The sequence below is a fragment of the Lissotriton vulgaris genome, chromosome 7 (genome assembly GCF_964263255.1).
Source record: "Lissotriton vulgaris chromosome 7, aLisVul1.2, whole genome shotgun sequence".
Lineage (NCBI taxonomy): Eukaryota > Metazoa > Chordata > Amphibia > Caudata > Salamandridae > Lissotriton > Lissotriton vulgaris.
In genome coordinates, this window is record NC_141695.1 from 1,493,896,034 (window position 1) to 1,493,968,122 (window position 72,089).

The following is a 72,089-nucleotide window of genomic DNA, read 5'->3' on the forward strand; positions in this document are numbered from 1 at the left end:
CCACTTCTCAAGTTTGCAATCCATCTACCTTTAGCACTAAATCCCTTTCCGACTGAATCCCAAACATCTGCAATTGCCATCACACTCAACTCTCTCTGCATTTCAGTAATGTTCTGATATACTTCTGTAAATCCTTAATTTAATCTGGAATATAGGTACAAAAGCGTTGGAACTTCAATATCAGACAGACTCTGCCTTCTTTTGTAAGCAAAATGTCTAAAACAAGCCGATTCTGCAAAACCGTAGCCTTCATAGCAACCATTTCAGTATTTACAGGCAATAAAGCTCCAGCAGTACTAGTAGATAACCTATCAACTATAATGAATAAGGCCCAAAAAGCCCCACTTATCCCAAGAGGATATTGAAAACTAGGAGGGATTCTTGGAATGATAACATTTTGGTACCCCAACCGTCTATTAATCTTCCCCCCGAAGCTACCCCTTTTGTTGCTATACTAGTCAATGTCACCCCATTGAAATCTGGAGAGGTAGAGTCATCGTATACACTGTTAACAAACCTAAAGAACTGGTGTAATGAAAATTGTACCGGGGAAAAAAACATCTCTTCTAGTATAATCATGGGTAGAGGTGTAGGGTGGTTGGGTTATACACAAAAACATCTGAAGGGAGATTGCCTCATTGTAAATTTTAACAAACTGAATGAGGCGACACGTCTTCTTTGGGATGCCTCAAAATTAGACCCTGAGGTTGAAGGTATTAGAGCTATGCCACTGGGTTTTTTCTATCCACGGGCTAAACTGAGTAACTCGGGAGAGAAGAGATACCCGGCTTGGAACTCATGTGACCTAAGTAGGCCTACTGAAATAAGCCCTGCCTATCAACCTAGCTGGGTAACACAAAAATCGGGGTTGCTACCTAAGCCTTACAATTCTTTCAGTAAGGAGCCCAGGGAGGGTCTGGTTCTATCAAATCATTTTTCCCCTTTGTCCAAGGTGGGGGAGATTGATTAACTGGCTGGCTCAGCTAGTTTGTCCCAAATTACACAACATAATATTGCAAGCTACACAGAAGGGACGGTGAAAATGTTAAATTGGAATGTAGCCGGACTACGAACAAAAAGAGAGGATAATGTCTGATTAAATTTTGTGAAACAGTATGATGTATTTGCGCTACAGGAGACCTGGGACAGAGAGTGCAATTTCTGGGTAAATGGGATTACATCATACTTTACAGCTGCCCATAGCTCGACGTCTGGGAGAGACAGAGGGGGACTTATGCTCTTGATTTCAGTTAATATAGCAGGCATAGCTAAAGTGCTCGACTCTATCTCCCCTAATTACCTAATAGTGGAAGTAAGTCTGATAAATAACACTAAATTATTACTTATTCATTTTTATAACTCAATGCAAGGAGAGTCCCCAAATGAGCATCTTCATTCACTGACCAACTTTTTAATAGTATATAAGGAAAATCAAACCACTTTTGTCCATTATATTTTGATGGGTGATTTTAACGTTCATTTATGCAATCTAAACTGCCAGTATAGAGATAACGATGATCCCGATTACTCAACCCCCTAACATTTTGAACATAACACCAAGGGGGAAGTTCTGGAGGATCTCCTTTCAAATACTGATTTGTTCGAGGCTGGGTTTTTTGATAGGAGTGACCGTGTTGTAACGTACACATCTAGGGATAGCAAATCAATTATAGATTATATATTTATATCTCCTGGACTCTTAAATTCTGTAATTTTTTATAATGCCATACATTCAACTTTCAGTGACCATAACCCGGTAGTGTTAGAGCTGGATAATAATATATCTTTTCTTAATAAAAAGGCCACTTCAGAAATCTCAATTGAGGTTAAAGTTAAAGATCAAGGTAGGAGGCTATAATGGAATAAAGTCATTCCCAAATACTTTTTTAACACGATAAGTATGAAGGTAGGGGCAGAACTAAATACATGTGCTGATCCTCTTAAGTATGGAGGGGATGTAATTGTCTCTTATGAAGCGACTTGTTGTCAGGTGGCTAATGAACTCACAGTAAAGACCCAACATAAGGGCCATCCAGTAAAGGGCTGGTTTGATCACAATTGCTCCAGAGCCCGCAACCTGCTCATGAAGGCCCTTAAACAGAAACCCAGGGATAAACATCAAGTATCGCTGCTTAGGAAAGAGTATAAATCCATTGTGCAGGCACGCAAAAATGAAATGAAAAAAGAGGCTTGGGCAGAATTAATGGATAAAGCTACAATGAGGGATAGCTCCAAGTTTTGGGCAATTGTTAACAATCCACTGTTCACTGGCGCTGAGAACGCATTGCTAGAAGGTAACATTGCAGAGAAGGACTCGTTAAGTCACTTCGAAAACCTCTATGGTAGCAGCTTGGAGCTAGAAATATTTGAGCCCCCTATAACTGAGTCCCCACCTTTGCCTTTGAGATTCACTGTAGAGGAAGTTGGGAAAGCAATTGAGGGTACGGCTGGACATAAAGCCCCCGGCCCGGATGGTGTGCCCTCTGACATGTATAAGGTCAATCCCAAATACTAGGCCATAATACTAGCTAATGTTTTTAATTCATCTGCTTCATCGGCTGTAAATGGGTTTCCGGCTTCATGGTCATGTTCCATTATTATCACCGTGTTTAAAAAGGGCCAAAGGGGGGATCCAAGGTGCTACAGGCCAATATCTCTATTAGATTCTTCGATTAAAACTCTAGGGAAAGTAATCTTAGCCAAAATAACAGCCTGGGCCCCTGAGAAAGACATCCTTTCAAACGCGCAATACGGCTTTAGAGCTGGCAGAAGCACGGAGGACCAATGTCTTAATTTACATTTAATAGTAAATAAATACATGGTCGCTGCAAAGGGCTCAATTTCTTTGGCCTTTATGGATCTGTCCACGGCCTTTGACCTAGTTAATAGGTCGAGGCTGTAACCATGCTTTTAGATCTAGGCCTTGATCAGGCATTGGTGTATTTTTTGGCCGAGTTACACAGGGACCTGAATGCAACCATAAGGATGACACAGGAGGGGAAATGTACAGCAGGGCTTAAATCAGGAAGGGGGTGCGCCAAGGGTGCATATTGGCCCCTATGCTATTTACTTTATACATTAACTCCTTGGAAGATAGTTTGGTAATGGCGACAGCAGATATTCCGCGTGTGGGAGGAACGCCCATCCCAGTACTCCTATATGCGGATGGTGTCGTTTTATTAGCACGGACCCCTTTAGGGTTACAAAGACTACTAAACTCCTTTGGGGAATTTATGAAATCATTGGACTTAGTGATTAACAACGGAAAATCGCACGTTATGTCACTGGGCTCAATAAAGAACAGTATCAAAACATTTTACTGCAATGATTCTGCAATCTCTAGAGTGAAAGTCTTTACGTACCTGGGGGTTGTGTTTGACGACAATGGGTATTGGGTCCCCCAACTTTCCACTAAAGCAACAGCTGTGAGAAGATCGTCCGCTGCAATATTAGGCTTTGCTAATCGGCTGGGGGGCAAACCGTGTGAAGCAATTTTATCCATATATAAAGCAAAAACCATTGCAATTGCAAGGTATGGGGCTGCAATATGGGGCTATAAACAACCTGATTCCATCCAGAGAGAGGAAAGTAAATTCCTTCGTGCCCTTTTAGCCCTTCCCCAATCATCGGCTACCTTTGCGGTCCACCTTGAATTGGGTATGGGATATATCTCAGACATAATTAACATGGCTCCTATCTTATTATGGATTAGAACTTGGTTGAACGCAAATCTTACCCTAAACCATAAGATCTTTAGGGACTGTATGAATTTGGAGAAAGTTAAGGAAATCCAGTGGTTGTCCTTTATTAAAACAACATCTAGGATTCTGGGGCGTCCAAAGATTTATACAAACCCAGAGGGTCTGATAAAAGCTGACCTAAACTGGGTTAAAACTAACTTCATAAAGATTAGAGAGCTGGAGAGGGAAGCGATAGAACTAAGGAAACCGATGGTAAGGGTCCATTATCTGCTTATTTCGTCCCTATCCATTCAACCATATCTTATTATTGTAATGATTCCCTTTCACCAATGGCTGCTAACGAAATTTCGATTTAATCAGATATATTTGTTATTAAGTGATCTGAAGGGGTGGAGTAGGCCGGAGGATGCTGCACCTTGTGAGTGTGATGACCACTCTCTCCAAGACACAATGCATTTCATGTTCTTTTGTCCCTTTTATATTGCGGTCGGTCAAAGTTTATTTTTCCACTGTTAAAAAATAAGGGTTTTACGCAGTCTAAACTAGCACTACTCTATTTACAATTAATGGAATTTCCGGTAGTCATGTTTGGTGTTGGAAGTTTCCTTGTTGCATCTATTCGAAGTAGGAAGACTAGATTGGCAGTCCAAACGGCGCCGGATCACCTAACACACTGAGTTACATTGAAAGGGATAAATTGATATAATTGTGAAATTGTTTTTTAATGGCAGCAAATCTATGAAATTCTGGTATCATCTCTGTATGCATGGTATACAGACAAACTGATTTTTATGTGATATTGTTTTTAAAATGTTTTTAATGAGAACTTTTCAAATTCTGACACTTTTTCGTGTTATGTATAGTTTACTTTTATGATTTTTATTAATCGAATAAAGTGGATTTTGATTTGATTTGATTGATTTGATATAATGAATAATTTTCTAATCTTGATATCATTCAATATCACAACTACATTAAGTTTTATAGCACCAACTATTTCTCCGACAATCTCTCCAGCAGTAGCATCTCGTTTAGACCTAGATTTCTCCTACCAAACAGGATGATAAAAATGTTCTACATGATAAATCTTTGGAAACACAATTCCAAATAGCATGTGCCATACCATTCATTTGGGAGCTTGAAATAGGTTTACTTCCCACAAATAAAATAAACTCCAGGATCACTGCCATTTAAAAACAATTGTCATGTTCCTCGAACTTCAAAGGTCTGGTCACATTCACTTTTCCCTACAAAAGTAATATCATATTTATTCTTGTCATTTTGTATGCACAGCTTCCCTTGGTGTTGCCTATCTAACGTCAGTGCTCCAGTGCTCCCTGCTGTCTGATGATCCTTTTCTTCTTGTGACCAATTGGAAAAGTGCGTTTCTTTAGTTGCATTAGTCTTCACTTCTCTATATCCATCTTCGACTTGATTTAAACAAATAATTTTTCATGTCAGTGGGTCTACAGGTCAAATTATGTCTATGTGTATAAGCAATGCCCTTGGCACACCCCTTCCTAATAGTGAGTCGCAAACCATATTTTGTGAGTCGCTAATAGGTTAGCGACTAGCAAAATATGGTTTGTACATGGCACTGACCTTTTTTGCGGGTGCAAACGGGCCGAATTCCCCTTTGCGACCACAAAAAACTGTTGTACATCTGCCCCCTAGTTCTGAAAGTCTCAGCTGAATCTCCACTATTATTCCAGAATACCCAAAATGTGCCTGCGTGTCATTTGTAGCAAGATAAGTCCACTCCGAAGAAGAGTACCCCAACAAGGCACCCTTCGATCTCTTGGACCTTCTTAGATTTGGCCCTTAACTTTCCTCTCCACTCAGCTCAGAGTTGTCTGATGCTTCAGCTATGGCTACAATTGATCTTTCAGAGGACACATCCAGTCCTCCCCTTTCTTGATTTTGTGGCCAGCTTTCTTTCATTGTCTCTCGTGGTCCCACAGCACTAGTTCCTTCATTGGGGTCAGAATCTGACTGAATTTCCAACGAAAGTTCAGCATCCTCCGATACAGCTTTAATTTTTGATTTGTCTGGACCCCCCTCAGATTGTTCTAGTGGTGTCTCAGGCTTTGTCTGGTTCCCTACAGCTTGACTAATTTCTTCCTGTGGTCTTTCGACCACTGCTGGCTTCTCATCTGGGAGAGGAGCTGTTACTTCTTCAAGGGGACACAGGACCCTAAGAGTGTGAGATGCATGTTCCCAGTGAGGAAGGCCGCCGCACTTCACAGCAGTTGTAGTAACCAAGATCACCTGATACGGACCATGCTTCTAGGGCTCTAGACCATTCTTTCTCACATGCTGTTTCATGATGAACCTGTCTCCAGGACTAAGGCCATGACACTGCTCCTGATGTGGTGGGGTTGTTGCCGCTTCAACCTGGTGAAACATAGAACAAACCACATCAGCCAATCCTTTATAGTAATTGACCACAAAATCATCTTTGATGTTTACACGCATATTTGCAGGTACATCAGACAATCGCCTAGCCCTGCCCACAATGATCTCATGAGGTTTCAATCCTGTTCTTTGATCTGGGACACTGCAAAGACTCATCAGCACAAGAGGTAAAATGTCAGGCCATTTCAAAGACATTAAAGCACACACTTTAGCCAATCTGGATTTCACAGTACTGTTGACCTGTTCCACTATACCTGAAGCTTCAAGTTGATGACTACAATGCAATATCTGCTCCACTTGCAATGCTGTGCATAACATTCTCAGAACCTCATTATTGAAATGAGTTCCTCAGTATGATTTTAAAGAGGTTGGAAATCCAAATCTCGAAATGAGCTCCCTCAATAACAGCTTAGCTACCGTGAGACTGTCACATCTACAAGTCGGTAGGCTTCCATCCAATAAGAGAAAATGTACACCACTAATAAGATGTACCTCAATCAATTGCATACTGGCATCTCAACAAAGTCCAACTGCATACTATTAAAAGGATCTCCCTATGTGACTCAGTGTAACAGCAGTTCTTTTTCCCACATTCATTTGATTGAGTTGGCGCAGGAGGAGGACATTAATATAAGCAGCAATCCTACAACTCAGTTGAAACCTACTTCAAAGTTTACGCCTCTAACAGTCAGAGGCTCTGTAGATTTTTAGTGATCAATGATGTTAAAAGTTTGTGTGAAAAAATAAATGTAAAGAAAAAACCTATAAGCAGGAAAGCAAAAGAGTACTACGCTTTGGTGGATAAACTGGCCAATGATGAAGATGTGATTGTGCGTAATGGCGACAAAGGGAGGAATGTGGTGTTATGGGGTAAAGATCAATATCTTGCAAAAGTTCATAAACAACTTGGTAACAGGGATAATAATGTAAAAGTATCAAAATACGTAATAAATAACAGTTACCAGAAATACAATACATTGCTGCTTGAGTGGTCGAGAAAAGGTTTGATCAGCCAGGATGAATTCTCGGTTTTAAAAGTTGCCAACCCCACTATCCCAGTGTTTTATCTAATCCCAAAAATCCACAAAGATATGTTGGATCCCCTGTGACACCCAATCATTTCGGCCATTAACAGTGCATTTGAAGGTACCTCTAAATTTGTAGATTCATTCCTGTGTCTCTTGGTTAGGAAGCTCCCCTCATTCATTCAAGATAAAGGACATTTCCTACGCAAAGTATATGATGTACCCTGGGAAGCGGACTTTCTCCTAATGACTATTGATGTCACAACACTATAAACCAGCATACGTCATAAGGACGGAGTGAATGCGGTTCAACACTTTCTAGGTAGTCGCACAGCAGAACTTTGGCACCACACAAATGCTGCTTACAATAATAACCACATGACTCGAGAATAACTTTTTCCTCTTTAATGAGCAACTATACCATCAAGTGTGTGGGACAGCTAGGGGCACCTGCTTTGCCCCCAGCTATGCTAATCTGCATATGGGCTGGTGGGAGGAGCAGGTGGGCCAATCCCTATGGCAGAGAGAATGGCAAGATAATGTGGTTCATTGGAGCCGCTATGTAGATGACCTATTTATTATGTGGAAGGGGGATGAAATCAGTGCCAAAAGCTTTGTAAAAAAAGTTGCAAAGTAACAATCTCAATCTCAAATTCACAAGTGTTATCAGTGCGTCAGAAGTGAATTTCCTGGATGTGACAGTATATATACACAATGGGAGGCTTGTCACCAAGCTCTACCATAATCCATCGGATGGAAACATGCTGCTACATGCGACAAGTTTTCACTCAACTAATTTGGTCAGAAGCATCCCCTATGGGGAATGCCTGAGGGCATTGAGAAATTGCAGTACCAAAGAGGATTTTGAGACAGAAGTGCAGTGTCTTAGAATGCGATTTGCTAAAAGAGGGTACACCCAAGAGTGTATAGAGACAGCAGAATGAAAGGTTAAACAAAAATCTAGGGAGGAAATTTTGTTCAAAGACAGTGCAAGTAAAATGAAGGCGAGGACTAAGGTGGAGAGGACGCAATGTAGAATGATAACAACATACAACAACCAGCAGAAAGAAATAAGAAGCATTCTACTTAAGCACTGGCATATTATTTGTAGTGACCCCGTTTTTGGCAAAATTGTACAGCGAAAACATCAAATAACTTTCAGGCGAGTGCGTTCACTCAGACAAGCACTAGTCAGCAACAAGTTACCAGTGAAAGTGGGAACAAAACCAGGGGGTACATGGCTCACCAGAAAGAACGGGTTCATAAAGTGTGCTAAATGCAAGGCCTGTACCTTTGGCAAAAACACCACAAGCTTCACCTTAGGCTTTGGCAAAAAGGAACAAAAAATCAAAGGGCAATTCTCATGCAAGACAGAGTTTGTTGTCTACGTGCTTCAGTGCCCCTGTGGCCTGAGGTACGTGGGTAGCACAATTCTCCCAGTCCATAAACGTGTATTGCAGCACCTACGTGCGATCAAGAATAGTGATAAAACCTACCCTGTTGCCAGGCATTTTGACAAATGCCACAATAAAGATGTGCAAGGTCTAACGTATTGTGTGATTAACGCTGTACCTATGAGCATAAGGGGAGGTGATCGACAGCAAAATCTGAGAAGGCTTGAGTCGAGCTATATCATTAGGCTAAACACCAAGACTCCCGTAGGACTTAACATAGAGGAAGATCTCCATACACATTTGTAGCTGCCTCCCTGACTCTGTAATTTTTAGCTGTTCTTAAACATAGCACTTTCATGATATGCACTTAAATGGTGAGAACACCTAGGTTGGTAGATATATACATGTGATCTTGTAACTTTTTACTGCCATCAGTCATGCTAAGCCCACAGGGGCAGGACCTAAATGCAACAATTGCAATCAGTTACATATGGTACAATGCAAGTGTAACTTGGCAAATATGGGCGCAAACATAATATTTTTTAATATTTCTAATTATATGAACTGTTTGCCCTTCAAGTGTTGCTATCTAGCATACGTGTGTTCCAGCCCACTGGGGCAGTTAATGATGTGCAATGGTATGATCTGCCATGAACCAAATGTATAACTTACAATGAACCTCAATGGAAGGAATGTACTGGCATAAGCGCGAGTTTCAATGCAATGGTTGGGTGCTTATTTCTGACATTAAATAATTTGTTGTGTCTGAGATTCAACCTACTAGGGTAGTGAAGGAGTGTGCCATGAACAGGTGGAACTTTAATGAACTTTTTCTTTTGTCCTTAATATGACATAAGAGTTATTTGCTGTTTTAATGACCAGATAATTGTGAATAAGACCATAACTTTGGCCATGATGCATTGTTTTAATTGAATATAATTTACGCGCATTTGCAACAGATCTTGTTTCAGCGAGGTTCGGTGTATAACAAACTATGAGTCTGTTCTCACCTTCTATGTTTGTCTTGAGCACGTGACACGGAAACACTGGCAGTTAAATTTGATGAGAAAACTTTATGCAAATGTTAGTGAGCAAGCCTGCTGGGCAGGCGAAACGTGTCTGACATGCTAAACAGCTGACAATAAAGTAATTTGAGGCTGAATGACATGGCGTTGACATTTCCTTGGTTGGAAGATTGTATTGCATTTCTGACCGGGTTTCGGAGGTCTGCTTCGCCGACGCGCCCTTTGTTCTGGAGGTGGTGGGGCATCTGAGACAATTGTGGAGTATATATATATATATATATATATATATATATATTCACTGAAAAAACCATAGGTTTCACACCAGTTATAGTTAGCTGGAAATTTTACTGATATAAAACCATTGAAATTCCCACGTTATAGTTAGTCGGACTCACTATAACTTGCGCGTGCAATGCACTGCTGATGACATCACATATTACATCACTCATGACATGGTCAGTGACATCACTCATGACACCATCCTTGTGACATAGTGACAGACCTCCTTTCACTATAATGTAACCCTTGAGACACATATTCAAAAATAGAAACTGAAATTTTTTAAAAAATGGAGATACCTATATCAGTTACAACAAGCAATTCAGTAATTCCACTATCTATATACACATCCACTCATTCACCAACAGTTCTATATAGTCACTCATACATATACTCACTCATCATATGAAGTGATACACCTATACATCCTGTTACACACCGACATTCATCCAAAAGTTACTCACACACATATTCACACGTGCAAATAAACTATTGGACATCCATTTATTTGAATATAGAGTTATACACACACTTCCACCTTACTTCTATTGAAAATTACACATATTTATTCTCTTAAACAATCACTTATAGAAACACATACTTATTTAAAAAGGAAATCTTACAATCTCTTACTCTCACATATACTCACTTATATACATCAATATTCATATATACTAGATTAAAACATATGTAGTTACTGATAAAGACACTAGTGAGACAGTCATTCACTCACTAACTCGCTATAGTTAGGACCTAGTTTCCATATGAAATCTGCAACATTCTATTTGGAATAACTTTGGCGCCCGTCGACGAATCTTCGCGAAATTCTCCAAGAAAATGGTCTGCTCCGCTCCTTCCCTGAAAGTTTGGGGGTGATTCGTCTAACAGGGGCCGAGAAAAAAGGGAGGTCCCAAAACGTGTTTTCCCCATGCAATTTTCCGTAGGGACCTTTAGGACGGGCTACAGCCCGAACTGCTGAACGGAATGACAACAAATTTGGCAAAAAGGTAGAGTTTGGTATGCAGATTACTCTTTTTGTTAAATGGTGTAAATCCTTTCAGTAGTTTCTTAGCAAATCAAAAGTAAAATCATAGATATATCTATTGACGAAGTACCGTACGCGTACCATCCCGAGCACGAGCTTTATGCTAATTGGCTGTCAACACTCCAAACCAGGAAGTGTTGGCAGTCATCTTGTGCCTCGTGGAACCGAGGCACAAGAAAGCAGCAAAAGAAACGTGAAAAACCCGCAAAGGGGTAGGGTAGAAACACCCTGACCCCCTAGGCCTGCTCAGGGGGTCCCACAAGGACCCCCAAGGCCCCAAAAAAATTATTATTTTTTTTAAATCACGGGATACGCGTAGGTACGCGTACACCGTGGAAAAAATAACGGTCTGCTTTTTTTTTTAAATTAGCCCCCAGGGGGACCAAATCCCAGGGGCTTTATAAAAAAAAAGCACCGCCACCTCCCAGGGCACTAATATTTAAAATAGGGGGGTCCATGACGGACCCCCTAGCCCTGGGGACAACCAACTCCCGGGTCTTTTCAAATGATGGGGGGGGGCACGCGGCCCCCCTCATGGAGCCTGTGATTGCACTGGGGACCCCCAGGGCCAGCTCCTGCAGTGTCCCGGGATGCCTATCCCCAGGATACTGCTGTTTGCTAGGGTAGGGCGGGAGCCTCGCGACTCCCGCCCTACCATAGCAAACTGCTTTGGTTTTTGAAAGAGATAGCAGGAAACCTGCTCTCTCTTTCAAAAACAAAAGCCGATTGCTTTTCTGCATGGGGAGCAGCATGTTAGTTGTTCCCCATGCAGAAAAGCAATGCCGGCTCCTGCAGAATGCGGGTAGTGGGCAGGCCCTGGGGGATGGGGTCCCCAGGGCCAGAAGTGGCCCGGGAGGGGGGCCACGCTGCCCACCTCTGGAAATAATTAAAAAAAAAAAATAATAATTAAAAAGTAGGCAGGCCGGCCTCGGGGGATGGGGTCCCCGGGGCCTTAAGTGACCTGAGGAGGGGGGCTATGCAGCCCCCCTCATTAAAAATATGAAAGAAAATCTGGCTATGCCCCAAGGGATGGGGTCCCCGGGGCCTGGATTAGCCAAGGGAGTGGGCCACGCGGCCCCCTTCCCGTTAAAAACATTAAAAAATTGGGGGTCAGACCCTGTGGGATGAGGTCCCCAGGGTCCAAAAAAAGAAAAATAAGGGGGGCTACACAGCCCCCCTTCTTAAAAAAAAGTAAAAAAACAGGATTGGGGAGGAGGCCACGCCCCCTCCCTGCACCACCTTGCAAATATGCCCTCTGGCGCGTTTGCAGCGGGGGAAGTAATTCCCCTTCAATAGTGGGGTCCCCGGGGGCCAAGTAGCCCACTAGGAACCTCCAGTATGCGCCAGGGGGGTGCGTTGCAGAGAGGTGTAATGAGGCCACGCCCCTTTTTACACCTCTCTGCAACTGAGCCCCCTGGCGCATAGTAGAGGTGCCAGGTGTGCTAGTTGGCCCCCAGGGAACCCCAGTATTCAAGGGGAATTACTTCCTCCTCTGCAAACGCGCCCGGGGGGCGCGTGTGCAGAGGGGTGCAGGGAGGGAGTGGGGCTTGAGGTGACGGATTGTACCACTCTGCAAACGCGCCCCCTGGTGCATTTGCAGAGGGGAAACTGATTCCCCTTGAATACTGGGGGCCCCTGGGGCCCAACTAGCCCACTAGGAACCTCCAGTATGCGCCAGGGGGCTGTGTTGCAGAGACGTGTAAATAAGGCTACACCCCTTTTTACAACTCTCTGCAACGCAGCCCCCTGGCGCATACTGGAGGTTCCTAGTGGGCTAGTTGGTCTCCAGGGACCTCAAGTATTCAATTCATTTTGCAGAATGTTTGTTGCCGAGGTTGAAGAAAACTATATCCTCCTCTTCCACCTCATTACACCGAAGTCTCAAATAGGGCATTTACTAGTTGTCCGAAGCCATGCACATTCACAAATTTTTAACGGACAACGTTAAGGTAAATACTCACAATACGACTACTCGACGAAGTTAAAAAGTAATGGATATAAGTACTTGAGAATTTTCGGTGGCAAATAATGTCAAATCCACACTTCTACGAATGAGTCTGATACAGGGTGGATCTCTGTATAACTAATGGATGATTAGGTTTTAGGATGGCATACAGAGCTCCCAACCTTATTACTTTTATTCTTAAAGGGTTCCAAATTGGGGACGAATATTAGGCTGTGCAGTAGAGGTTGACGGTGTTGCTCCACTGGTACTTGGGCCTCCTCATGAAGCAGGAGGAGCCTTTATTAATCTCCTTAACTCTTCTCTTGCAAAGTTGACGTGATTCTTAGTCTGTTCCACATCAGTCCTCTTTATTGGGGCCTCCTCTTGAAAGCAGTCTTGCATATCTGACAAGTAACTTTTCTTGCATTCACCTTTTTTAAGACTTGTGAACATTAATTTCAAAACATTCAATAAATATGATGTCACTATGCATTGTGTCAAATGTTTTATTAGAAATATGCAGAAAATGTTCCCTTTAAATGTTGCTAACATCTTTACAAAACAATTTGAAAGGAGAAAGTAGGAGATGAATAACAGAGGTACGACGTTATATCTCAAACTACAAAAATTGATAAAAAGGGTGGACCAAAGTCTGCATGTACAATGCCTGTGGAAGCGTTTTAGGCACACTGGAAACATTTTAAAATATATATATATATCGTCAAGTGTTATTTTGACTTGTAATGTTTGACCTCATTTAGTCACATCAATCTAATTTTAAACACAAATTTTCTTTTTTGTTATGCAGAATAACTACAATACTTCCTTTGGACTCCATATTATATCTTGTTTATTATTATTGTTTTGTTAGTTATAGTTATAATTATTTATTGTATTGTTATTTTTTAGTTATAGTTCCAGGTATTGTTTTAATAAAAGTTAATTTAAAAAGTACATACGTCTGTTTTTTTTGTGGGGGTAGCAGTCATCAATAGAAATGATATTTATAATTTGAAGTATAATTGTGAGGCCAATTCATTAGCAATATAGTGTGGTGAACTTTTAACCTCTGTGCTCACGTAAGTGTTCCATGAACTGTTACTATGGTAACAGGCAGAAAGCCGTTTGGGGTAGGGTTAAAAGTTACTGGCTGTACAAAAAACATTATATTTACCCAGGATCTTCTACATCACAGAAAGGAAAGCAAAGTAAAACAAAACACTGTGTACCAGATTTACAACCCCCTTGCACCACTTTCACGTCCAACCCCCCCTACAACATTACAAGTATATGAGCTTCAACGACCCCCCTCAAGCCCCAGGAACCACCACCCCCTGAAATTTGTGTATTACGGGAGGCAAACTGCATGGCCTATGTTTATATTTATTCACATGCAAGCTTGCTTGATGCACCACTAGGATACAGGAGGCCTTCAGCCCAAGAGCCGCAGCGCCAACTTGACCGAGACCCGGGATAAAAGCTGAAATATCAGAATCAGAGCCTAAATATCCCGAACCCGCTGTTCGGAGTGAAAAACGCCAAACTGCGCCGAGTCCAGAACCGCTCCGATGAAGAGGAGCTTCTGAGGGGGGCAAAGGTGTGACTTTGGCACAATGATGGACAACCCCAGCAGGTGAGAAAGATCGACCGTAGTCTGGAGGTGGGAGACGACTGTCTGGGGCGAGCCAGCCTTCAACACAGAGTCATGGAGATAGGGGAAGACTGGAGCACCTGATCTGCGCAGATAAGTGAAAAAACATATGAATAAATATTTCTACTTTTCTATGAGACTATATAATATTGTCCAAATACCACAACAATCTGCGTTTCAATATGCATATCATCTATTAAAGAGATAGTGTGCATTTTACAGATGAAGGAAACCAAGTCTACCTCATGAACTTTAAACAGTGCATCTGTAATTACATGTAATTACTAAAATCTCTCAATAAACACAAGGGCTCTTTCAAGAACGACCCAACATCTATACACATAAGCTTGATATATATCTCAAAAATACATGCATAGTTTTTTTCAGCGACCAAATGCGTGGATCCTAGGCGCATATCGCAACTTTTTTTGTAAAAAAATGTTCTTACTTTTTTTGCCCTACGGGTCCCTATGTCACACCCTGAGCAGGCCTAGGGGGGAAGGGTGTGTCTAACCTGCCCCTGTTCACGTTTTGCCAACAAATTTCACAGACTTCTTCACCTTTTCTTCTAACGAGGCACAAAATGGCTTCCAACAGTTCCTGGTTTCAAATGTTTACAACCGCTTGACAGCCAATTACAATTCAGCGCGTAATCAGAACTGTGCACTTATCCTACAAGCCAATCCTCACACAATCCGCGGATCCTCTGCACCCATAGATATATAAATGACTTTAACCATCATTTTCAAAGAAACTACTGAACAGATTGACACCAGATATGCCAAAGGCACAAGTCGGAACTGAGGACTACCTCTCTGCCAAATTTGGTGTAATTCCGTTCAGCCGTTCGAGCTGTAGCCGTGGCTAAAGGTCCTATGAGAAATTGCATAGAGAAAACACATTGTTGGACCCCCCCTTTTTTCTCACGCCCTCTTCACCAATCACCCCCAAACTTTCAGAGAAGGAGCGGAAATGAGCTGGCCAAGAGTTTGGAAAATTTCAAGAAGATTCATCAATCAACGCCAAAGTTATTGGCAATAGAATGTTGCGTTTTTCCTATGGATAATAGGTCCTAACTATAACTACAATATGTGTATATATATATATATATACACGTGATCAAGGCTTAACCGCCGAAACACATTGTTTGTTTGCCGCAATAAATCGCTTTTTGCAGAAGGAAGGTGTCCGAGTATCTTTTTGATATAAGAAAAAGATCGCTTTCGAATTGTTTGGATTCTCGGTATCCAGACTCGGACCACCCATTGACAGCTTCATAACCGGACCGGGGATCGTGGAGAGAAAATATATATATATATATATATATATATATATATATATATATATATATATATATATATATATATATATATATATATACATATACATATTTTCACTGAAAAATGCATAGGTTTAAGGTGTGTTATAGTTAGTTGCACATTTCACTTGTACAAAACCAGAGACATTTGGTTGTTATAGTTAGTTCAGCTAATTATAACTCGCGCCCCTGCAATGCACTGTTTATGACGTCACATATTACATCATTCATGACATGGTCAGTGACATCACTGATGACATCTCAAATGACATCACCGATAACATCATCCACGTCAAAATCTGATGCACCTTCTCACACTCTAATATAACCTTTGATACACCCACTATAAAATACAGACCACCATTTTCGAAATCTTCCACACACCAATACCAGTTATTACATGTGCACTCACTGATTCCTAGGTCTACACAAAAATCCACTAATTTACCTATACAATCACTCATACATACAGTCACTCATCAATACAAGACTATCATATGTAGTCATACACCTATACAGGTACTCACCCACTGCCACTCATTCATGGAGTTACTCACACACCTAGTCAGTCATGCAAAGAATCAATCACACTCCCATTTCCTCACCTATACAGTTATACACACACCAGCTCACTTATTTAAACATATACTAACACATACTTACTATCTTATACAATCACTGATACCAGTACACACTCATCCATACAGCCACTCTCACAATCACTGACTCTCACATATAGTCATTTATGTACTCCAACTCTCACATACACTGCCTTTACATATGTAGTTACTTGGACATGTACCACTGAGAGAGCCAATCTCTCACCAACACACCCATACACACACGCGCCCGCCCATACAGCTGTTTCTACATGCACTCTTGAACCCATACACCCAGTTAATCAACCACTCTCCCATATAAATACTCAGGCAACCGATCAATAACCAATATAGACACTCATGTAGCTACTGACCAACACATGCAGCAGCTTAAGCAACAACAGACATACTGATACACACATTCAGACAGTTTAGTCACTAACCCATGCATTCACTAAGACACATTTAATAACTCACTTATACAGTAAGTAATGCACCTACTAAATCCTCCATCCAGACACTTATACACCCATTCATTCTTCAATACACCTTGGCATATATATAAAACATATTTAAACTTTAAACAAACACACAGTCACTAGATGATGTTATCAGTGATGTCACTGACCATGTCATGAATGATGTAATATGTGCCATCATCAGCAGTGCATTGCAGGGGCGCAACTTATAGTTAGCTGAACTAACTATAACAGCCAAATTTTTCTGGTTTTGTATGAGTGAAATGTCCAACTAACTATAACATGCCTGAAATCTGTGGTTTTTTCTTTGAATTTCAAAGGTTTTTTAAATGCTAATTTCTAACTATCATGTGCCTGAGACCTATGTTTTTTTCAGTGAATTTCAATGGTTTTTTAAATGCTATTTTCCAAATATAAGGTCCCTGAAACCTATGTTTTTTTTCAGTGAATTTTAATAGTTTTTTAAGTGCTAATTTCTAACTATGACTTAGATGTATCCTATTGTTTTTTCTGTGACATTCATAATTTTAAATAAAATGATAATATGTAACTGTAATTTGCAAGAAAAGTTTTTTAGAATTTTCTTTATAACATTTTTTTTATATAATTAAATTAACCAGTTTTATTAAATAAAGTAAAAAGATTTGCGCATCCATCGTGCAGCCGCTGCGTGAATTCAAGTAAATCTCCACCATATTGGTTGTCGTGCATGTTCCGCGGTACATTAGCGAGTGGTGCACGTTTTCATCCCCGCGCTACATCACATACGTCAGTAGCGATGTCGCGCTGGTTGCACGAATAAATCATAAATGTTTAACCTTTAAAAGTATGTTTATACAAGTTTATTGCATATATCACATCAAGAGATGATTTAAATAATTATATAAGTTATATATTTGTAACCGCTTTAAAGATATATTATTTTTAAATGTATTTTTGCGGAACCGCGTTGGCTGCGGGAACGTTCTGCGCCACAGCGCGTGCCCTTCGCAAAGCGCATGTGACTTGAAAAGAAAGTTTATGATTGGTTTAAAGGCTTTTTATTCTAGAAGTTGTAGGACCCGACCCATTTTTCATTCTTCCAGGACCATCTTTAGAGACAGACCTCTTCTTTAGTAGGTGTGTTTAAATCTTTTTGGTGTTTATTTTTCTTCATCTAAAAATGGCTGCTGCATCACCACCTGAGCAACTTCCACCAGAGGAAGAAGATGATTTGGAAGAAGATCAGAAAAAGAAAGTGTGGTATGGGCATTTTTTACTTTTCCTCCACGACAAAAGAAGGTTAATGCAACCAAAGTCACTTGCTCAATTTGTGAACGAGTGCTTTCACATGAATCACTAAAAAAATATTCATGCGGCACATCGTCGATGTTAAAACATCTTCAAACAATTCATCTAATACGACTTGCCCGAGAACAACTAAGACGGCAACAGGAGAAATAAAGACTTGATGGGCCCAGTACTTCTTCAAGTGGCGCAACACCTGCCACCATTCATCGAGATTTACCTTGTGTAGAGCAGGTTTGCATTAAATGCAGAAAGACACTTTACGTTGGAGAGCAGTCGATGGATGCAATCTTGGTGTGTTTAAATCTTTTTGGTGTTTATTTTTCTTCATCTAAAAATGGCTGCTGCATCACCACCTGAGCAACTTCCACCAGAGGAAGAAGATGATTTGGAAGAAGATCAGAAAAAGAAAGTGTGGTATGGGCATTTTTTACTTTTCCTCCACGACAAAAGAAGGTTAATGCAACCAAAGTCACTTGCTCAATTTGTGAACGAGTGCTTTCACATGAATCACTAAAAAAATATTCATGTGGCACATCGTCGATGTTAAAACATCTTCAAACAATTCATCTAAAACGACTTGCCCGAGAACAACTAAGACGGCAACAGGAGAAATAAAGACTTGATGGGCCCAGTACTTCTTCAAGTGGCGCAACACCTGCCACCATTCATCGAGATTTACCTTGTGTAGAGCAGGTTTGCATTAAATGCAGAAAGACACTTTACGTTGGAGAGCAGTCGATGGATGCAATCTTGATTGCAATCCAGAATTACCACTGTTAATTTTTTTTTTCCTTTAATGCAATGCTGTTAAATTTCATATTTTTTGCCATGTTTATGTTGTTGGCTCAGTTTTTTTCTTCAGTTTTTGAATAAAATAAACACCCAAAAATTTCAAAAATCGTAAAAAAAATACAAAAAATAAATAAAAAAAGAAGAAATAACATGGTTCTTTTTAGAACTGCCTATTTGGTTTAAAGAAGAAAAATATTCTGAGTGTTGTATGAATTGATGCGTGATTGATTGAAGGAGTAGATGGATAGAATCTGAGTGATTTTGTAAGTGCTTTATTAATGCCTGGGTGCTTGTATTAATGGAAGAATAATACCTGGGTGATCGAAGGACTGTATGGGTAGTGCCTACATGTTGTGAGGAATAAAAGCATAGTGTATACGTAGTGCCTGGATAATTCCAGAAGTGTGTCAGTAGTGCAAGGATGAATAGAGTAGTGTGTAAGTAGTGCCTGCGTGATTTCATATGTACATGGGTAGTACCAGGGGAGCAAATGAGAAGTGTGTAAGTGGTTAGAGTACTGCATGAGTAGGGCTTAGACAATTGCAGCAGTGCATGTGTTTCTGACTGGGTCTTTGCATGAGTACATGGGTACTGAGTAGAGGATTAGAGTACTGCAAGGAGACTGTGTGATGAATTTATAAGTGTTTGTTTATTGGCAGAGTGTTTAGATTTATATATGGAAGTGGCTGGGTGAGTGGAGGACTGCATGGGAAGTGAGAGGGTGATTTCTGGGCTGTGAGGGTAATACCAGGGGATTTGAAGGAGCAAATGAGAAGTGTGTAAGTGGTTAGAGGACTGTAGGAGTAGTGCATAGACGAGTGTAGCAGTGCATGTGTTTGTGACTGGGTCATTGCATGAGTACATGGGTTCTGAGTAGATGATTAGAGTACTGCAAGGAGAGTGCGTATTGTGAAAGTGATTATATAAGTACATACTGCTAGATGGGTGATTGGAGAAGTGCATAGGGACTAGAGGAGTGTAGCAACCGTATGTAGCTGGTTAGAGGTCTGCAGGATAGTGCACTGAATATTGTAGCTATACTTGTGTTAGTGGCTAGGCCATTCCATAAGTACATGACTAGTAACTGGAATGATTACAGTGCGGCAAACAGAGTGCTTGGTGAATTTATAAGTGTTTAAGTATTGGCGGAGTGATAGGATAAGTAGATAGTGCTGGATGGGTGATTGGGGAAGTGATTGGGACTGACAGGAGGATTCCTAGACTGCATGGGTACTAACTGGGTTTTAGAAGAGTCTATCAACAGTATGTAGCTGGTTAGAGGTCTGCATGGATAGTGCACAGAATATTGTAGCTATACTTGGGTTAGTGGCTAGGCCATTCCATAAGTACATGACTAGTAAGTTGAATGATTACAGTGCTGCAAACAGAGTGCATGGTGAATTTATAAGTGCTTAGGTATCGGCAGAGTAATAGGATAAGTAGATAGTGCTGGATGGGTGATTGGGGAAGTGCTTGGGACTGACAGGAGGATTCCTAGACTGCGTGGGTACTAACTGGGTATTTAGAAGAGTGTATGAACAGTATGTAGCTGGTTAGAGGTCTGCATGGATAGTGCACAGAATAGTGTACAGTACTGTGACGGTGGTTAGGAGACAGAAATGTTAAACCAAACTCCAAAAATTATGTGGCATATTTCAACTGTACATCTCTAAAGACTTATAAAAACTAGTCTCATCAGAAATAACTTAACTCAACATGTGCAAGTCCAGACATACTTCACACACACGTCCATGCACATTTAAAAACTTGACAGGCTGCACTTCTATTTTGAAATGTATGGTTACTGCCTGGGTCATATTATGAGTACACAAATACTGACTGGATGATTAGATTAGTGCTAGGAGACTACATGGTTTATTTATAAGTGCTTCTGTTTTGACAGACTAATTTGGTAAGTACATGGTCCTGGCTGGATGATTGGAGGAGTGCATGGTTACTGACTGGGTGATGGCTGCACTGCAATAGTGATCCTCAGGAAATTTTAACACTGCATGAGTACGTACTTGGGTCTTGCATGAGTATGTGGATACTGACTACATGAATAAAGAAATGCAAAGAGTGCATGGTAAATGTATAACTGCTTGTGTATTGGCACAGTGATTACATAAGTACATAGTGCTGGATGGCTCATTGTAAAAGTGCATGGGCAGTGATAGGGAGATTACTGGACTGCATAGGTACTACCTGGGTAGTTGCACAAGTCAATCTTTAGTATGTAGGTAGTTAGAGATCTGCATGGATACTGCACAGAGTATTTGTAGCCATACATATCTTAGTGCCTGTACCATTGCATGAGTACGAGTGCACTTACTTATTTTTTTACATTGCTGCAAAGAGACTGCATGGTGTCTTTATGTACTTGAGTATTAACACACTGATTGGATAAGTGTATGGTGCTGGATGGGTGATTGGAGGAGTGTATGAGTAGTGACACTGCAATGGCTGCTCTGCATGGACAGTGCTTAGAGGGTTGAAGTAGTGCATGAATCTCTGCTGTTACTTTACCATTTTACAACTACTTTTAATGTTACACCTAGCCAAACACAACACAGGAACCATTTCCATTTCTCTGCTATAAGTCTCACCATATTACTGAAAAACATAAATGGATGTCTCTCTCCCACAACAGTATATATACCTCATAAATTCACAGATCAAACTTCAATTTTAAACCAAACACCAAATATTTCAACTGTACCCCTCTAGAGACTTATAAAAACTAGTATCATCACTAATACCTTAACTCAACATATGCACTTCTAATTATGCAGTATACTAATAATGTACATATCCACACACTGAAACAAACTGCCATAATCAGTAATCCCTATTCCAAAACACACATTACACTATACAGAATTTATATTAAACAACATTTAAATACATAAAAAAAACTGCAATAAACATTTCTTCATTACAAAATATATCCCACAATTAAAAATTCATGATTAATATTTTATCTTTAAAAACAAAGGCACCACATAGTACACCTCACAAATTGATAACTCACCTTTCAAATTGATTTGTAGATTATGAAGTATCAGAATCTCACACAAGATTTTCTTATGCACACAATCAACATGATGCACTGCTCTTAGCAAAACCAGTAATGGCAAACTTTCAATCTCTTTCCCTACACATATAGATTTAAATAACAAATCACATTGCTTCCCAGATTATTTCAAATTCTAAAACACATTTCAATTTGTTGTTCAGAAATATATTACAAATCATTTTACCACTTTTTTAAATTATACACTACTTCTAAAAATAGCACGGACTTGATAAATCTCACTGTAATATCATATTACTTTAATATTTATAACAAATTTACATTTTAATGTCACAGTTAACTTTCTAACCTATCCCCATACTTCTTAATACCTGTTTCCATAACAACAGTTCATGGAACACTCAACTGAACTCACAGGTCACAAGCTCAGCACAGCAAGTGTGCTTGGCTTTCCAAAATAAGAGCTTATCCTATATAATGTACCTTTCAAACATTTTTTACTAACCAATAAGAAACATGCGTTTTAAACACTGAAACATGCACCCTATTCTTGACTATATATTGTTCTTAAACAGCTAATCATTTCTCATATTTTCTAAAAACTGCGTCTTGTGCACCATTTTAGATACCTCCTATTCTACCAACTGACTACTTCAGCTACATACATCTTTTCAGTGCATCCAGACTTCCGTTCAAGATGCTTAGAGTATGGATTGTGGGACACAGCTATGTTTCTGGTGCAAAAGGTATGCTGAACACAGAGGTATTGACAAAGATCTAGCTTTGCAAAATGTGGACATTAAATGGATTGGACAGAGAGGATTAATGGCACAAATTGATGCCTTTGGTTTAAGCCCTGACCTCCTAATTGTGCACTGTGGTGGCAATGACCTGGCACATTGAGTGGGTTATGTCTGGAAATGCTAATGAAGTACACCTTGCAGAATTGATGTTGTTTCCCCCCCCAAACTGCCTTTGTATAAGATTGAGAAAGCTAGAAAAAATGTCAATACTGCTGTTTCTGCTTATTTCAGAGACCATAGTATGGGCTCCATATACAACAACAATCTGCGTTTCAATATGGATGGCATCTACAGGAGTGATGGTGTACATTTCACAGATAAGGGAAACAGAATCCTTCTCAACAACCTAAGGCTCTGCATTGACACTTACATGTAGCTACAAAAATCTCCCAATAAACACTAGGACTCTTTTTAGAGCCACCTAATAACCCAACATATAATTTAGTTTTTGAAAAAAAATATTTTTTCTTGTTTGGAGTTGCGCACCCAGCACGACTTAAAGCCGCGTACCCATCATATTCACACGGGGGGTCGTGCTGGGAGCCGCGCACCCATCACGTTCACACAGAGGGCCACCCTGAAAGCCGCGCTAGAGTCCCGACTCTATTCTTATTTTTTTAAACATCCACTTTCACTAATTTACATTCATCTTGGGGACCCCATCCCCCAAGGCATGCCCACATATTCATTATTAATTTAAAAAAATTAGAGTAGGGCTGTGTGGCCCCCATCCCAGGCCACATCTGGCCCCGGGGACCCCATCCCCTGGGGCCTCACGTCTTCGTTGGGGATCATGGGGGGAGCCCCAATGCCCCCACTGTCCCTGCCGTCTCCCACTTCTCCTGCGGGAGTCGACATTGCTTTTCCACATGGGGAGCTGCTGACATGCAGCTCCCCGTTTGGAAAAGCAATAGGCTTTGGATTTTGGGAGCGAGAGCAGGCTTCCAAAATCCAAACCAGTGTTTGCTATGACAGGGCAGGACCTGCATGGCTCCAGCCCTGCCATAGCAAACAACAGTGTCCTGGGGTGGGCACCCCTGGAAACTACAGGAGCTGGCCCTGGGGGTGGTGGTCCCCATGGCAACCAAGGGCTCCAGGAGGGGGCAGCATGGCCCCACTCCCACCTAGTGCACAACCCCAGGGAGGTGGTGCTCCCCAGGGCTCAGGCGTCCGTAACGAACCCCCGCATTTGCATATTAGTGCCCCGGGGATGTGGCAGTCCCCAGGGTGTGTGGGGGAGCTTGAGCCCCCCACACAGGTTAATTAATTTTTTTAATAATTTCGGGGGGATTCGCGACCCCTGCGTGAATGTTGCTGATTCTTCTTTTTTTTAAATGCTTGTCTCTGGGACCGCCTGAGCAGGCCTAGGGTGTCAAGGTGTTTCTACCCTGCCCCCTTTTCTTTGTTTTTCACCTTTATTTCACTGTTTTCTTGTGACTCGGTTCTACCGAGTCACAAGATGGCTGCCAACACTTCCTGGTTTGGAGTGTTGACAGCCAATTAGAATAAAGCTCGTGGTCAAGAGGGGTCGTGACTCCAACGCGGCCATAGATATTGATATTTTTATTTTTGGATTTTCACAGGAACTACTGAACAGATTTGCATCATTTTACAAAAGGTCGCTTTCTGAACCTAGAACTACCTTTTTGCCAAATGTGGGGTAATTCCGTTCAGTAGTTCAACCTGTAGCCTTGCCCAAAGTGTCCTATGGGAATCTTTGACTCTTATTTTTTTAATTTCGCAACGACTACTGAACGAATTTACACCATTTAAAAAAAAGGTTGCTTTCTGAACCAAGCTCTACATTTTTTGCAAAATTTGGGGTAATTCCGTTCAATAGTTTGGATTGTAACCGGTCTCAAAATTTCCTATGGAAATTAACGTGGGGAAAACACATTTTGGGACCCCCCTTTTTTTTCAGCTCCCGCTTGACGAATCGCCCCCAAACTTTCAGGATAGGAGCTGATCTAGATACACTTTTTTGGGGAGATTTTCGCAAAGATTCGTCAAATAATGCCAAAGTTATTAGCAAATCAAAAATGATAATCCTATGGAAACTAGGTTCTAACTGTAACTACTTACTGGCAACAGCGGTAGGTAATATATATATATATTAACTGAAAAAAACATAGGTTTCAGGGGCGTTATAGTTAGTTGGACATTTCACTCGTACAAAACCATAGAAATTCCCCCGTTATAGTTAGTTCAGCTAACTATAACTCGCGTGCCCTCAATGCACTGCTGATGACGTCACATATTACATCACTCATGACATTGTCAGTGACATCACTCACAACATCACTGATGACATCTCAAATGACATTACTGATGACACCATCCAGTGAAAGTGTGTTTTTCTGAAAATTAAATATGTTTTATATATGTATATCTCAAGGTTGATGGAAGAATAAATGGGTATATAAGTGTCTAAATGGATGATTTTGTTTGTAAAATTGATTGTATATCTGAGCTAACTATAACGGGGGAATTTCTATGGATTTGTACAAGTGAATTTCTAAGGTTTTTTAAATGCTAATTTCTAACTATAACGTCCCTGAAACCTATGTTTTTTTCAGTGAATATATATATATTTATTATACTATGTATACATGTGAAAAGGTCCTGGTCTGCCTGTTTGCTATGGTGGCACAGAAAAAATGGGTGGAACTGACATCAGCATGCCGACGAGGTCCTCTTATGGCTCCAATGATGTCACATGGTGTCACGAGTGGAGCCGTGCTATTATGACGTCCTCGTTGACGTGGGAGAACTAGGAAATAATTTCTGTGGAATGCTGGTGCAGGGGATATTCACCTAAGTGTTCAGGCTAGTCCTTTGGGAGCAACTGTTTATTTTGCCACTCCAGAAATCGAAACCAGTGATCCGAAGGCAGAGGCCCTGCAGATGGCACATGAGGTGGGGTGCCCAGTCGTGTGCACCGGCGGCGCAGCGAAGTGACAAGCACCACAACCCACAAAAAAGGTAACAAGGGCACTGAATAACACAGGATCTTGTCTTTGTATCTGGCGGGTACAACAAAGTTATAATGTCCTAGTATCAAAATGTAGAATTAGTGCTACAACTATCTTCAAGAGGACCTGCAATGCCGCTTCTGCCTCCCGTACCCTGGAAGTGGCACATAGGCCACTCGGTACGATCATACTTCGGTGGGACGCACACTCGTTGACCTCTCATGGCACTGCTCCACACTTCAGGGAGGATGCTTTTCATTAGCTATGTTTTCTGATGACGTGTCGCGCCGGCCATCCAACAACAGAACTCCTGTAGATCCAAACAGACTCTTCCACTTTCTCACTGGAAGTGAAACCAGGCCACAGGGTCACTTTTACAATACAACAGCTGGGAATGCACTTTTCAGTAAAAAAAAAAACACATTCCTTCCTCTTAATTAATCAAATAAAAGTCTCACTGAAGAACAGGGGCCAGCTTCGATTGGTAAACAGCCGTTACAACAACTTTTTTACTATGTGATACCATTACAATGCATGCCTTGCCACGCATGCATTGTACATCACGTAGTCATTACTACACATTTTTTTAGAACGAATGGTTATTTCCCACGCATGCCTTTACAACAAATGTTGTTGTAAAGGTATGTATGGTAAATGACAGTGCCTTCTAAAAAAAATGTAGACGATCCACGTTGTTGTAAGGAAACAGAGGCTGTTCTGTTTCCTCACAACGACGTGCACAGCCCCTCAGAGATGACGTGAAGCAGGAACCATGAGGAGTGAGAGGTAAGGGGGATTGGGCATGGGGTGGTTTTTTTTCTAGAGTTTAGGGTAGTGCAGTGGTGTTTGGGTAGTGTGGGGGTGGTGCTAGGGGTTGGGCTTTAAGGTTTAGGGTAGTGCAGTGGTGTTTGGGTAGTGTAGGAGGTCATGCTGGGTTAGTGTTTTAGGGTTAAGGGTAGTGCAGTAGTGTAGGGGGTCGTGCTGAGGTAGTGTTATAAGGTTTAGGGTAATGCAGTGAAGTATGGATTGTGTAGGGGGTCGTGCTAGGATAGTAAATTTGGGTAGCGCAGTGGTGTTTGAGTAGTGTAGGGGGTCATGCTGGTGGTAGTGTTTTAGGGTTTAGGGTAGTGCAGTGGTGTTTGTGTAGTGTAGGGGGTCGTGCTGGGGGAGTGTTTTAGGGTTTATGGTAGTGCAGTGGTGTTTGGGTAGTTTGCGGGGTCGTGCTGGGGTAGATGTAGGGTTTAGCATAGTGCAGTGGTGTTTGGGTAGTGTAGGGAGTCATGATGGGGAAGTGTTTTAGGGTTTAGGGTAGTGCAGTGGTGTTTGTGTAGTGTTAGGGGGCTGTGCTGGGGTAGTGTTTTAGGGTTTATGGTAGTGCAGTGGTGTTTGGGTTGTATAGAGGGTTGTGCTTTAAGGTTTAGGGTTGTGCAGTGGTGTTTGTGTAGTAAAGGGGGTAGTGCTTTAGGGTTTAGGATAGTGGAGTGGTGTTTGTGTACTGTAGGGGGTCGTGCTGGGTTCTAGTGTTTTAGGGTTTAGGTAGTGGAGTGGTGTTTGTGTAGTGTAGGGGGTCGTGTTTTAGGGTTTAGGGACATGCAGCAGTGTTTGGGTAGTGAAGGGGGGCATGCTGGGGGTTGTGTTTTGCGGTTTAGGGTAGTGCAGTTGTGATAAGGTAGGGAAGGGGGTCGTGCTGGGGATAGTGTTATAGGGTTTAGGGTAGTTCAGTGGTGTTTGTGTAGTGTATGGGGTCATGCTGGGGGTAGATTTAGTGTTTAGGGTAGTGCAGTGGTGTTTGTGTAGTGTAGGGGTCATGCTGGGGTAGTGTTTTAGGGTTTAAGGCAGTGCAGTGGTGTTTGTGTAGTGAAGGGGTTCATGCCGGGGGTAATGTTTTAGGGACTAGGGTAGTGCAGTGGTGTTTGTGTTGTGTAGGGGGTTGTGCTGGGCAGATTTAGGGTTTAGGGTAGTGCAGTGTTGTTTGGGTAGTGTAGGGAGTCGTGCTGGTGGCAGTGTTTTAGGGTTTAGGGTAGTGCAGTTATATTTGGGTAGTGTTGGGTATTGTGCTGGGGGAGTGTTTTAGGGTAGTGCAGTGGTATTTGGGTAGTGGAGGGATAGTGTTTTAGGGTTTAGGGTAGTGCGCCCAACTTGACACAATATCCGTGGACAAAGGGGATCCTGACTTTTGAACGCTCCGCCCATTGAATAATTTTGGTCAAGGGCCCTACCACGTCCAAGACCTATCAATTCCTTTCTTGGGATCCCTCATATACTTAGAGAAAAAGGTAGATAGTTTCTCATCAATTACAGGTGTGTGTGCCACCTTCCCCTTCAGTGAGGGCCTGGGGCATTCTCCCCTCACCCCATTTCTGACCTCCCTTTCAAGGGGTTGATGGATTTTCCCCACCACATACTCTGCCACTTTGGTGTCAGGGGTCCACTCCGCCAAGTTAGGATGGTAAATTTGGGTAGGCTTGAACATGTCCGAGTGGACCCCATCCCCAACCCGGGACTAAGAGGAGTGGGACTCTGGATGCCAGGGATGCACCCGATTCCTTATCCTCATCGTAGGAGAAATCGCCCTCCAATACACCCTCTCCCTCTAAAGGGAAACCCGTCGTCGGGGTCTACAATAGTGGTGACAGCGTCGCAATTTTCCCTGTACTCCTCCTCCTCCCAGCAGGGTGTATGTTTTAGCGTTCACGCACATTTGAGGAAGGTCTCCGTAAATTTATCAAATCCTTCCAAGTGCCCCGCGTTATGCTTAACTGACCTTTCATTCGCCATCTGGGAGCTACTGGGACCCGCCACCACCAGATCTGGGTCACTGAACACCCCAGGGTTGTTTTTCGCCAGCTTATCACCCTGATCTCTAAGAGGAGCCAATGCCCTAGAAATAGCCTGAGAGAGGGCTTGGTCCACTGCTGGAGGGAGAATTTGTGGGGCCATTCCTTCTCCACTTCCTGATAGGAGGAGTAAAAATGGTTTTCTGGAGAAGACATGATAGCAGAGAGTGTGAGCACAGAACAAATTCTCTTAAAATACTTAAAGGAGCCCCCTTGCCAGTGATCAAACAGCTGGGCTTTCCCCAAAGCTGTTATAAGAATAGACTGAGGCACAATACCAATTACCACTACCAGGTGGCCTGGGTCACTAACGTGGCCGTGTGGGAAAATCACCACGTAGCGGTGTCAAAATTAGGTGAGGGTTGGTCGGGAATCAAGCAGACACTAAAGAAGTGATCGGATTCCCAAACGCAAGTAAAGACCAGTGGGAGCGCTCGACGGAGCTGCCTCGCTCAGACCAGACACGCCTGACAGGATCTTACTGCGCGCAGAGCGCACAGTGGGAGAAACTGCGAGGGGAAGAACGCTCTCAGGCAAGAGCCTGCTGCGCAGGGAATATGAAACAATACTAAGGCAATAATGCTAATAAAGTGCATAAGAAACTGCTATGCAAAGAGCAACAACGTCAGATTAAGCCAAGAATGTAAGGAATGCACCTAACTGACGAGCAGTGAAGAAAGAGGAAGCGGAAGGGACGTCATAATATTATATACGATGGACTGTGATATGATTGGACTATAGTTGCCTTGGAGACTATCCCCCTATTGGTTCATGGGTTGTGTAGTCTTTTGTTTGATGATTGTTATGTTACATTGTCTTTGAACTTCTATGCAAATAAAGTGAGGAAAGATGTGCATAATCCTCGCCTCTGTCCTGCCATAGAATTCATTAAACTTTATTCGATCTGATTTAGAAACATAGATCATAAAAGTGTACATAAAAACAGTAAATCTTTCCTAATACAATACAGTGAGAATTAATTAAAACCAGTAGGTAAAAACGGGTGTTACATAGCCCGGTTCAGAGCAACTTCAGGTTAACAGAATCGTAAAGTTCAATGTTTCGCAAGATCAATCTCATGTACTTCGTGCAAAATACGCAATAAGGGGTCCAAATAAGATGTAACGCTCCAATACCTAACCAGTCTGCACTATATAAAACTGCAGTAAAACTAAAAATAAAAAGTGTTTTGCACACTTCGGTCATTGGGCTAAATGTGGGCTACATCTGAGTTATATTAGGGCTACATTTGGGCTCTTTTTTCTCTGGTGGCCATCTTGGGAGACTTATTTGTTATGAAGTTTCCTAATTTCCTCATTTACTGCAGTCTCCTCAGTAGGAAATGCTTTCAGTTTTTTACTTTGATTCCATCAAGAAGGCATTCAGATGTGTCACACATTTTCCGTAAATTCAGAATGTTAGCACTCTAGTTGTTCATTAGATCACTGTAGTAAAGCTACTGCTCACCAGGAAGTTAACTGGAAGTCTACTGCTGGTATTGAAATTGATTGTTTCAGTCTGCATGTCAGAATTCTCTAATGAAATAGAAGATGATTTGAGATCTAACTTAAAACATGCCTAAATTTTCTTCCTGCAGCATTAACCATCATTTCTATGGCAAAATGAACCCCCTCATTTTTTTCTTTTTTAAATTAAATGTTTTAAGTGTTACCAGTCTATTCCAATCAAGATGGCTTCAGGTGTGCCATCATTATGTCATAAGTAAGACTGTTTGCTCTCTAGTTGTTCTTTAGAACACTCTGGGAAGCTGCAGTAGAACACAAAGGCATCAACTGACAGGCTGCTCCTATTGAAATATAACAGGAAGATATTTGAGATCTCACTTAAAACATGTTATAATTTTTCTTTCTACAGCACTAACCATAATTTCTATGACAAAATGAACCCCCTCATTGTGTTCCTTTTTAAATTAAATGTTTTAAGAATTACCAGTTTATTCCAATCAAGATGGCTTCAGGTGTGCCCTCATTTTGTCATAGGTAGGACTGTTAGCGCTCTAGTTGTTCTTTAGAACACCGTGGGAAGCTGCAGTAGAACACAAAGGCATCAACTGACAGGCTGCTCCTGTTGAAATATAACAGGAAGACATTTTAGATCACACTTGAAACATGTCCTAACTGTTCTTTCTACAGCACTAACCATAATTTATATGACAAAATGAACCCCATTATTTTGTTCCTTTTTAAATTAAATGTTTTAAGTGTTACTAGTTTATTCCAATCAAGATGGTTTCAGGTGTGCCATAATTTTGTCATAAGTAAGACTGTTAGTGCTCTAGTTGTTCTTTAGAACACTCTGGGAAGCTACAGTATAACACAAAGGCATCAACTGACAGGTTGCTCCTGTTGAAATATAACAGGGAGACATTTGAGTCCACACTTGATACATGTCCTCATTTTTCTTACTACAGCACTAAACGTAATTTCTATGACAAAATGAACCCCATCATTGTGTTCCTTTTTAAATTAAATGTTTTAAGTGTTACCAGTTTATTCCAATCAAGATGGCTTCAGGTGTGCCATAATTGTGTCATAAGTAAGACTGTTAGTGCTCTAGTGGTTCTTTAGAACACTCTGGGAAGCTGCAGTAGAACACAAAGGCATCAACTGACAGACTGCTCCTGTTGAAATATAACAGGAAGACATTTGAGATCACACTTGATACATGTCTTCATTTTCTTTCTACAGCACTAACCATAATTTCTTTGACAAAATGAACCCCATCATTTTGTCCCTTTTTAAATTAAATGTTTTAAGCATTACCAGTTTATTCCAATAAAGATTGCGTCAGATGTGCCATACTTTTGTCATACGTAAGGCTGTTGGCACTTTAGTTGTTCTTTAGAGCACTCTGGGAAGCTGCAGTAGAACATAAAGGAATCAACTGACAGTCTCTGCCCTTGTTGGGTGTGCATGATTTACTGAGAATGACAGACTTCATTCTCACATGACTGAGAAAGATAATGTGAATATACAGAAAATATGCTTTCATTTAAGCTTCAGTTTTCTCTCAAACATGATTCATGATATCCCAGCATAATGTTTTTCACAGGGTAAAATCACCTTAGAACACACCACAATTCCTGAAATTAGTATGGTACCATCAACAAATGAATTCTAATGTAACTAAAGTCTGGTAACACACTTTATAGTTCTCCTTTTGGTAACCCTCAAAATCTTTGAATCACTATAATGCATTTCAATGGGGTACTATCATGTACATTGGTCCCAAGATGGCTGCCAGCAATTCCAGAATGAAGTGCTGACAGCTAATCAGATCTCACAATGAGATGTGTCATTAGGCTCTGCCCAGGTATTAAAACGTTTTCTTTTTCTAATTTCTCATGAAATACTGAGAAGATTTACACCATTTAACAAAAAGGGATCTTTCCGAACCAAGGGCTACCTTTTCTCCAAATTTGGTGTAAGTCCGTTCAGCAGTTCGGGCTGAAACCGTTTCTAAGGTTTCCTATGGGAATTAACATGTTGTGGGACCCCCCTTTTTTCTTGGCCCCCGCTTGCCGAATCACCCCGAAACTTTTAAGATAGGAGCTGACTAGAGCACCCCATGAGTTTTGAAAATTTCGCGAAGGTTCGTCAACCGACGCCAAAGTTATTGGGAAAAGTAGTAGTAGTGGTAGTAGTAGTAGTAGTATTAATAAAGTTAGGATTCCTAACTTTACTACTACTAAATGCCTTTTCTGAATACCAAAAGTCGTAAAGTTAGGATTTTTCCCAGTTTAGTAGTAGTAAAGTTATGAATCCTAACTTTACTACTACTATATGCCTTTTGTGAGTACTGAAAGTCGTGAAGTTAGGATTTTTTCTCAGCTTACTTTTGTGAATCGGGCCCGGTCTGATTAAAGTGGGATGTATGTCATCCATTTTGAAAAGTGGAACTGCAAATACTTCCTGTTAGTACCCGTCTATTGCTGGACATGTTACGTAACCAAGGCATCCAAACTGAAATGTTTAAATACATACAGTCTAAATGCCAATTGTTTCATTGCATATGACTACCAGCACAGTGGCAAATGTGTAATATAAATATAAATGAATTCAATTAAATTTCAGTAAAATTACAAACATAATAATAGTTTGCCCTCTGCAAAAACGGCCTGGTTAGTTCAAGCGGGATATACACAAGACTACAAATCACAGGTGAGTATGGCATCCATTATTAAAAGTGCAAATGCAATCAATTCCGGTCAAATGCCTCCTAATGTGTATATGGATACCAGCGATCAGAGTGGGGACTCCACTCATGTAACATGCAAGGTTTCTCCAAACCAAGTAGGTGAAAGCTGATTTGGCTGTAACCCGGATTAACCAGTACCAGTGTCAGTTGCATGGTGCTAGATCTATACTCTTGATGACTAGCAACAAGGTGGTCACATATCGTGTTTATATAATCTGGGTTTTTTATTGCCGCATAGTTCCTGATTACTAAACACCTCCAAATTGTGAGCCAAAGTGGCAGTATGTACCTGATCGCGAACTCAACCGAGTGCAATTTTTGTTCTAACCAAACAAAAATTAATGAGATCGGTAAGTAAGCCAAGGTAACAGACATAACCAACTGCGAGTACAAAAAGGGGGTTACCATCCAACATTATGTGCTGTACAAATGAAATTAATATACTGTGAAGCTGAAATATTAAACCAGAATGAATCTCATCTGTGACGTGCCCTCCACCACTTCAACAGGCTGTGCAAAGAAAAGGGCCGGGGTAAAATGTACTATTTCAACTCCAGTCAATACAACAGTAGGACAGTGTTCGATAGCGAAGAGGTAACATTTACTATTCCTATTCCAGTCACTACAATAGTAGGGAAAGTGTTGGATTGCGGAATGTTAAAGTTTACTATTCCCACTCCAATGAGTGCAACAATAGGGAACATTTTGGATTGTGGAGGGGTAAAATTTACTATTCCCACTTCAGTCAGTACAACAGTAGGGAAAGTGTTGGATTGCGAAGGGGTAAAATTTACTATTTCAACTCCAGTCAATACAACAATAGGGATAGTGTTGGATAGCGGAGGGGTAACATTTACTATTTCCACTCCAGTCAGTACAACAGTAGGGAACGTTTTGGATTGCGTAGGGGTAAAATTTACTATTTCAACTCCAGTCAATACAACAATTGGGATAGTGTTGGATAGCGGAGGGGTAAAATTTACTATTTCCACTCCAGTCAATACAACAGTAGGGAAATTGTTGGATTGCAGAGGGGTAACATTTACTATTCCTACTCAAGTTAGTACAATAGTAGACAAAGTGTTGGATAGCAGAGGGGTAAAATGTACTATTCACATTCCAATAAGTGCAACAGTAGTGAAAGTGTTGGATTGTAGAGGGGTACAATTTACTATTTACTATTCCCACTCAAGTCAATACTATAGTAGGGAAACTGTTGGATCGGAAGGGGTACAATTTAGTATTCCCACTCCAGTCATTACAACAGTAGGGAAAGTATTGGCTTGTGGAGGGGTAAAATGTACTATTCTCACTCCAGTCAGTAGAACAGTAGTGAAAGTTTTGGATTACGGAGGGTTACTATTTCTACTCCCATCAGTACAATAGTTGGGAAAGTGTTGGACTGCGGAGGGGGTAAAATGTACTATTCGCTCTCCATTCAGTACAGAAGTAGGGAAAGTGTTGGATTGTGCAGGAGTAACAATTACTATTACCTCTCCAGTTAGTGCAACATTAAAAACAAACAAAATATGTTGAAGAAAATAAAATTATTTAAAAAACAAAATAAATAAAGAAAAATAGAAATATGTACAAACAAAACCGACAAATATATTTAATATCAAAAATAAAAAATAAATTACAATTTAAAAAAATATCACAAATAACTGCAAATATTATTATAAATAAAATACAAACTTTTTATACAAATAGACTTGTTTATTTAGAAATCATTAACAAAACAATATTCATTACATACATTTAATTGAGTTACTTCCCACCCTATAACCCTGAAAAACTCACAAACTGCACCTAAAATGTTACTTTAAAAAGCAAAATATTTACTTTAAAAAAAGTTGTATTTTTTTTCTTGCAAACACAAAATAATTAATACATGTTATGACATCTCTTACACTCTGGGGTCGATTCCGATTTGGGAAACGTATCCGTACAACGATTCGTATTCGTAGCTTTTTCCGTTTGAATCGTGCAAATCAGTCCGAATCGCGTAGTACTATCCGCAGGTAAAAAATACGTCCGAATCTGTTCAAGCCGTTCGAAAAACAAGGGTCGATCCGTACGACATAGACCCTCACATAGAACCGTACGAATCGTAACCATGCCATACGGCCCGTAAAAGTACGATCCGGACCGGGGACTGAGTACGCGATTCGTTCTGTAAAAGCAGTGTATAGGCAATTCGTATGGAGAGCCACACAATAACATACGCACCGTACCCCTGAATTCAAGGGGTGTACACATGGGTAGTAAGCACCGTACACCAACGTCCTTGGCGGGTACGAACCGTACCCCTACATTCATGGGGTGTACGCACGGGGACATAGGCATCGTACCCCTGAAATCCAGGGGTGTACGCACCATACACCGACGCACCGTACCCCTGCAATCATGGGGTGTACGCACCGTACCCGGGGGGGTCCGTTCCATACGCATTACGAGGCGAAATCTGCTTTTCTGGATATTTTCAGCTCCCGTAAAAAAAGAGTCTTACGGAGTGTTGTCGATACGAATCGTACTTGCTGGGTCATACAAAGCTGCTTCGATCCGTACGGACATCGCGTACTGTATGTTCCGAGTGCGATACGTACGGATTATTGAGTTGTACGGTCCTTGGTACGATTCATACTGAGAACTGCATTGGGTGCGCATCTTACTACATCGTACGTACAGGGACGGTTCGGGATACGATTCGTACTTGGAAAACGATCCGTACGGCGATTCGGACTGGATTTTCCCGAATCAGAATCGACCCCAATATATGCAAATGGCATCATTCTATTAAGGAAATATATCATTATACAAAGTAATAAATACGCCCATTGATATTGTTAAAAAGCTCAGAGTTTCCCGAGAATTTTGATCTTTGAGGAAAGTGCAATAAATAATCTAAGGAATGAGTAGTCAAACACGTAGTTGACAGAGATTCGTATCCCTCTAAATTGGGCCATCATAGAGAAGCAGAATATGGGAGAAAGAATAAAATATATATGGCTCAATTACTATGCCGGTCGGAAAGCATTTCGACTGACTCGGTCTCGGAATGGTTTGCAACCGAACCGAATTCGGGGAGTCCGACCAACCGATTACACTGGTTCGGATACGATTCGGTAAAAACTCCCATTGACTTTAATGTGAGCCTGTGTTCTGACCGAATACTCAGGCTCCTATTGAAGAAAGGGGTGGGTGGGGAATATCATGTACCCTGTGGCGCTTTCTGAACATCGTATTCGGACGCTCGGAAAGCTTTCCGAATCGGTCAGAAAGATGGGTTCCGAATCTGATTTGGCAGACCTGAATCCGATTCTGAGCCTTTTAGTGTAGAAGTACCTCTTCCACCAAGCCCTAGCACCCTAAGGAGGATGAGCCAAAAAACAGCTGGTGCATTCTCAGTTTTTGCCATCACTACCACTTCCTCGTTCACCCACCTAGCGACTGGTGCCCAAATTCTTTGTTGTAACTCTTTCTTCGACCTTTCACCTTTTATATAGAAGTTTCTATATTATATATGGCTAACATCTTAGCCAGCTAATAGCTAAAGATAGGAATACCTATACTTAACCACAGATAAGTAAAACACAAGTTAGCAATAGCCATTGTTAAAAACAAAAAGCGAGTACCTTACCATCTCTTTTACGTCCGTACTGACAGATATCCGTAAAATCATTAAAGCGGGAGTGATGGAGACCGATACACCTAAAACCCTACCTAGAAACTCCTTGAGATCCTGCAATAAAGTAATCAGCTTAGGGCAAGAGTAGAACATATGGAGAGTATCAACTGACTGCAGTCCACATCTGTTACAATCCCCTTTACCACCCCATTTAGATACCTTCAGTGGTGTATAATAAAGACCAAAGAAAGACATAAAACGTTGACTTCTAAGACTCCCTGTTATCAACACCTGGTTTGCCAATTCCAGCTAGTCTTCAATATATATTAATTTCAATCCCAGCTTAGTTTCCCAACTTGAATTCTGCACCTCTATATCATCAGGAGGTGCTTGGATCAATCTCTTGTAGAGTTTCTCAATCTGAGCCTTCGCCTTAACTGCCTTCACCTCTGCTACTTTTGATGTCAAATGGCCCTACTCAAGCTTCCACCAAGAAAGCACTGTAATTGCAAATTTTTAAAAAAGTCTTGATTTTACAGCCCATACAACTCATGCAGATTCAAGAAGGATAGTAACTATCCCTCACTATACAGATCACCCAGAGATTTAATCCCTCTCCTACCCTATCTGAATGTGACTTGATCCTCAAAAATCTACAGGATACCAACAGCTGAAAATGGTGTATAAACATTTAATTTGGGGATATTTAATTTGCCTCTTACCTGCCTCTATACTTTATAGCCAGCTTTTAATGTTTTTTATTTTGACTTTTTATAATAGCTGGGTTCTAGTACTTTAACCAGACATCCCTTAATATCATTCCCCAAGGCTAATTCATAAATAGTTGGTCTCTCCACCATGGGAACCTCAGCTTCATCCCCCATTATCAAAATACTCAGGGGCAGATTTACAAGCCCCTTGCGACAACTTTACGCCACTATTGCATCATTTCTGTGACGCAGCAGCATCGTAAACAATGCACCACGTTATGACATATTTACAACGTGACACATCTAGGGAGATGTGTCACGTTGTAAAGCCCTGCGATACATTACACCTGGGTCAGGTATAATGTATGCAGGGTGGGATTTCCGACGCAAGAAAACCTCGTAAAAGTGATGCAGTGAAATTTACAAGATTTTACTGAGTAATTTTTACGGTGCCACTGCGTCAAAACCTTACGCCTGCTTGAAGCAGACATGAGGAGTGACGCAGCATAATAGACATAGGCATTCCAAAGCATTGCTGGAGTTGCATCATGCTTGCAGACGACTCCAGCAATGCGTTGCCTTTACACCAATAGATGCGTCACGCATCTATCAATCCTTGTGCCACGGTGCGTTGCATTGTAAATGTGACGCATCCATGGTGGCTCAAGGTTTTTTTAAGTGCTGCAAATTTAATGATGCATCTCTGCTAATATGCAGAGATGACCCAGCTCTTGTAAATCTGCCCCCCAGATGTTGCAGCAGGCATGCCCAGTGATGAAAAAGGAAGTTGTGGATTGCCCAGCCCCCATTGCCTTGGAAGAATCATCCATTTGGATGCCCTACTTGGTTCATGATACCCTCATAAATACCTACAGCATACTTTTTCCAAACTCACCAGCCATGATGAGGAAAAGTCTAGAGGGATAATCCTAAAAGCATATAACACCTTTGGCAAGATCGATATCTTGAGCATGTAACTCCTACAAACAGTGAAAGATGTAGATGATCCAGCCTTTCCAATTTTCTGCTAGCATTGTCTAAAATCAGGGTTATATTCAATTCAATGATTTTATATATTGTAGCTGTAATTTTGACCCCTAGATAAGTCTAGTGCACTTTTTCTGAGCATTGCATCTGTGTTCTTTCTACATTTAATCGGTAGCCTGAAAAGGCTCCAAATCCCTTTGCTAAGGTCTTTATCTCCAAAAATAAAGTAGCTACGTCCGAGGTGAGCACCGCTATATCATCTGCGTCTGCCAGTGCTCTATATTCGGCACAATTTATCTTCACCACTTTAATATTGGTATTTAGCTCTAATTTCTTTTAAAAGGGGTTGATGTATAGCGCGAATAGTAGAGGAGAGCATGGGCATCCTTGCCTAGTGTCCCTCCTAATTTCAAACGGAGCTGAATCCTGCCCTGTAATGCAGATGGCTGTAGTCCAGGCAATGTCCTGATTGTCTGGACAAACTCTTTGCAGATCCCCTTCCACTGAAGGACAGCCCACACCGCCAGGAGACCCAATCAAATGCTCTCTCAGAGTTCAGCAGGGTAACTCCCAGTGAGGAACCTGTGGCCTGTGCCCAGTCATAGAGGGTTATGGCTCGACTGACGTGGCCTGCTGTATCTCGACCAGGGATGAAACCATGCTGCTGCATTGAGACCAAAGGAATAATAAACTTATTCAACCGATTTCCGAGTATTTTAGAGTACATTTACAATTGCAATTGATAAGTGATATGGGTCTATATGAACCTGGACTCAGTTCTGGTTTCCCATTTTTTTTAAACACAACTATGGTAGTCCTATGCCATGAGGGAGGGACATACCCCCTTTCTGCAACATTTTTTGGAACACTTCCTGTTTTAAAGACTGGAAACATTTTCAATACAATTCCAGAGGGATGCCATCAGGGCCAGTGGCCTTACCCAGCTCCAAGGGATTTAGAAATGTCTCGACCTCTACGCTCGCTATTGGGGCTGCTAAACTGGCATTCTGTTCATATGTAGCCTTAATCATTTTCAGATCTTTAAGAAAGTGTCCCGAAGCTTCATCCCCCAGTAGGGCTGTATCCTCAGTATAAAGCTGTTTGTAGTAATTCTTACAAACATTCAGCTCTTCTGAGGATGAGTCGTAGATTTGCCCTGACTAGTCCCTAATCTTAGAAATTCAGTTGGTTACTCCTTGCTGCTGCAGGCGTTTTGCTAGTAATCGCCCAGTGCTTCCCCCCAGCTCATAAGATTTCGCCCTATATTGCAAAAATTTAGCGGCCACCTCGGTCCCAAAATGCTGATGGATTTTAGACTTGACAATGGCTATTGTCTGCTGACATCCCTGGATATCTTGACCCTTAATCACTTTATTCATGGATTCAAATTCAGCCACTTTTAGCCGCTGATGCCACTCCCGGATTTCAGCCTGCAGTACTTTTTGATGATGCAGAGAAGCTCAAGGTTTCCCCACAAACCCCTGTCTTAAAAGCATCCCAGACTATAATATCTGGAGCTGTGTCCATATTGATGTCGAACAATTCTGCTATCCACTTAGCCTTATGGTTGCAATATGCTTGGTCAAGCAGAAGCTTTCTTTCATAGGTCCAGAGCCTGCGAGCTCCGATGGCACCAATCACCTGGAATTCTATCACCAAGGGGTTATGATCTGAGAGAAACCTCAGGAAACTCTCAATCTTGACTTGTTCAGCTAGGGCATTTGAAACAAAAAAATAATCTAGCCTAACTAATTTTTCATGGGGAACTGAATAAAAAGTAAAGCCTGGATCAGATGCTCTATGCTCATTGCATATACCAAGTATCTACCAGGCCATGATCTTTCACCTGATGTTGCAGAGCCTTAAAGACCTTCACTTTCCTTTTGTGATATAACTGGTGCCCATTTAGATTAAATTGACTATCTAAATAAACATTAAAATCACCACAAAAAATTAGAGGATGTAGCCATAAGGCAAGCTCAATATTTAAGTGATCCAATACCTCAGGGTCATCAACATTAGGCCCATAAATGGAACAGATCGTAAAAGATGCATTGTCAATGACTGACTCAAATTCTATAATGGCCCATTGCCCAAACTTGTCTTCTTTGATTCACTTGCAAGTACCTATGCCTTTTCTTGCTAGAATTGCCACCCCTCTTGTTGTTGTCCTTTGGTGGGTACATGCTAACATGTTATATCCCAGTTCACTCAGACACCATTGATCATTCCATATGTGAGTTTCTTGGAGGCACACCAAGTCAGCCTGCATAAATTGAAGGGTCTTAGCCAACGTACCCCTTTTTTTTAATCATTGAGGCCACAGACATTCACTGAACAGATTCGAATTTTACCTCCCATCTTTATGTTTGAGTTCTCCTCAATCCTTAAATATTATAGATCAAATTGCTACTCTCTACAGTAATCATTGTATTGCTCTTTACAGAGTTAAGAATACCATGACAAAAACAAAATAAATCACCATTCCTTGCCCTACCACCCCCTCAAACCTATCCCTTCCACCCATCCGCCCCCAACCCTGCCCCTACCAACCCACACAGACAATTTAACCAATCAGGTCCTGTGATGGAATGATACCCTTCCCGCGTGCATGTAGGTAACTTCCTTCGCTAACCTCCAAAACAAAAAGGAAAAAATCCATTATTTGTTCCCACTCGTAGACAAGATTATTCAAGAGTTTGTAAAAACTCTTTAGCTTTAACCTCTGATGCAAAAAAATGAGGACTCTCCTCTAGAATACTTTTAGCTTGGCTGGGTTCATTACAAAACCTGAGCTCCCTTACTCTGAAAAAGTTTGAATCAGCTGACGAAACCGCCATTAGCATTCTACTGTAGAGTAACTTAAATTAGGTCTGACAAAAAAGGTATGACCTTTGAAGGAGCGCTGCCGATCTGGTTGAGCCAAATAAAAAACTGCCTGCTGAAGGAGAAAATTTCCAACATAAATCAGAATTGCGTGATGTTTACTCCCTTCTGTAAAAGCAGGTTTTATCTGCTTGAATGGGAATCTATGGGCACGCTGGATTTCCTGAACCCAGTCCCAATGCCCCAGCTCAGTAATTGCACCAAATCGCAACACATTGTACCCCTCTGACCCCTCTGGAATGCCTAAGACCCTCAGATTGTTTCTTCTCAGTCTATTATCAAAGTCTTCCAGCTTTCATTGGGTATCTCACATTTCATTCTCCAAAGACACTGTCATTTCTCTGTGTGTCGAAGCCTCATTTTCGAACGTGACCACCCTGTTTTCCAACTCGGTCATTCTTTTCATGAACTCTGAGCAAGTTTTAAACACCTTGTGGATAGCCCCCTGCATCTTCCTGTGGGCTATCTGGACTCTCCAGCTCTCCAAGTGTGTCTCTTCCTTATGGGCCATGATACTTTTGTTATAAAGACTGCAGTGAGACGGCCTCCGCCCCTCCATGTGAAGTATTGCCAGCTGCTACTCCATCCCTTTCTAGCACTGTGTAGATGCAATAATCCCAAAGAAGCCCTCGAGCTCTTGCCTCATTTTTACTAGCTTTATATTGTGTAGGCAGATTTTTACCCTTCTTTACTGTGGCAGCATCTTTCGAGACATTGTCTTGTCTCCCAACTGTGCTACTAGAGTCGGACTCATGGGCTTGACTCTCTGTGTCAGACCAGTCTGAAATATCCGATAGGGAAAAGAACTTATCCGTACACTCAGTTTCAACCCTTGAATAGTAGTGAGTCTCCCCTCTGGCGCGCCTTCCTTAGAATTGAGATGCGCGACCTATGTGATTTATGTGTCACAATTGAAGATAGTGCTGCTTCATCCTCCTGGGCAGAGGGCACACCCACGCTTCCAAATTCCTCAGGACCCTTTTCCACCACTCGGCATATTAGATCTCCAGTAGAAAGAAGTTTGCTCACCTCTGATTCTGTGCGTGCCGGGTGGGATTGTATCTCATAGGATGCAATTTCCACATGCTGTGGAGCAGGGGGTCTACAGCCATCGCTGCCTTCGCCTAAGCTGCCCTGAAGGGATTTATCTGGAGCTATAACTGCTTTTCCTTCAGGGCTTTTCCCTCTTTCCTTGGAGGTTGTATGTGGAAGCTTTTTAAATAAGCTTGTACACTGGGGCTTTTTGAATAAACTTGTCCAAACACCACGTGGGTCTGTTGCAGCTGCTCCCTTGGACACAGAGCCCAAATCCGGATTAATCTTCACTGCAGGTTTCTTCGTTGATGTTCCTATTTCTCTGTTGCCCTCCGTGGCTTTGGAAGCCTTCACCGGCAACATCGCTAGACCACTCTCAGGAAGAAGTCCGCCCCCCAGCAGCAGCGCCGAACTCGAGAGAAACCAGTTGCTGGGAAGTCGATTCCAGACACTGTAAGCCTGAGCTATCTGGGATGCAAGCAAAATTAAAAAAGCAGTCCGCAGCCCAATCCGTGGTTTGGTAAGATCCGCCAACTCTTTTATCCTTTTTTACCGAGGGGGAGATCTTATAGTGGCTGCGGGGTGAGCGAAGCACGAGGGTACCAATGGCCACAATCAAATGGCCACCATCTTGCCTAAAAGGCAAAATACCTACACTATTAATATAAATATTTATCAACTTCTCATACCCCCACAAAACACACAACACACTCATAAAACTTGACCGCAAATTATTTACACAATGAATACAATTAATAATCAATTTATTAACATTAATTAAAACATTAAATATTAATTGCTTTAAATTAATTTACTTCCCACCCCATACCCCTAAAAACACACAACCCACCTCTAAAACCCTAATGAAATGCACAATTAACATTATTAATTATCAATTAAACAAGTAGTATACATTAAAAACGAAATATTCATTTATTAAAATTAAATACCTTCCAACCCTTTCCCTCTATGAACCCCACAACCGGCACCTAGAATTAGACATTAAAACATTAATTACACAATTAAAATAACTAATTTTCAATTAAATAATTAATAGTATTTAACAACTAATTATAAATTAATCTAAATTAAATTTCTCCCCATCCTGTACTCCTATAAATCCCACATCCTGCACCTAAAAACAAATTAATTTAACAATTAACATAATTAATCATCAACTAATTATTAATAATTAACAACTAATTAATTAAAAATACATTACTTCCCTTCCTTTACCCCTACAAACCCCACAACCTGTACCTAAAAAAAGTACACAATTAACATAATTAATTATCAATTAATTGATTAATATTAATTACCACTGAATTGAATATTTAGTTCAAAATTCCTTCCTTCCCACCCTTTACCAGTATAAACCCCACAACCGGCCCATAAACTTTACATGAAAAAATTGAATAACACAATTAACATAATTAAATATCAATTAAATAAACAGTATGGAATAAAAAGGAATCAATAATATATTATAGTTAAATTACTTCCCACTCTATACCACTCTAAACCCACAACGTGCTACGGCACTAATTATCACAAAATTAATGTAATACATTTCATAACTAATAAAAATGTTACAGAAATATTAAAAAAATAAACAATAATTGTACAAAAAATGTACATCATATACATTTAAAATATACACTAAAACATATAATAATTAAAAAACTAAATTTTAAACAACTATATTTTTGCAAATGATATTAATAACTTTGATATTTTAAAAATCAATATTACTTACCTTAAAATCGATATTCTTGCTGATGATATTTTCTTATCACAATATTTTGGACATGATATTTTGGTATGGCAATAGTTTTACTTCGATAAATGGTCAGAATACATGGGGGCGCCTTAGCCTTCAGACAAGTAATCACCTGATCATATTTCTTCATCACTATATATGATGGACCATGTGTCACTGGTTCTCTCTCAGGTTAATCTTCAGGCAATTCTGTAGCTATTTTACATGCAGACCACAAATCACAAGGGACCACCATCTTGAAGAGTATATTCAAATCAATCCATAACACCTTCAAAATATTCACAAATTGATTAATTTGTGTGCACTATTCTACAAGCTTCTCTCTCAGCCTCAGGAAATCATTGGTAAATGCCGCAAGATCACCTTTACTCCAAGGCACATGCACATAACCTCCACTTGGTAGCTCTCGCAAGGGGAAAGCCTTAACACGCGTTCAACTTTCTCCTAAAGGAGGCGATTCGCCCATTGTTCTCTTAAAACCCTTTCTCTTAGCCCATCTTTCTTCCCATGTGTCCAATGTGTTCCAAATCCGTCTGCATAACATGAACTCTGAGATTTGTGTCTTCAACCCTGGTAACCTCAGATTCTCCATGTCTTGATCACTGAATGCAAGTCTGTACTTGTTCTGTAAAGCCTTTGTCCGTTCTAGGTCAACATCATATTCTTGAGCCAATTCAGATAATTTCTCATGAGCATGTCTCCCTTTCCTAGTAACATCTTTACTCATGAACAGCATTTTGTTAGGTTGCTAAGTATCTATTCGGTTAAGCTCTAGGCTCCCGCTTATCATTTTATCTAATTTAGTTTTTAGTTTTACAACATCAATCAAATCCACCCTTATAGTACATTTTATTGTTCCTTGGCTTGTCTCTGTACTCTGACTCTCGTTTGAATTATTGTGAAAAGCTGGCTTGGTATATGGTGTACACTTATGTAAGTGGGCACCTTGCCCCAATCCAGACAACCGTTATGATGATTTTAGTGGTGTTAGACAACCTTAGAAAGCTCTCTAATTGGTAGCTGTGGAGAGCAGCCTTCAGGCTTAGTGCAGAAGGAGTGTAAAGCAGCTAGTTTTACCAGAACATAATCTTATAGCATTGATTTTGTGAAAAAGAATCTGTCAGTATATTTATAAAAATGTGTATGTTACAATATACTCAGTCACACATTCAGGTATCTCCCAGTCGGAGATATACATAATGCACACAATACTTTTCAATACAAATAAGTATGAAGCACTTGATACACAATGGTCACCGGGGAGACCAAATCATATGCTAAAATAGTGGCTTGCGAACCACGACTTAGTCAAGACTGTACCCAGAAGACGTAGAAGTGCAGGGGACCCAAGGAACCACCCGAGGTAAGTAACCAGGAGACCCACGGAGGCCGGGGACAGAGTGGGAACACAACCCCAGGATCAATGCAATTCAATGGGTATGTTGCTGTTTCAATTTTAAAGAAGAAGGACCCTTCCCAGTGGACCCTGAAGAAACCCAGTGGAAGACAGAAGTTTGGAGAGCCACCCCACCCTTGGATACCTTAGGAACCAGAATACATGCAGCGGGGAAGCTGGGTCCATAGGTGTGAAGTGGTGTCGGAAACCACTGTTGAACTCAATAGAGGACTTCGGGAAGATGACGCTGCTGGGGAAGGTGAAAGTGTACGGTGGAACTCAAAGGTGGATTCAAGATGTGAAGAACCTGTAAGCAGAGTGGACAGAGTCTATGCCACTCAGGAGTGACCAGGAGGCATGGAAGACGAATGCCCATCAACGTCAAGTGCTGCAGGAGAGCTGACGGTGACCTTGAAACTGCAGCTGTGTGGACCAGGTGACACTGTGGAAGACCTGTAGCTGTACACCAGCTTCCCCACGTCAGATGTCGAGCATTGAGGTGACGGTTTGTTCGGCTGGAGCAACAATACGCCTTGGCAACTGCAACCAACGTGGAAGTTGAAGAAGGTGCAATGTCGGGACCAGCAAGGTTCAGGAGACTCACCACAAGCAGGGGAGTCAGAGCCGGGCCCGAGCAATTAAAGGAGCCCACAGAATTCAAAGATGACCCTCAAGAGGACCCACATTCCAGAGGCACTGCAGTCGAAAGAGGACCTCTAGCAGCTCAACAAAGATACAAGCCCACGATGCAAGTGATGTGGTGAGGACAAAGAGCTTGGTCACTGGAGATGCTTGAAGTTGGGGCTACTTGGAGCCTGAAGATCTTGGTGGAAGGACGCCAACAAGACTTTGCAATTGCAAGTCAACGCGGTGCTCAGGGGTTCAGTTCCTGTGGCTCTGACGAAGGATACTGTCCTCAAACTTGGTAAGAGGACAGGGCAGGCCTCAATTGATGAGAAGAACCACCACCTGTGTTGCTGAGCCTTTTGAAGTCCATGGGAGCCCAGGATCAGCAGACTGGTGAGCTTAGTTGTGGTGCTTGCAGATGCAGTGATTTGACGCCTTCACTGCAAGGGAGATTCCTTCAGGTGTCTTGGATGCCCACAGGCCTTGGAAGGTTCCTGTATGGTGCACAGACATTGGAGCAGACAAGCAGGGAGAGGAAATCAGAAGCAACAGGAGTTTTCCCAGTTGCAGCCGTGATGCCCAGAGCGAAGTCCAGCGAAGTCCACAGTGCCCAAATGGTTGAAGAAGAAGTAGTGGCTGAAATTAATCTTTTGCCATGACGCATATAGGGACCCACCTTCAGGTAAGCCATTAGATACCCTAAGGAAAGGGTTGGGACAATTCAGGGGTCCCATCCTAAGGAGGGGCTGACAAGGGGGAGGATACTCCCCTGTCCTTTGTCCAGTTTCACGACAGAGCTGGAGCCAACGGCTCCCTGAATTGGTTTGAGCCGGACTATGCATTTAGGGCACCAAGTCGGCCCTGCATGCAGACTATGTGGTGCTAGCAAGCCCCCTCCCTGCCTCAATACACTAAATCCTGTCTGAGAGGTAGTCACACCTCCCTGTGACAGGACACTTATTGTTCTGCCTTTCCCTGCCCCAGCTTGGCTCAGCAGCAGGTGGGCAGAAACGTGCCTCTGGCCGGCAGAAGCTAGCACCAGCTTACACAGGCTGCAATGGCAGGCCTGTAGTGACACATTGAGTGGCCTCCGATGGGTGGTATAATACATGCTTCAGCCCATGGAGGACCCCTGGTGTACCTATGCCCAGGATACCTTAGTACCATATACTAGGGACTGATAAGGTTACACCAGTGTCCAATCTGGGATGTACCTAAGTACCTACCAAACCAATTTAGGGGAGAAAGCACAGAGACTGTGGTCCTGATTAGCAGGATCCCAGTCAGGCTAGTCAATAACAGCATTACTGAATGCAAAAAGTGGGGATAACCATAAAAGCAGATCCTACTTTCCTACAATTATTATTGTTTGTCCTCAACAATTGCTCTAAATCTTGAACATCAGATATGTGTTGGCCCTCAGATGCTTTTTTCGGAGTAGTACCTCTTGAGGCGTACTCTTACATACATTTGGGAGTATTTCCCATACATATAAATTTAAACCTGCCAATCCAGAAAAGGATCTGATGGGTCCAAATCCATTCTGTATTGCCAAGGGGTCTGCACTCACTGTGCAAGGTTAACTCACATTCATCTAAGTTAATGGGACAAATTGCACATTGAAGCTCTCTTTTCTTTTCTCTGATGTTCTCACTTCTGTGGAAACAGGCATTTTCTGACTTTCGTTTCTAATCCATGTAGGATCATATATGGGGACTATAGGGCTAATGGTAAGCAGTACTGTAAGAGCATCTGGAATCTTTGAAGTCGAGTTAGAATTACAAGCTGTGGAAGAGCCAGGAACACACATTCCCATACTCCCTCCCACTAGAGTTTGTGTCATGCCTGTAGATATGACTCCAACAACACCAGGGCTCGAAGCTAGTGGTGTCGCTGCACCTCCAGAACTTGGGGTAGCATCAAAACTTTCCCCATTTACAGTGCATGAATGATTATATGGGGTGGGAGATCTGCTAACAATCCATCCAAATGGCTGTCACTTGTGTAACTGTTACTATTGTCAAACCCATCTCCTGTATTGCTCTTTTCCCCTTTCTTTCTCTTTCTTCCAGTATCATTCCCCTCACTCGTTATGGCAGGATATAATCTAACTCTAAAAAAGAACAATTGATGGACAGAACGTTGAACAATGTCAAACATTCACCCGAGTACAGAGATCTGGGACTACAGCCATTGTTTTTTTGCTCCCCATGCCATTCCAGTTTTAGCCCAGCCATATGCAAATCAGTCTTGACCCTGCTCTCCATGGGAACAGTCCAGGATGAACTGCCATGCCAGGTCCTCCCTGAGCCAGATACAAGCATTCTGGGACCAGTTTTGGGGTTTCTCCCTTCATCAACCAGGCTCGCTTGACTCCAATGACATGGAGAGCACCGGACCCACGTCAGGGCATTCCCATCCCACTCGGGGTGACAAATGCAAAAAGAACCATTGACGGACAGAATGTTGGACTATGTCAAACATTCACCCCAGTAGAGATATCTGGGCCTAAATTATTTGCTCTCCATGGCCTTCCAGTTTAAACCCAGCCATATGCAAATCAGTCTTGACCCTGCTCCCCATGAGAACAGTCTAGCCCGAACTGCCAGGCCAGGTCCTCCCTGGACCAGACACAGACATTCTGGAACCTGTTTTGGGGTTTCAAGAATTGAACATTAAATTGCATCAGTTTATTTTCAAAGGTAAGCATGAGCACGCTATCTTTCCCTACACTATCCTAAAAGGGGCAACCCTAAACTAAGATGCATTGAGTAAGAATGGATAATAGAAAGGTGTCAGCTGTCTTCAGTAGAAGAAACTCCGACTAAGGGTAATGTAGCATGAAGCCTCCCAAAGCAGAAGAAGAGGTCTGTACCTCATGAAGACATAAGATGTCTCTCTGTCTCTCACTAAGTCACAGCATAAGATATGAGTTGAATTAAAGATAAATCATGTGATCGACTCCAGTAACTTTCCATGATCCAGGCAGAAATTGGATACTGGCACAACCTTCCCCATATCGATATGTTGCTACTTAATTAATTTGTCCTTGGATATAATTCTCCTTCTCCGTAGGAACCCACCTTCTGGCTCATTACCATGTTTCTCCTTGTTAAAATCCGTCTTCACCTCACGTTATCTTACTAAAACACAAGCCCTTCTTTCCTATCTAATGAGGCATTGTCCACACCTGCAACAAAGACAAACACGCATTTGCAATGCAAGAGGCCCCGCATTTGTGCGTGTTTAAGCTATTGGCATTGTAAATGGCAATGCCTTTTATTTATGTTTTTAAAACCAATACATAAATGAAAGGCATTGTTGTTTACAATTCCAATGGATCAAATTCTTGCAAATGTGAAACCTATTGCATTGTAAATGCTTGTTTTCAGTGGCTGGGTGCAGTCGAAGGGTGATGGGGCAGAGGGGGGAAGGAAAGAGTCAAGTTTAAAAGGTAAATGGAGATGGTCGGTTTAAAGCCTCTAACATTTGACCTCAACCTGATTTATTTTCCTGTTTACTGAAACAGACCTGGAGCCAATTAAAGCATGAAGTACTCTGGTCAAATGCTCCTAAAGAAAGGGGGAAGTAGTCCCTAATCAGATGCTACAATCTGACAAGTGGAAGGGTACAAGATCTAAGGCTCTGCTCTGTGGGAGTAAACAGCTAAAGAAAAGGAGGGTTCAAGAGGGAGGACCGACCACTAGCAAGTAATGCATGTTAAAGGACACTGAAGCAAACAAAGGAAAAGCTGGGGGAATGGCTTTAAGACCAAGAGAAAATATATACTAAAGTATATACAAGAGGTCTCGAATGCTCAACCTAAAAATGCATGCAGACACATTCTACATTGAAGGTTAAATAAGAATTAGAGTGTCAGACTTTAACGAAAATAATGCCGACTTAGGGACCGATTACAATCTTGTCTGGAAAGCATTCTGACTGATTTGGTTCCAGAATGCTTTCAGAACAACTCGGATTGAGGGAGTCCGACCGAGCAATTTCGATGCATCCAGATGCTTCCAGATAAGATTTGGTTGGAATCCCCTTGACTTCAATGGAAGCCTGTCTTCCGAACAAGAACACAGGCTCCCATTGACAAAAGGGGTGGTTGGGGAAAACCGTGCACACTGTGGCGGGCACCCCATTGTGCCTGCCACACTGAGCATGCATGGGTAGGGGGCACCCATGGGTACCCCCACAGGTCCAATCCAGAGGGCCCTGGGTGAAGGAGAGCCTGCTCCAGGGCCCCAAAGTCAGATTCCAACAGTCAATTAGTTTCTGAACAACCGATTCAGAAAGGCTGTCTGAATCTGACATCCTAATCGCTCGGCTGGAAATGCAGTCCGTAGACTGCTATGATTCGGCTCCGAACAACTCGATTACTCCCAATGCTTTTCTGAACTGAGTCTGACAGTTTGATCGCTATCCAGCCATCATAATGGCTTGCTGGGAAACATGTTTTAGTCGGTCCGAAAGGCGGGTAATGAATCAGATTTGGGCAAATCGAATGCCGTTTGGAGCCTTTCCGGACAACATCGAAATTAACTCCTTAATAGTGCACAGGGTTACAAATGCGTGCACATTTCTAAACATATAGCAAATGCAGTTTCTTAACACATGAATAAATTGCAAAAGATTACAGAAAAGATGTTATTTGAAAGTACACCAATATGAATATACTTTCTTGGTATACATATAAATGATTAAACATTAGTCTACACGTATACCTTGTTTCATTAACTTTACAATAAGACACATTATAAGCTTTAACCCTTTCGGTGCGTCGGATGGCCCCTGGCCGTCCAACATCACGGTGGGCGTGTGCGGAGGACGGCAGGGGGGCGTCCGAACCACGCCCACCCTTTATTTCACCCTCGCCGTGGCAAATGAAATGAAATGAAATGAAAGTGGGTTTTTTAGAGCGCATTACTACCCGAAGGCCTCGTAGCGCTGTTGTTGCTTACTTCTGGGAGACTGCTGATTTATTTGGAAAAAAGAAAAGTTTTAAGGGTTTTTCGAAATTTTAAAAGATTGGGCTCATTCCGGAGCGTGGAAGGTAAAGAGTTCCAAGTCACAGCCGCATTCAGGGAGAAGGAGCGTCCGCCCCACCTGGCCCGTTTGATTTTGCAAGTTGTTGCCAAAAAGGCCGTGCTTGAACGCAATGATCTTTGAGGATAGTAAGGAGTGGCTAAGGAACAGATCATTGCGGGGGCATTTTTCCACATGGCCTTATGCATTATGCACATCGTCTTAAATTTTACTCTGGCTTGGATGGGCAACCAGTGTAAATTTCTCAGGGCAAATTTGTGCCACCGTCAACGGGCTAATTTCTCTCTAAGATATTTATATGGAAATGCTCTAAAGACCTTTATTAGTCACATTTCTATGCCCACAATTTAAAAGTCCTATTAGTTTTCATTTGGAGTACTTTAAATATACAATACCCCATCTTTCTTAGTAATATCAGTCACACAGAATCTATTTGGGTGCTGACTACACATTATTATAATGCACTCCTACAGTATCCTAGGGTGAGATCAAAATTACACTGCTCCATCGGTCACAAAAATGAGCGTCGGAACCACTGCCTGAGTCCACAGGCACAAATTAAGCGCGCTTTGGGAAAGTAAAAGAACCGGGCCTTTCTCGCCTCCCGTTCTTTCCCCCTCTCTCCTTTGCAAAATCACCTGTTATGGTGCCCAGCACTAAGGGAAGGTGTACACCTGCCAGGAGACCAGTGAACGTCCAGGAAGCGAGACTCTAAGGGAAAGATAAACATACGGTCGCTGTGCCCTGCATTACTTCTATTCGGATGCCAGAGAATGTCTTTTCCTGACAGTAAACGATTGTGCGTTCTGCAATGTGGCAGACTGCTGCGATCCAACATTTTATTGCGGGAGCAAATATGAGGCAAGTGGCATAAAATGCAGACAGTCATCAGTTATAAGTAGAGATGCCCGTGACATTAATGAAATAATTTCTGTGCCAAATAAAAGACAGGGATCTTGATTATATCGCTGTGTTCGATTGCAATATTCTAAAGCGTGGCTATAAATAGTCGATTAAGGCTTCAGGACAAGCATGCTCCGCTCTTTCCACTCGGTTCGCGTATTCCATTTTCCAGAGAGGGGCGCCTCGACAGGCACGCCAGCATTTTCTGGCCTGCACTCGGCCATTCATTCGCTTTTGAGATCGAGAGAAATTAGCTTTTCACACCAGAGAGCTTCATGAAAATGAGCATTCAAGCTACTGAACAAAAATCACTTGTTCAACTTGTTCAAGCGCAGAATTCAAGGCAGGGCGCGGGAAATGGAGCAGGTACGAAGAGAGACTCGGACGGCCAAGCTTGGCCATTTTGGAAAAAAAAGAGCTGTGAGCTGTCCTTTCAGCGCGCGGTTGAAGCGTAGAGATGAACGCGGTTGTATTTATTGTCAGACTATCTATCTCCTGTTCCACTTTGAACGGATGGCTGGGCTTGCAAGTTGACTCACCAAACGTCAAGGCAGTGGTACAGCGATGACATCAGACACATGAGTGATTGAGATTCGTCTCCACTTAGCACCTGCAGGAAGGATTAAAAAAGCATAATAAATCTACCTTCACCAAATGTACACAATTCCAGACAAGGCCGAAAGAAATGGAAAATCAACTGCAGGATAGACAGCTCTGGCTTTTACCCACAGTGTCTCTAGGCGTCCACTTTAAACCAGTTGCCTTTGGAGGAAGCTCTCCACATACTTTACTGGCACCTAGGGCTTGTGCCAAGGTCATTTAAAACTCGTTAAAACCCCTGGATTGGTCAGAAAGTTGTGAACAGTGTCGTTTTATCAGGTCTGATTTAAAACCGGGTATTAAGTCATTCAAATCTTTTGTTCACTGGTGAGTATATTCTAAGGTGCCCCACAAGTGAAGTTGCCAAGTTGGTGTATAGTACACAGCTAAAATATGTACAAGAAGCGCAGCATGTGAATTACATTTTATGGCTGATTAAGATGCGGCCTGTCAAGGCTCTTCCTGCCCACATCATAATCGGCAGCTTGGTTTATTTTCCCACTGCCGCATTATGATGCTGGCAGTTGGAAAGTAAACCAGCTGGTCATTCCGGCTGGCTTACCATTGGCTCATGGAGCCCATCAGCCAGTTGGAGCCGGCTCGTAATCCCAAAGGGTGGGCCTTCCTACTATTGGGATTACAATGCGTGTTTTTCAACATGGTTTCCATGCCAGCCTGTTCGACATGGAAACCATGTCGGAAAGTGTGTTTAGGGGCCCCCTTGTGCATGCAGCCTCCGGTTGGGGACCTAGGGTGCACCTATTTTGCCCCCCTGTGGATCCCTGCACCTTGTGGCAGACACCTTGAGGTGCCTGCCACAAGGTGCAGGGAAGAACAACACCTCCCATTTCTCATTGGGAGCTTGTGGTACAGCTGATTTATGCCCGTAACAGGAGCTCCCATTGAGAAATGGAAGCATGCGACCGAACAGTGTTCGTCATATTTTAATTGGCCGTTTGGGACTGCTGACCAGAGGTCGGTCAGTCCCAGGACCGAGATGGTCCACCAACATCGTAATCAGGCCCTAGTTCTCTTTCATGGTTCACTGAGAATATGCCCTGCAAAATTCCCACCTGCTTCCTAATAGTTATGATGTACAATTAATCTCTTTCCTGGTTTACATTTGCAGCTAGTGGAGGAAACAAAGAGCAAGTAGGGCCATCATCGGCAGCAGGAGACTACAAAACTACTTCAAGACAGCAACTTTTTCCTTGATTTACCCTGTTGTCTAGCCCATAATTACCCTTCAGTCTCTAGTCTTGCAATCAGTTCCCCCTTTCCCTTCCTTGATACTCCACTTTCCAATGTTCAGTCCACTGTACTCCTCATTGATTCCACTTACTCATTTTCCCTGACCCTTGTTTTGCTTGCTTGTAACTTACATGTTGTTTGATTCAAGTGGACGTGGAGGTAAAAGCCATCAATAGTTAGCAATGGCTTGAAGAAATGCTATCATAGGTGATGACATTGAACTAGTGGATGATCATCTTCACCCTCATGGTCATCATTCCGCAGCAACCACAGCACCGAAACAGCCCTCATCTCCGCCACTGATGACATCAGGTCCATACTGGACAAGGGCGAAACCGCGGCCCTCGGCCACCTTCGACACCGTCTGCCACCACACACACCACACACTATGCACACACCTCCACGACACAGGGATCCGAGGCAAAACTCTCGACTGGATCACCTCTTTCCTCACCGGCAGAACCCAGAGAGTCCGCCTACCCCATTCTGAATCAAAGCCACCACGATCACCTGCGGCGTACCCCAAGGATCATCCCTCAGCCCGACACTCTTCAACATCTACATGGCACCGCTCGCCAACATCATCCGAGCACACCACCTCAACAGCGTCTCTACACCGAGGACACCCAGCTGATCCTCTCCCTCACAAAGGACCTGGACACAGCCAAATCCAACCTCCACGAGGGAATGAAGGCCGTTGCAGATTGGATGAAGAGAAGCCGACTGAAACTGAACTCAGACAAGACGGAGGTCCTCATCCTCGACCCCATGCCCTCTGCATGGGACGACTCCTGGTGGCCGACCAGGCTGGGAAGTGCCCCGACACCCACAAATCATGCACGCTACCTGGGGTTCATCCTGGACTCAACGCTCTCTATGACCCAGCAAATCAACACTGTCTCCTCCTCCTGCTTCAACACCCTCTGCATACTCCGTAAGATCTACAGATGGATCCCCATTGAAAGCAGGAGAATGGTCACCCAAGCACTGGTCAGCAGCAGGCTGGACTACAGCAACGCCATCTACGCTGGAACCACGGCATCCACACACCTCATCCTCGGACTCCCTCGCCACAGCCACATCACCACCCACCTAAGAGATCTGCATTGGCTCCCAGTCAACAAAAGGATTACCTTCAAACTCCTTATCCACACTCACAAAAGCACACCACAACACTGGACCTACATACCTCAACGAACGACTGTCCTTCTACAACCCAAACCACCAGCTTCGCTCCTCCGACCTCGCCCTTGCTCCTCGCATCTGCTGAGCGATCACAGGAGGCAGATTTTTCTCCCACCTCGCCGCAAAGACATGGAACACCCTACCCGCCCACCTGCGTCGGACCCAGGACCTGCTGACCTTCAAGACCTGGCTGTTCGACCAGTAGCTGCTGCCCCCCCTCCATTAGCACCTTGAGACCCTCACGGGTGAGTGGTGCGCTCTAAAAATGTTCTTGATTGATCATGACTGCAGCAATTGGCATCATTACCACTATAAGCATCAACTTCAGTATCAGGTCTCGCGAGAACCAGCTGGGTTTCAAAGAGAGTCCCCTGCAGTGAACGATGGACAACTCCGAGCAGTAACCCTCTACAGTCTTCGGGATGATAATGAGGAAAAAACTGCATCCGTTGACATATGGGTGTTCTTAGCATCTGACAATTGTGGCAGGAAACGCATTTCAAATCAATCCTGCATTTTCTTGCTAGACGTTCCATCTTAATCGGCAATAGAAAAAGACATTGCAAAGTCAGTTGTTGACCACAGACAAGGGTGTAAAAACAGCCTATATCGCTAATAAAAGTACTGGTTCACTTAAAAAAAATTATTTGACTGTGGATTAAGGGAATCCCCTTCACCAGGGGCAACCGCACCAACAGCAAACGTGTAGCAGCATTTGGAAAACCAGCAGAGGCAACCAGATAACCACACCAACTACAACATAAGGGGATGCATCACAGAGAGCATTTAGCCCAAGAGTACTAACATGAATATCAGCACACCACTGGATGAGAAAATAGGAACAGCAGCCCCACACAAGAGCTATTCAACCTGCATCAAGACCAGCCCCAGTACCACAGAGAGATGCATCAGCAGGATCATTGTGAATATGATGATAGATCCAACAGCAAGCAGGATTGGTTCTGAAGGCTTCACCCACCATGACCTATACTGGGTGAAGGGAGAAAGTAAAAAAAGAGGCTACTGCATATCACATTTTCTTTTGGAACGAGGGTGAATGAACCCCCAGGCACTGCAGGCTGGGAACCCAGAAGCATGAGCTGTACAGTTTAACTATTCCTGCTATCACGAATACCAGCATCAGCACCATTTGTGCAGGATCAGATGCTCTCTCACCACAAGAAAAAGCAATACCATGTTGTATGCAAGACAAGTTCCTCCTAGGTTGACCTGAACTGATACACTTCAGAAATCATCCCTTGAGACCCTGGTCTCTGACTGACTGAGAGTTGCTGTTCCAATGCCAACACCAGATTTAGAGGGTTTTTCACAGACAGGCAGTAATGTTGAGCTGAGGTTGAGGGTCACTTCAGGTATGCAGAGAAATGGGGCAGCTGGAATCGAGAAGCCTGTAAGGCATCTCCCAGGGGTGCTTTGGCCAGTGGTGATTGGCCAGGTTTGGTTGTGTGGGCGTGGTCAACGTGGCAGTTGAGGACAGTCTGATGTGTGTGCAATCAGGTGAGGTTTTTCTATAGGTAGGCAAACTTTTATGTTAGGTATTCGTGATAAGGACGGTGAGTAGTTAGCCAAGTTTAATTGATTAATAGAGAGCGCGATGTCTCGATTAGTTACGTACATTCTGTGAGTTAGACAGGGAGTGTTAAAGCCTGGGATATTGGAACCGTCTGGGTTTGGAATATAGAGGCCTTGTGAGTCGCAGTGACTAGAGTGGCAACTGCGGTACAGGCTTGCTCACCACCGTGAGGTGAATGCAAAGCTAAGAAGAACAATCATTTGCAATGCAAAAGGTCTCGCATTTGCAAGAATTTAACATATTGGCATTGTAAATGACAATGCATTGTATTTGTGTGTTTGTTTTTAAAAAAGATAAATTAAAAGCACTGTCATTTACAATGCAAATAGGTTAAACTCTTGCAAATGCATGACCTATTGCATTTCTTCCTGTTGCAGCAGAAGAGAGGAAGCAAACGAGGCAGAGGAGTCAGCTGCAGTGAGCTGCGCCGATTAAAAGAAAGGGGTGGCTCACCAAAGTCTAATATTTCACTATTGTAATATTTTGGTAAGCAACGCAGTGCAGCACATCACACCACCAGGGGCACACTGCTTACTGAAAACTTACAATTTTGAAAAAATAGACTGCGGCGAACCATGCCTTCCTTTTCTTCGTTGTGGCTCGGCAAAGTCTATTTTTTCAGTATTGTAAGATTTTGGTAAACAGCACGCCGCCTGTGGCACCCTGCTTACTAATAGCTTACAATATTGAAAAAACAGACTTCAGCGAACCTCGCCTTCCTTTTTTTGTCGATGATCGCCGAAGTCTATTATTTCAGTATTATAAGATTTTGGTGAGCATCACAGCACAACGCCCGTGGTGCGCTGCTTACTAAAAGCTTACAATATTGAAAATATAGACTTCGGCAAGCAGCGACGAAGAAAAGAAATGCGCAGCTCGCAGAAGTCTATTTTTTTGGTATCGTAAGATTTTGTTAAGCAGCTCGGCATGCTGTCTGTAGCACGCTGCTTACTAACAGGGCCGGCCTTAGGCATGTGCAAGCTGTGCACCTGCACAGGGCCACCAAATCCCAGGGGCCACCACATCAATATATATCCTTAATATAATAATCCTCTGAGGATGGATACATATTTGTGTGGGGGCCCCTGGCAGGGATTTGGTGGCCTCTGGCTCTATACAACTTCCAAACACCATGACCCCCCCCTCTTCACTGGCCTCCGCGCTCCGCCCCACCCGGACCCCCCTCTTCCGGGGCCCCCTACCTACGCTCCCTGCCCAGGGCCACCATGAACCTAGAGCCGCCCCTGTTACTAAAAGCTTACAATGTTCAAAAAGAGACTTGGCTGAGCCATGACTTTCTGTTCTACGTGGCCGCTAGCAGAAGTCTATTTTTTCAATATTGTAAGATTCTGGTAAGCAACGCAGCATGCCGCCTGTGTTGAGCTGTAGGAGAAAGTCATTCATGAAAATAGTGCTGACAGACTCTGAAGAAACAATAAGTGTAACTACACAAGTAAAGGTGCCAGTCCTCGTGGGAGGTTACAAATGTAGACAAGGCAATAGTAAGGAGAGACTAAAAAGCCTATCAACGAAACAGAAGCCAACAGTTACAAAGGACGATGACACAAGTCAATGAAAAATATGGGCGGAGAGTGGGTGGAGCTTCAAGCTCATACCTGAATACAGCATGCCTCGCAGTATCGACCTAAAAACTTTGCAGGGAAGAAATCAGACTCCCTGGTGTCAGCTTATGAGGGTGTCAGTTTACCATTTGATGTGGAGCCTGGGGTTGAATATACAGTGTCTGGTGCAGTCAGGTGCTGAAGCATCCTGAGAGTGCTCACACAGCCAGCAAGAGGCAGTTCAGTGTGGGTGAAGCAGCGGGAAGGGTTGGAATGTCACTTTCCAGGTAGAGAGCAGACTTGCCTCCCCAATAACAGAGTGATGACGAATAGCCACCAGATTGTGCACAATGGGCATGTGAGGATGTGGAAGAATTAGTCGAGCCTGTTTCTTTTGGGCCTTTGCAAAATTGATCAGTAAGCAGTTCTACAGCACAAAAAGAATGCAACCAATTGTTACATGGCTTGGACAATGTCCTTAATTAGAAAACATTTACACGTGGCACTTACCCCCAGATGCATCAAGCCCAGATTCTGCGAATTCTAAATTGCGGAAAATACCGAATCTCAATTTAGAATTTGCAGAATGGGATGCATCAAGAAAAGCGAATAAAAAAAGCAATTCGCAGTCGGCCGCAATTGCCGATTGCGATTTTCGCTAAATCGTACAAAATTTGCAGAATCGCCTGTTTCCCATGTTGAAATTGCGATTTCGCAATTACCAAAATCGCAAATTGATATCTCGCTAATTGCGAGTTCTCAAAAACGGGAAGTCGCATTTCTAGCACAATGATGACATCACAACCAGGAAGTAGGCATTTCCCTCACTCATTCTTAACACAGAGCCTGAGAGTGGAAGAAGCACAGCACAGAGCTCCACCAGACACACCCTGCAGCCCCACAACAGGACACACTTAATAAACCAGAATGTCCCAGGAAGCAGCAGGAAGCAGTGCACCTGGCAGAAAACGAAAACTCAAATTTTCAGAGCAGGAGTTGGAGTTCCTCATCGAGGGTGTAAGCAGGGACCATGTTTGGGAAGGAATCCCGGAAGGTGCCTGAAGCAGACAAGCGGTGCATTTGGCAGCGCATCCGGTCCAAGGTAAACTCTGTTGGAGTGACCCAGCGCTCCATTGATGAGCTGAAGAAGAGGTGGTACGACCGCAGAGGTTGTGGCAAAGAGCACATTGCAGAGATGCTGGGGGAGCAACATGCCACGGGAGGAGGAGACCCCACAGTTGCACCCAACACACCACTTGAAGACCTGGTGGAGGACTCAATCAACCCTGTAGCCTGCGTGGGGGTCATCCGGCTGGACACCTCCCGACGCACCCAACAATCCCAAGATAAGTGCCATGCAACTGCGACCCCATCCCCTAACAATGCCCATGCCCCCAGAGCTAGCCATTTGATAACCCCAGTAATGCAGGCCATGCACATCTGAAATGCCATATTGCATTGTGGGACCTGTAGTGTGATAATAGTTCCCTGATAGCCACACACAGCCAGACCTGTCAAGTGAAACATGTCCCTAATGCCAGTCAGGAAAAGCAAGCCTGCATGCATGTTTCAACATCCCATGTGCAAGATGCATATCATTAATCATGCACCCATTTACATCACAGGTGCTGCAGAACCACGGAGCACTGACAGTGAGGCACTCCAAATTGAAGAGAACCCAGAGGACACCTAGGGAGAGAGCCATCCTGCCCCACGACCAGGACCTTCACACACACCGGCACCAGTACCACCACCTCCCCATGCGGACAGGGCCACCCCTGCAGCGACAGGAGGAGTGTAACCACCACATGCCTCACACATGACAGTGCAACAGGCCACACCACCACTCAGGAGGCAGACACGGCACACAGCCACTGTGCGCTCGCAGTCAAGCGGTCGGATGAGTCAGCAGGGCAACGTGGCAAGACGAGCTGGCTGTGGGTAACATGCCCAAGATCCTGGTCATGATATTGAACGCCGGATGCTAGCAGTCCACCAAAAGCAGGCACGGCACATGGCAGCCATGCAGCTGCAGCGATATAAAACCGCGAGAAATGTGAGCCAGCTCACCGACAGCGTGCAGGTGTTAACGGCTGCTGTGAGGGAGAACAGCCAAATCATGGTGTCACAGCAGGACATCAGCCGCCGCTGCCACCGCCAGCTGCTGACCCGGCTGTCAGCATACACCTGGTCAAACCATCTGATCGGTAATGCTACGGCCCAACTCTCACGCCGTTCCCTGGCAATTCAACTCCAGATGGTGCAATGCTGCCAGGATGTTGCTAGGGCGTTGGAACAGGTCACAACCGCTGTCCAAAACCAGCAGGCGTGTGGCCATGCCCATGCAAGGGTGGGGGGTGATGATGCCAGTGAGGGCACATCCAGTCTAAGCAGCCTGTCACTGCCGGTGGTACAAGAACGACGCCGCAGCACCACGCCCAGTGCTGCATCACGGCCCAATACCAGCGAGGTGGATATGGAGAGGCGACAGGGCGCGTCTGGCCGGAGGCGCTAAGGATTGTATGAACATTAGCAGCAGTGCCATGCTGCAGTACAAAGCAGGCCTGCTTGGCAATCATGGGGCTGTATGTCGTAATACAGTTTTCATGTTTTCTGTCCCAAAAAAAATAAGGGAATCTCCTGTTAACATAATTATAAGAATTTATTTCAAATGCAAATCCGACTCATGTCATTATTTCATTTGTCATGCATGAGTGCAGTGTTGTGTGAGGGGTATGGGGGCACTAGAAATAATTCAGTGTGATGTAGTTGAGGCGCCTGTGTCCCTCAGCAGGATTCTCCCCGTGTGCATAAAGTACATGTGCAGGTGGCCGGTTGTCCCCCTCAGACTTACTGCCAGAGATCTTCACAGGTATCCTCTGCTTGATAGCAATATTGTGCAGTATGGCACACACTGCCACGATGCAGCAGCAGACTTCAGGCTTCAAGACCATCATCAACAGCGCCGGACCGCAACCTGTTTGAATTAAGGTTTGCTAATTCAACATGATTCAGATTTCCTCGCCTCGTTTTTCTAAAAATTGAATGGTCGTCTCCCAATTGATCTACAAACATTGGATCCCTTGCTATAAACAACTTGAAATTCTTTCAACTTAAAAGCACAAGTATTTCTGGTATAAAAGGACTAATCTTTTTGCCGTCTAATATCAAAAAAACTGGAACCACTGGTGTCCTTTTGAACAGAGGGAAGACTTTTTTGTTCTTGACTAAAAAGGGTCATCTACTGTATGTAGAATTATATCGTCCTGATGATGGTCTTATGAAAATTCTTAAAAGACCGAAACGTCGACTATTTAGTCCAACTCTGCATATGATTCATTGTATCATCTTTGATTTTCTTCTGTTTCCTAGTTGAAATCATTATGTTATTTTGTATTAGCAGTCTGGACTTTCTGTTTAGATAGACCAAAGGTTGAAATAATTTGTATCTTGACTATCTAAGCAATATCTGTTTATGCACCCTATTTTATAAAAATGTTTCTTTCTTTTTTGTAAATACTTTTTGTCTTGAAAACAAATAATAATCTTCAGACAAAACAAAATCCTGGTTTTTGAATGTATTTACTGTGTTAGTGTGGTAACATTGTAGATATTGATCTTCTATGACTTCTTACTCCAAATTAACGATTTATTACAGCAACTGATTACTAACAGTTCTAGGAACCTTGATTTTTATAACAAGTCCCAATAACGCTGACTAATAGCAATTGAACAAAATCCCTTGCCGGCCTCTTCTGTATAATAAGTATTGCCCGGGCCCGCAAGGGTATATTGGGTTGCTCACCTACACATCTTGTTCCTGTGGTGAGGCAGGGTTGATGTATGGGGTGAGGAGGTACTCGCGGAGGCCATAGGCACTGTAACCTGAAGGAAAGGAGCAGAGGGTCAGTGCCTGTCATGCGCAGCTACATGGGCTTGACATACTGTTTGTGGGCATGTGTACTTACCTAGGAGGTGTCCTTCGCCAAAGTCACCCCTGGCCAAGCGGGTGTGCATGCCGCTGTGCCTGAATTTGAATGAATTATGCGTGCCCCCCGGGTATTGTGCCACTATGTCGGTGATGGTTGTCTTTGCGTTGCAGACCATCTGGATGTTCAGTGAGTGGTAGGACTTGCGGTTCCGGTACATGTATTCTGTCTCAGCAGTGGGCAGATGTGGATGTGGATACAGACAATGCATCCAATTACATGGGGGAATTTCCGCAATGTTGTGAAATTGTAGCTTTGTCTGATTTAAGTCCTGTTGGGTGGTTGGGAAGGTAATGTAATGGTGAATCCGGGTCAGCATGGCGTCTAGGAAACTCCTTAGGCAGCGGGACAGTGTGCTCTGGGAGATCCCCCCTGCAACTGCAAATATCCCCTGGAAGCTTCCGAAGGCCAGGAGGTGCAGGCAGCACAGGACCTGGACATGGGTGGGGACGGCATTGGTCCTCCTTGTCGGGTGCTGCATCAGGGGGTCAAGGTCTCGGATGAGCTTGGTTATCATTGCCCCATTCAGCCTGTACTTCGAGTAGATCTCCTCCTCAGTCTGGCCCAGGAGTGTGATCCGCAGCCGGAAGATGCGCTCCTGCATCCTGCGTCTGTTCCGAGCTGCAGCCTGGAGCCTTCGCTGCCTTACCACAATGTAGAGTCCTGGCATTGTGAATGTCCTCTTGCTCCTACTGTGTCTCCTTAAGTGTGTTTGTTTAGCCCCGCACCTGTATCTTGTTAGGAGAATTTTTTTTTTCCAAATTGAACTTTATGGTTACCACCTGGTTTGAGTTCTCCTTAAATTGCGCCTCGCTATTTGCGATTTTGGGTTTTTTCGCTAATTGCGATTTTTCATGAATTTTCTTTGCAATTATTTTGCGAGTTCGCAAATGAATTTGCAGAATCAGTGGAACTTCGCTATTACAGAATCGCAAAGGGGGTTCCACCTTGATTCTGCGTTTTTAATTGCGAACTCGCAAAATAAATTTTGCGAATTCGCTATTTGGATGTTTCTCCTTTCATGAATTGCGGTTAATAGTATTGCGATCGCAATAGCTGTTTCGCAACTATTGCAATCACAATTTGTGTTGATGAATCTATGCCATAGTGTCGGTGGGGCAGATGCAGAAAAAGGCAATACGGCTAGAAGGAATAAGAAACAAGGAGGAAGGCAATCAGACCTAAACTTCATACAGGCAAAGACAAATGATTTTATGCTGGTAGATTGCCAATGAGAGGACACGACCCAGGAGGCTTAGGTCAGTGAGTGTGGGTGCCAGCAAGTGTTCAGGAGACTATAACAGATACAGATATTTTTGAAACCACAGTTATCCCAGCTTTGAGGGGCTTGGGATCCACCGCAGGGACAATGCTGGCAACAAAGACCAGCAATAAGTGACTAGAAACCAGTAGGGGGCAGTGTGTCCTGCGAGCATTGGGACGGAGAACGGGGGGAGGGGGGTGTGCAGCCCTTCTATAAGTGGGTGAGCAGCTTCAAGATGGAAGTGCCAGCTTGCCAAACAAAAAATGTGGAGAGGATAAACTTCTTTGGAGGTGTTGGAGACAGTGAATACTCAGGAGTGAATGCATCAGGTTGTGAGACGTGGCATTGGAAAAGAGGATCCTGAATATGAAAGCGAAGGGGATGAGTTGGAATAGGGTGAGAGTCTTCATTGGGAGACAAGTAAGACACACGCCTCAAGGGGTAAGGAGAAGTTAAAGTGGGGTATCTAATGTTCTACAGAATGTATCTTTCTTTCAGGTGAGGGCTAGGCCTGAAGATAGAGAGACCATCAGAAAAATGACCTGTGAATATAAGGCCGCAAGAGAACAACAATGCCAGATGAATACCTTTATACAAAGTGAGCATAATTGGTGGACATGTTGGGATACGGGCAGTGGTACCATTAGGCCTAAAAATATAAAACAGATTGAGAGAGTAATTTATTAATCTATCACCCGCCACCATATATGGAGGTCTCCATGCCTTCAGGAGCTCATTTATCCACAACATCAAAAATTTGAAGTACTGAAGGATGGCGTAGAAGAGAAATGAAATTGGGGCAGTCGGTACCTTGCGAAAAGAACTGGTGCAGGAGATAATGTGTCTGAAAATTCTGGTGCTACATCTGGGACTTAATACAAATGTCTGGTTTGGGTTTAATTAAAGCTATGACAAATGATTTATTGATGATAAGTGATTTGCGGACTAGGACACATAATTTTTGGAGTGACTTAGTTCCACGTAGGGTTTGAAGGGGAGCAATTAAGCATAGAGTGGTTAATAGGGATAGACACAAATTTAACAGAGAGATGCATTGTTTTTGCATTGCAAAAGGTTTTGGGCTCATTCAACATCAGAACAACAAGAGATTGCCTTGTTTAGACAGGGTGGTGTCAATTAATCTTTTTTAGGAAAAGTCTGAAATGAGTACTATCTCTTGGAGCTGAAGGAATCTCTAACAAAAAGGTTAGGGGTGAGGGTATGGTGTTAACGTTGTATAGCTGTTTGAGCAGCAAGCCCAAGGAACTACAACATGTTCCAATACTGTTTCATTTGGGCATTAGTACAAGAGCCTTTTTCATGACTATCACTTAGGGAAGGGGCAGGAAAACGCCTTTAAAGAGGCTTCCTGGGTGTAAGGTAGTCAGAAAGCTAAGGCACTAAGCCCAAAGGGTGTGGGACCGTGCTGGGGGGAACGTGGCACAGGGAGTTGATGGGAGCAGCTGGGGTCAGGTGTTGGAGGATGATGAGTTAGTGAGTGAGTGAATTGCTTCAGTTGGGGGTTTATAATTTTTTGAGGAGGTTCAAGGGTGGTGTGAGATAGTTTAGTTGACGTATTAGTAAGGTAGGGAATCTGTGTTTTGGCATAATGTTTAACCCCTTAACCACAGGCGTAATTCCCCTCCTATGCGGGGGGAGGGGGGCGGCGGTGCCGCGGTGCTCATGAGGAGCCCAGCTCGTCATGATAATTAAACAACAAGGGGTGGTGGTGATGGACAGAGTTTCTGAATTAAGCAGAATACTCTCACCCAGTCAAGAGATCAGGGCTTGATCCAACACCGTTTTTTAGCTCACTGCACCATCCCAGCTCAGAACCTGGCTATATGCAAATTAGTCTGTTCCTGTCCCAGTGCATGATGGGAACAGGGCAAACCAAACTACCAAGCCAATTCTTTCACTGGGAAGGAAACAAGCTTCCGGGGACCGGTTTCTGGCATTACAGCCGTCTTCGGCCCTGGAATTCACCTTTCGGGGGAGTGGCATGGCTGTTATGCTCCACTGTGCCTCATGACGAGCTGGGCACGTCATCAGCAGGCAAGGGGTTAAAGATGTTCAACCCCTTGCCTCTCCTAATGAAGCTGCCTTTAATTCTGTTGGAATGTCCGGTTATTTTCCCATATTGGGTGGTATGGAACTGGAGATTAGAAAGTCTGTAAAGCACCCTCTTCCCCACGGAGTGCTTCAGCTATTTGGACAATCCAGAACTCAGTGCGTTCTGGATTAGCCAGTTTTGGCACTGTGGATGGGGACACAGTGGCAGTTGGGGGATTGTCTGAAGTGACAGGTAGAGGTGTGATGGGGTTCAGTTAGGCAGGTGAAGTGTTTTTGCCCTCCCTACCTCCTCCTTTTTTCCAGATTTAGTGGTTTCTTTCAGGAGGGGTATTAGTAATCCCTTTAACTTCCGGTTAATATTTGGAATAATTGTTGCTTTTTGAGGCATTAAGGTTTTCAATTGAATTATTGGAAGTTGGTTGGATTTCTTTGTCGTATTTTAGAACAGGTGGCAGTTAGTCACAAGACACAGGCACTGAGCTTAAAGGATTTGGGGCCTTGCTGGGGGGGGGGCTATGTGTCACAGGGAGCGGATGGGACCAACCTGGATCAGGTGTTGAAGGATAATGAGTGAGAAGGAAAGGGTGCTGCTGAATGTTGAATGGTTTCAGTTGGGGGATTGTTTCAAGTTGGTAGGAGGTTTAAAATTTGTGGGGGATAGTTTATTCGATGTATCAGCGAGATGGGAAGTCTCAATTTTGATGTCATGTTTGAAGAAGTTTAACTGCTTGCCTGTCCTAATAAAGCATCCTTTGCTCTGATGGAGTGGCCTGTTACTATCCCATATTGGCTGATAAAAAAAAGTGAAGACAAAGAGAACCACACCCAGAGGTCTCACCAGGCTCATTGGCTTTGTTTGTGGAAGGAATGTGCTAATTAAATCCAAACATAAATCATTGCTCTAAGCTTCTGGAAAAAGGTTGTTTTGTCAGCAACAAGTGATATCTATGCTCCACTCTCCTCCTGATAAGTAAACAATATGATCAAGCATCTTTACATATAATTAATTAATTGATCAGGTTCATTAATTCTAAGTGTGCACGCATTGGTCAGGTGGGTTGGTAAGTGCAGATATATGAGCATTGGCAGCGAACCCTACTGGAACAAACACTACACTTCAAACCTCTCAAGAACTCAGGCAATCAGTTCTGCGTCAAAGACAAAGCATACCCAGTTAAATCAGTAACACAACCAAACTGACCGATACAAATACTTTATAGTTGAGTCCAAAACGGAAGGTGAAGTGACTTTCAAATAACTAAATAACTCAATTATTGTGCATTTAGGAAATGTTCATATTGTCTTCATCACTTTAGAAAATAATGCATCATTTCAATATCTGGTGCTGTTTCATATTCAGAAAGGTGAGATTCTATACATTCAAAATCAAGTGAAGTACATTGTCTCTTGTTGGTCAGTTTTTCATCAGAAATGCAGAAACACTAATCCGTTCATAGTGGGCAGTCTCCACAGCAGTGCAGGTGAGTATGGGTTCTCTCTATCCATGCTGCAATGGGTCTCACAATGGATCAGTGTGCCATTGGTCACTGCCATGAGATGTGCTGACAGAGAGTGAAACTGAGCTACCACTGGATAGCAGACGAGGCCACCACAAGCTACAGCTACTGAACCTAGCTGGGTTACTTGCTCTCATTTAGCAGGTAAACTGATATTGCATGATCTATCCACAAACATGTCATTGAACTATGGGATCTTCTTTCCATCAATCAAGCACACATTTGTTTATTTTCTGAAACATGGCTCCACTTTTTAGCCCTTTCCAGTATCCTTATAGCATTTACCCCTAACTATAGGATGATCAGATTAGGTAGGGAGACCAAAATAAGAGGTGGAGTTGCCATCAAATTTCGCAACCCTGTAAAAATCACCTTAGTGGACTCCCTTCTTGCTGATTGAGTGGAGTTTTGCATATCCAAACTAGAGACACTGCCTGGTGCTATATGGAAAGGCGCTTTAGTTTACTGCTCTCCTGGACCTAGAAACAACTTTAACAAAAATCTGATAGAATGTGTAGCACCACATACTCTTGCTTCTGACAACTTTATGTTGGTAGGCGATTTTAACTATCACGTCGAGCTGGACTCTGATCTAGAAACCCTACTACTACATTCCGATCGTGAGTCGCTAGGATTGCATCAAAAAGTATCTGGCCCCACACACATGGCGGGCCACACTTTGGATCTTATTTTTTACAAATTCTCCTAAATTTCAGGTAGACTCCTTATGCCCTTTGGTCTGGATGGATAATTTCTCTTTTAGCTTCCAGCTCCATATTAAATAAGATACAACTAGCCACCAGAAGGAGAGCCCTAGAATAATAAGGCCTTGGAGGAAGGTATCTCTCTCTCTCCTCTTTCCTGCGTTTTTTTACTCAACACTGTATCAGGACCTCAAACGTGAACATCGGCCTGACAGATTCTCAGAATTAATTCTCTCAGGCTTTAGGTAATATTGGTACCTTTCAACTAAGCTGCCCCATATCAAGTAAAACTCACTTCCCTGGGTACTCAGTGAATCTCAAAATGAAATATTGGAATGCAGAAGACTTGAGAGAAGATGGCACACCTCAAAACCCCTCCCCAAGAAAACTGCCTATAAATCAGCACTATGGACCTATCATAGAAATATCAGAGAAGCTCATAGGACCCACATATTTAAAAGGATTAATAAGGCCCCCAACTCGGCCAAGGAATTATAAAGGTTTCAAAAGAGTTCACCAAACCCACTGCCTGTGCTTCCACTATCTAGGCATCCGAGTCTCTGTGCGGCACTGTCGCAGATCATTTTGAGGAGAAAATATAAAAAATCTACTGAAACCTATTTAGTTGTACTACACAGATAGAAGCCTCCCCTTATATCTCCTCAGCCAGTAACCTTTCTGGATTTTTTTGAGAAGTTTAAACTTATCACCTCAGCGCAAGTCTTTATGCAGATGAGTAAAATTAAATCAGGCTCACCTACTGACCCTTTCCCCATATGCTATGGTGACCCTGGCTACTGTACTCCTCCCTGTCATCACTTATTTATTTAATCTCTCTCTTAGCTCTAAAATCCTTCCTTCGAGCTGGAAAGCAGCACAAGTCATGGCAACCTTAAAGAAATCTAATGCAGACCCCTTGAGCTCACCAATGACAGGCCCATATCGCTTCTTCCCTACCTTAGTAAAATCATAGAGCCATTAGTGAACAAGCAACCTTCCTCCTACCTGGAGAAACATTCCTTTTTGGCCCCTCTTAGTCAGGCTTTCGAGTTTCCTACAGCACCAAAACAGCACTTATGGCAGTATAGGATACCATCAGGCTTTCCCTCGCTGAAGGTCCCCCAACCATACTGGTATTATTTGACTTATCCACAGCATTCAACACCATCTCTCACTCTATTCTGATCCAGAGACTCACAGAGAGGCATAGGTTGAAAAGCTTTAGGATGACTTAACGCCTTCCTTAGTAATCAGACCCAGACTAGGCTTCTAGAATCCTTCAAATCCATTCTAGCGCCTCTGGGTAAATATATAGATGCCATCATCAAAGAATTTGTCCCCATCACTGACACCTTTATCCGTGATACCATGGATCTAATCAACACCATTGAAGACAGACCATTCAATACGGATACCAACTTGATGGCCGGATTGAACACAGAATCATTGTACACCAACATCCCGCATGACGAAGGCTTGTCATTAAAACACTACTAGAAACAAGACCACAACCAACCCGGATTCCAACAGAATTCATAATGGATCTCCCGCGGATCGCCCTCAAGAACAATTACTTCCTTTATCGGGACACCTTCTACCCACAAGTTAAGGGAGTCTCCATGGGGGCTTGCTTTGCCCCAAATTTTACCAGTCTAATTGTTCATCACGTGGAGAAATCACATATTCTCACCACAATCAATCCCTTTTTCAACAATATCATTCTTTGGCGTTGTTATATCGACGACATTCTCCTCCTCTGGAATGGTATGACTGACACTCTGAGCCCTTTCATTGACTGGCTCAATCACTCACAGAACCATCTCAAATTCACAAGTGACTGCAAAACAATGATCTTCCATTTTTGGATGTTACCATACACGCCGAAGATGGCAAACTAGGCACATGCTTATAACGCAAGCCAACAGAAAGAAATACTCTACTTCAATATGCCAGCTATCACCCACGAGGTTTAAGAGACGGTCTCCAATACGGCCAATTCTTACGCATCAGAAGAAACTGTAAGTGGCGCAAAGACTACTTTCATGAGTCTACCATTCTCACAAACAAACTAATCAGTAGAGGTTATCCCAAACGCCCCATCACAGGAGCACAGAAGAGGGCGTGGTATTGCCAATGGGACCATCTCCTCACAAGCCAGCCTAAGAAACCCATGACCAGGATACCATTTGTCTCCAGATTCAGCCCATGCAGCAATCAAATCTAGAAAATTATCAAAAGGAACTATGCAGTGCTACGACCTCACAAAACTTTCCAAGAACCGCCACTCTTTTCTTACCAACGAGGTGACAAACTAGCATCCTATCTTGTCCACGCTATCACATGGCATGAGAAACCAGCAGAGAGACACACTATCACCCATCCTAGGACATTATAAAAGCCAGAACTGCAGTGTATGCGACTTTTCAGTAAACACTAAGGATTTCGAATACAACAATAGAACCTACAAACTGAAAAGCCACACCAATTGCAGGTCACAGAATGTGATCTATGTCATCCGTTTTCCATGTGATCTCATCTACGTTGGACAGACTACACAAATGGTCAAACAACTAATTATCCAACATAAAAGTCGCATCAACTGCAAAGTCCTCACTGCTACATTGGTCAGCCATTTCCTTGAAAGAAACCACAGCGATACTGACATTACTTGGCAAGTGATAGACAAACCCACCCTTCCTATCAGAGGAGGCGACATGAAAACCCTGCTCAACAGGGCCAAGTGTAAATGGATTACTCTATGTAATTCTGTTAACCAGGAGCTTAACACCATCGACGAATGGAACAGCACCATTTTGGTCTAACACCCCTGTACCTATGACTTCTGAATACTAACTGTGCCCCCATTCCTCTACCCTCCAGTCGATTCTGGCCTGTCCACCCTTAATACAATCCTCACATGATATCTCTCTGTATTATATGCTAATTGATATCGGTCTGTATTACATGCCTTATCTCTTCCCCTATATATCTGTATACTGTGTAACACCTCCAGAATTCCCTTGGCCTTCCCCATGTACCCTTTCACTACATGCCTGCATACATCTTCATTGCGGATTGTGTCAATTACTATATTGACGTCATTTCCATTTTTGTCTTTGAGTTTTTCATTTCCGTTCTCTCCAATGTATTATATCTTCCATCAGATGCAAATTCGATTGCCCGTATACGAGTGTGTAATAACGGTTGAATACCTCTCTTTAACGCTCATGTCCCACTATTGTTTAGTTCAACAACAACCAGCATGCCCGTATCTTTGTTGATTCCAGGGTGGTTCACACGCATGCGCTGTTTCTGTCTTCTTTTGCAACCCCTCCCCACCCCTCACTCTTCCCTTCCACTCCGAAGCCGCCCTCGCAGACACGTCATTCTTGACACGCCCCCAGCGGCCCTCCCTCCGCCCATACTTCTAACGCGCTCATTCCGCCCCAGGCTTCAATCACTTCCGGCTGCCCGCACACGCTGGTGGCGAGGACCAGCCACCCCATGCTGCTTCGTTTAGCTAAAGGTAGGACTTTCACCTCGCCACTCCATACAAGTTTCGCCGGTACGCCCAAAGCACTACCTCAGCAACTTTCTCTCCCCTTTTTTCCCCTCAGGCCCGATTTACTCGTGACCGAGACCCCCTCCGGGACTTTTCTATTCCATCCCGGGCTTTAGATTACAACCGTTCCAAATGCTCTCTGAGCCTTCTGCCCTTCTTTGGCGCCCCACGCACCAGTCAGTTGACCGGTACCTTTCCTTCCCCCTTTCAGTTTCACCGGACTCGAGGCGCCAACCTCCGCCCCTCCCACCACGGGACCTCCGGACCTTTGGTCCCCCGTGATGCGCTTTCAACTTCAGGTATCTTGACCCGCAGCTCCGACGCTTGGCGTTCGCCCGTTGGCCCCCCGCGCAGTCCTTTCAACCACCGCCCCCCCCCGCCCCAGCACCCCTTTGCACCGGAATAGGAACCGCACTACTCTTTCTCTCGAGGCCTGGCCCCGCCCCCCACCGCCTCATTGAGCGTCTGTGGCCCGCGGCCTTTTGACAGTGCAGCCCTGCACTTCGCTTCACTGCCCGACCTCATTCACCAGCAAGGCTCACCGGCCTCCACTCCCCACTCCCACTGACCCTACTACCAGTTCCGTCCCTCGATGCCAGGTTCCGCCCCCGGTCGCCTCGCTTCGCCCTTCTGGCCCCATGGCACCATGTCAGGACAGCCCTGTGATCCACTTCACTGCCTGGTCCCACTCACCTGCCGGCTACTGACCCACTCGCCCTACTCCCTCCTGGCCCTACTACCAGAGCACCTCTGTCTCCACTACCCTTCCCCCTGCTACCGCCCGCTTCAAACATCTGTCCTACTCATCTCCCCACACCACGAAGCCTTCCTGCTTTCTCTTTTCCCTCCCCTCTTGACCCCCTTCTTTCCTTTTTTTTACAGCACTGGTCTCCTCATACAACCCTGTCCTGAAGATGATCCTGAATCACAAGGATCGAAACGTCGTCGACTCCTCAGCTCAT